At 37.8% G+C, this 72089-nt stretch overlaps 3 protein-coding genes across 7 annotated transcripts; 2 read left to right on the plus strand and 1 right to left on the minus strand.

The window, feature by feature from the left end:
* Positions 1-15574: 15574 nt before the first annotated feature.
* zgc:113372 (uncharacterized protein LOC569258 homolog) lies at positions 15575-19744 on the minus strand. 2 transcript variants are annotated; one of them, XM_056477712.1, is made up of 3 exons: positions 19459-19744; positions 18045-18270; positions 15575-17630 (listed from the first exon to the last, which is right to left on the minus strand). In XM_056477712.1, the coding sequence occupies exons 2-3, from the start codon at positions 18208-18210 to the stop codon at positions 17224-17226; spliced, it is 573 nt and encodes a 190-aa protein (XP_056333687.1). In that variant the 5' UTR covers positions 18211-18270; positions 19459-19744; the 3' UTR covers positions 15575-17223. The 2 variants fall into 2 exon arrangements, with proteins under 2 accessions (XP_056333687.1, XP_056333686.1); XM_056477711.1 differs by having other exon boundaries at positions 18045-18279.
* A 168-nt stretch (positions 19745-19912) lies between these two features.
* LOC130245041 (gastrula zinc finger protein XlCGF7.1-like) lies at positions 19913-26981 on the plus strand. Of its 4 annotated transcripts, none has more exons than XM_056477672.1 (3): positions 19913-20036; positions 22432-22727; positions 24149-26981. In XM_056477672.1, the coding sequence occupies exons 2-3, from the start codon at positions 22568-22570 to the stop codon at positions 24982-24984; spliced, it is 996 nt and encodes a 331-aa protein (XP_056333647.1). In that variant the 5' UTR covers positions 19913-20036; positions 22432-22567; the 3' UTR covers positions 24985-26981. The 4 variants fall into 4 exon arrangements, with proteins under 4 accessions (XP_056333647.1, XP_056333649.1, XP_056333648.1 ...); XM_056477674.1 differs by having other exon boundaries at positions 22491-22727; XM_056477673.1 differs by lacking the exon at positions 19913-20036 and adding an exon at positions 20045-20133.
* A 13898-nt stretch (positions 26982-40879) lies between these two features.
* LOC130244676 (gastrula zinc finger protein XlCGF7.1) lies at positions 40880-42218 on the plus strand. The gene is made up of 2 exons (XM_056477196.1): positions 40880-40952; positions 41364-42218. The coding sequence occupies exons 1-2, from the start codon at positions 40880-40882 to the stop codon at positions 42215-42217; spliced, it is 927 nt and encodes a 308-aa protein (XP_056333171.1). The 3' UTR covers position 42218.
* Positions 42219-72089: the final 29871 nt, after the last annotated feature.

Genomic DNA, 72089 nt, shown 5'->3' on the forward strand with positions numbered 1-72089 from the left:
TGGAGACCGCGAAAAATGTCCCGGCGGCACGTTTTTCTGCAGGTTTCGTTTTCTCGAATCCACCAGAGGTCGCTGTGTACGCTTTTTGAGATCTCAAGTTTCCCTTGCGAGTGCCATTCGCGTCTGCTTGTCGACTCACTTTTTGATAGACTTTCTGACTGACTGAGCAAACCTCCCCTCCCCTTCTTCCCTAAACCCAACCAACACGTTTCAAAAGCAATCCAAAAAAATAAAAGCCCTCGTCTGATTTTTTTTAATTTACCACGTTTTCAGATTTTACCACATTCTCACCCTGCTATTCACTTGTTTGTTTTATATTTTGGATTCTGTTTTTGTCTTAACTGCTTTCTGGAAGCGCTCTTCACCGGACTCGAACCCCCGTCTTCGTGGTAAACTCCTCTCTGCATCTCAAATCTGCCGACGTACGTGGCGCGCTAACGGGATAAACTGGTTGCTGCCAGAATGCGTCCATACGGAGGTAATCGGTCAGCTGGTAAGCGTGAAAAATAACGGCGTCACACCGCCATGTAGTGTTCTTTTAAAAAAAAAAAAGAAATGCAGCCATACGTACCTCCGCCTATGTAATTCGCTGTCTCCAGAAACGTCCGCAGGGCTACGTTTTCACAATGAGCCTGTGTTGGATCAGTCGCATTGAGATAAATAGGAATGCTAATGGATAGCTTCATTTGGGTATGATTAACCCCCTTTGGAAACAGTGATTAGGAGTTGTAATCACTGATGTGAGAATTAAACTTGGCAACATGTTACACTAGCTATGTTTCCATCCACCTATTTTTATGCACATTTTTTGCATATGTGCATTAAAATGGTTAATGGATGTGCCAAGATGTGCACAAGTTTTGAAAATGCACGTAAAAAAATGTGCATAACTGCGTGGGATAAACTTATGTGCTTAAACTTTGCTGGAACTCCAGTATGAAATGAACATATTCCAGTATGTGCATTAAAAAAGGTCATGTGCTTTTGTTAGAACAGATCATGTTATGAAAAAATGTGTGTGAATGGACAAACCAGCAGACTGAGCACATTGTAAAACATCTCAAATGTTTTGGTTATTGTAATATGCCTTAACTGTTTTAGTATTAGTGTTATTATATTATTAATGACCTCCAAAATCAAGAGCGTCTGTGCTCTATGTTTTACACCTTCAAACGTTCATGTCGGCATTTATCTTCTGAGACGCAAGTTGTTTATTAAATAAAGAAAAGATTCACGCAGCTTCTCCTACCTAAGTTAATTAGAGGCGCAGTTAATTAAGAAGTGCTGATTTTGTTCTCTTTGACTCATTGGATGGAAACGCTGCTTTATTCGCACATCTTTTATGCGATATTCCTGTTTTGCTCATAAATTTAATTCACATCTTTGGATGGAAACGAAGCTAGTGTCATTTTACAGTTTTTAAAACATTAAACATCCTATGCTAGGTCCTTCAGAAATATTTCAAATATTGCTCCTGAATGTTGAAAACTATAGCTCTGTTTTGGATTGTTGTGGAAACCGTAACATATTCTATGATTAATAGAGAGTTCAAATAAAAAATAATATAATAAAAATACATGTTTTACAGTCTATGATCAATTTAATCAAATCTAGTGTTAAAAAAAAAATCTTTGTAGCCTTGACCCAAACCAAGATTGAAACATCTGAACCATAGAAATCGTGTCTTTCCACTTGAGGTTAGTAAAAAACCAATTAGAACAGTGCTAGCAATTCTATTGCATGTTTTTTAAATCAAGTCGCCATAAAATGGAGATTTAGATTATCCTTTTTTCCTCTATAATGATATATATACACTTGAAACAGTCCTCAAATGAGAAAAAAAAGTAGGGCAATGGATTATTTTATTGTTTGGGAACCAATTTGATTGTTGAAGGATGGGTGTTGCTAACAAAATGAAAGAAGACAGACGACTGGATGAGAGTAGAGTAGAGAACAGAAATGAGACATGCCAACACAATCTCACGGCAATTCGTAACTTTTTGATTGAGTGGCTAATTCGTATGAATTCGTAGGATCTTATTCGTACAATTAAGTACGATTTGCTCATCCCCCAATGACTGTTGGGTTTAGGGGCGGGGTTAGGTGCCACGCCTCCTTTTTAAAATCGTACAAATTCATACGAATTAGCTACTAAACTGACAAAACGTAAATAACTTATGTTTTCTCGTGTGATCAGGCTGGACATGCCCTGATAGCCTCGCCTCAAATGACTAACAAAAAGCATTCCATGTGACCAGAAGTGAAGAAAAGTCGTTTCAAGAGACATTTGATAAAATTTTATTGGTATGATATTTCATTAAAGATTGTGAGGGCCAATAAATTTTTATAAAATAATGAAGTGTGCAGATGAAGAGTTGAAGACATGAAGAAATGCTCCTAACCTGATTTCACCAAGTAGAACATGTTCCTGGATTAACATCTACGTTGATCCTGGAACAACATTCCAATCAGCCAATCAGAATTAAGGGATACGTTTACCGTTTATGTTAAGTTTGGGCTTACCTTTAGGTTTATGCACTTTCACATGAGTGTTATCCAACAATTTTTCCCCTCTGATTTTGGGAAGTTCTGGTTGGCTTTAGCGGTAGGGAATAGGCATAGATTACTTTTTTGAACAAAAATGATGTTCCAGGATCAACACAGATGTTAATCTAGGATCACATCGTACTTGGCAAAACCAACACAATCTCACGGCAATTCGTAACTTTTTGATTTAGTAGCTAATTCGTACGATCTAATTCGTACAATTTAGTACGATTTGCTCATCCGCCAATGACGGTTGGGTTTAGGGGTGGGGTTAGGTGCCACGCCTCCTTTTTAAAATCGTACAATTTCGAACAACTAAACTCGTACGAATTCCTACGAATTAGCCACTAAACTGTCAAAACGTAATATACTTACGTTTTCTCGTGAGATCAGGCTGGCAAAACCCTGACATGCATAAAAAGGGTGACCTGAGTTTGGTATCTATACCTTTCCGATCATTCCTTTCTTTTCTTCCAACACTTTCCTGTCTATAATCTCCACTGTCCTGTGCATTACAGGTAAAAAAATAAGATAAGTAAATTTAGATTTCATTCTGACTTTAGGAAATTATCCAGTTAAACTCCATTTGGTGCTAGACCATGATTTAATCTGTTATTACATTAAAAGACCTCTCTCCTACTCACACAAAACTGTGTTTGGGGTCATAAAGATGTCACTGTCTGAGCAGAAAGACAGTCTGAAGTGCAGGATAACTGATCTCCTGCACACCTGGGGCAGGATCTGCTGCGGGTGGAGAGGCATCTTAAATTTGACTGATAGGGTAGAGTTTGGCTTTGGGGTTAAAACTCTTTAAGTCTGACTTTTTTTTTTTTCAACAGAACCCCCTGCTCTTGATTTTGTGCAACAGCTGCTTGAAACGGTATGTGTGTTAAACATCCTAAATCTTAAAGTCTTAACAGGCCACTGCAGGACTGCATGACGTGTACAGTACAATATAGAGGCTGTGTAAACAGGCAGACTGGGTGGGATGAAATCCAAAGAATTTTCCATACGCCTCTGATGACTTTAACATGTCCTGCAAACAACTGCAGCAGTCCTGACAGAAAACCCCTCTCGGCCCACATGACGCCCGGACGTATTTCCAAGGCTTAAGTGTCTTTGTTTGGACCTCTGGATGTGTATGGAAGTGATGTTGGATGTCTGTGACCCCTTCAGCAATCAAAGTACCTCATGTTCAGGCATTTGTTCAGTCACAAATACGATTATTTCCACTAGCAGGCTGAGACACTTTGAACAAGACCACAGTGAGAGTATCTGAATGAGAATAAAAGCTGAATGCAAGTACATTCAGTTAAATAGTATCAAGATTTAGCCATAGCTCTTATTGTTTAGGTATGCTATACTTTAAAACCAGCTAACAACTGTAATGTATTACATGGATTAGAGACCGTCAGGAACAATGATGCTTTTCATAACCATCAATCATTCAAGCATGTTTGTAATCATTCAGCAACTGTATTACATTGCATTGAGTGTCCTGTTGGTTTTAATTAGCTCAGACACCACTTTAAAGCACTGATCACAGGACAAATTCAATGCTGCCACCTAGCGGCATGATTTCATAATACATGGAAGTTGTATGGGAGTTATACACCTTCAGCGTCTTAAAGATTACAATACAGATTTATTAAGCAACTGTTAAACCACATTAGTAGTATTGTGTCTCTTTGAACTTCATATTACAACAACTTTAACTTTGGTATTCTTTAGATTAGGGTTATTATACTGACTTTTTGGCTTCACTTAATTGCCTTGGCAACATTTTTCATCTTCATCCTGTTTACTATGAAACTACTCTACTAAGAAAACTGAAACATACTCATATTTTAGATAAAATGTATGTTTTTTTTCCATAATAACTCATATAGGGATTCTGCAAGTTTCATTGAGTCAAATTAAAGACCATTTTGAGTCTATTATGAATTAAATTTCAGACTTATAAAGGGCTAAACACTAAGGATTGGGCCAATGGACAAGAATTTTACTTGCCTTATCAAAATAATAATAATAATAATCAACTATAGTTATTTCTTAGCCACATACTTAAATGAAAGAATTAAATAAACATTTAATATACTTTAATTAACTCAAGCAAACTCTAGATGTTAATTTAATGTTCATTCGTTTTCTATTCGGCTTAGTTCCTTATAACTCTGGGGTCGCCGCAGCGAAATGAACTGTCAACTTCTCCAGCATATGTATTTACGCAGCAGATGCTCTTCTAGCTGCAATCTATTACTGAGAAACATCCATACACAGTCATTCACACACATACACTACGGACAATTTAGCCTACCCAATTCACCTTTTTTGGTCTGTGGGGAAAACCGGAGCACCCAGAGGAAACCCACGCCAACACGGGGAGAACATGCAAACTCCACATAGAAACGCCAACTGACCCAGCCGAGGCTCGAACCAGCGACCTTCTTGTTGTGAAGTGAACGTGCCACCGTAGAGCTTAATTTAATGTTTAATTAATAAAAATGTTTTCACAGCAGTCTTTCCTCATCTGATATAAACACAAGGAGATCTTTTAAACAAATTATAAGGCAGATAATTAAACAGTTAAAAAATTTACCTTTTTAAAGGTTTTATGCCTCGGTCGCATGAGTTTGAGCTTGCGAGATCCTGTCGTACGGCACGGGTGGGATTAAACAAGATGATTAGACATTAAAAAAAGCAGGCGATTGGTCCGTATTTTAAATATAGTAGTCACGTGATGTGATTTTGCAGGTCAGAGTCACGTGATGTGATTTTGCAGGTCAGAGTTCACCAAGCTTGAACTTTGCCACGCAGCGAAGTGCGAAACTTGTCACACAAGTTTGCGTTTCCGGTTTGTCACATTTGCTTGCAAATAGATGGAAGTCTATGGGGCGAAAAGTGCAGTGTGACCGCAGCTTTATTGAGATGGATTGTTAGTGATTGGATGAGTGATTATATTTTCGAAGCCCCGTACAACAGAATTTCTGTTCAAACTCTAGTGTGACCGCAGCATTACACAACCACGGAGTGTAAGAACTATATCTAAGTCGTCTAATTCTAGAATTTTTCTGACACTCATGTGACATTTAACTTTTACTTAGGATTTACTATACATTTTTAGAGTAACAAACCAAACACATTACAAAATGTGACTATAAAAGGTCTTCTTAGGCAGTTTTTCTGTATGTAGCCTTCATATGCGAGCACTCAACGTCTGCTGTTGTCTGTATTTTTTCTTATCACACACCACAAGCTGCTTTCCATTAGCAGCACGACTGCTGTGATCTGATACCATTTCATAAAACAAACATTTCCAACGTCCTTGAGAAATGCAAATACCAAATCCTTGGGATAAATGTAAATCTTACTGGAGTGATTTTGCCAGACACATGGAAGAAATCTGAAAGATATCAGAGTTGTTGTTTTTTTTAAAGCAAAAATGCCTCGTCAGCATGATTCATACAGGATACATAGAATCAGATTAAAACACTACATTAACACAACTAAAATAGTTAGACCTATATTAAAAATTTTGTCTGTGAATATGAACACATTTTCAATCCATCAAACTGAACACAAGCTAAAATTAATCAACTGCAATACATATATCAATTAAGAACTATACATCTCTTTTAACAAGACATTCTCAACTAAAACAATTTGCGTCTGGGATTTGTTTGATGTTTTTCTCTGTTTTACTATATTTATTTAGTAATGCTGAGAATATTGCTGAAAGAAATTATTTAAACTTTGAATCTTTGCAGATGTACTTCAAGCATTATAGCAGCGATCAGGGGAGACGGTTTAATGTGTACAGACTGTTTGCCATTAGGCAAGACTTTTTTAGTCCCATAATAAACTTAATCTTGTTATACTTAGCTTTGTAATTTGAAGATAATATAGAATCCCATGGAGCAAAAAAATGAAGAGGGAAAAAACAAGCACATTAAAGGCTTTTTGTATTTGGGTTAATTGTATTTGGGTACATGGTTAATTTTCGTCAGCTTAAATTGTTATTTCATACTGTTAGTTTACATAGCATTTACATGTGCGCTTAATCTTTTCTTTTATTTAAATACAGGGAACCAACAGTATGTGCTTTCCAGCTTCTGCAAAACTCCACAACTTACGCCACTACTCCCACGCTGAACTAAACACGAGCTACTCTTTTATAGCAGCAAGACTCCACCCAGTCTGGATTAAACCATGTCAGGTTAGCAGTGTTGCCAATCGATATTATTAGCGACTTTTCAGACTCATACTTCTATACACTTCACTTGTATTAGAAATTAAACTTCAAATATACAAACAATTCATTTGCATTTTCACAGATCTTTAAACCCTTTTTTTTTTTCATTTTCCCCAGTCTCTTCACCCTCTCACATAAAACATGGTTTTCCCCGGCTGGCTGACCACTTTGCGCATGTGGAGCACACGACTGCATAAAATGCTGCCCGTGTGTGTGTATGAGCTCCTGTAGCAGCGCGACTCCAGTGTGCATCCTGTGATTGGCTGACGTAACAGCATATATTTTGGTGTTAGCGCTCTATGAGCAGTTCTGCCGCAGGCCAGTCTCCTTTGTCACAACCGGCTAGATGCTAATTATGAGTTTGCATAAGGTACATAGGGTAGGCAACTTTTTGGTGACAAAACACACCTAACAGATCGACAGTCTTGGCTACTCTCCTTTATGCTTTATTTTTCCTCTTTATGAGTCTAAATGACTCTAGTGTTGTGTCATATAAAATTGGGTTTTTTTGAAACAGCTAGAATCAACTTTTCTCCCATAGTGCATGACAAAACTGAAAATGATGTATTCTGAAGTTTTGTCCAAATGTCATGTGCACCGGAAAGGCGGCTTCAGGGGTGGAATTGGGATTGTGTGGAAGTGTGACTCTGAAACACTAGTGAGTTTGGTCTCTGAATCTTAAGCTCAGTGCAAAAGTATTAGGAAATTCTTCCTCAAATTAAGCTAGCATGTTCGCTGAAATAACATCCCTGTGTGGCCAAACAGACACTTCCCCAAGACTATCATACATATAGTCCCAGGAGTTGACGCGTTCGAGTGTAGAGTGCGTTACTTACTGTCATGTGCATACGCGACCCCCTTAGGTGGTTGTGGTATCTGCCCATGTGACTTTCTGTATCCATCAAGGCAGTGGTAACCAATCTCCTCACCAGATTTCACAACAGCCTACCTAACAATTCTCTGCTGAGGTGACTGTAAAAGCGGGAAGGTGTGAATGCCATAAGGAAGTTTCTCAATCTCATAATTGAAGTCACGCAAACCAAAATACTTCTTGTTTAGCCACTGGTAGATACTTAGACTTGGTACCATTAGTATGATTCCTTCTTGGAAGTCTAGCATAATATCTTGTGGAACGAGATATAATATTGGTGAGGGCTTCACCTCTGAAAAGCAACAGGCATTGGCGATCCCTAGGCTGATGAGTTTGCTGAATCTTCTTCAACAGTATTAAGATTATCCCTGTAACTGCCAGCACTTCGCATGGTTAACTCTTTCTCAGTGCATTTGTTCTTAATGTCATTTGCAGCTGATAGACAAAACTCTTCCTGTTAAAAAACCTGCCAAAGCATGAGCAGATAAGTTGTCGGCTGATTCAGATACTACTGTACCATTAAATAATCTGCTTTTCCATTCTTTTTAACCAATGACAAGATTTACAGACATTTCACTGATACATAAACTTATTAAGCAGCTCTCTGAAATTCTGCATTCGCCCACTAGTAGGTGATAAAACCCCACACCCAGGACTAAGTTACCACGTTAATGAGCTCGATAGCTAGGACTGTACAATAGAGCAGGGGTGTTCAAACCTGTTTTTGGAGATCTAACCTGCAGAGAATATTTTCTTTACCATGTTGGCCTGATAACCGTCAGCAGAATAATCAGGATTATTTAACATGTGTCTGCATTGAGGTCTTACCATGCTGTCTATGCCAACTCTTGCAGGTTAAATTAATCAGGGAGGATTACTTGAATTCTGCCTTAAACAACCTAAATGAAAACAAGGAAATTCATGAAATAAACGTACATCAATACACATTAAATAATGAAATCTGAAAAACAACAAGCATAAACAAAATACAAGCGCACCGATTAGCGTCATCAACACAGCATGTATAGCTCTGGGCTCAGGGACTTGTCAGAAGATAACAATCCTACATTGATATTTTTTTTATGTAAGGTAAATGAAATTATACAGTGTGTTAATTGCAGAGCTCCTCTATTAAAAAAAGAAAAGGAAAACCTGGAAAGAAAAGAAAAAAGTTCTGAAAGAGATCTCAGCCAGGTAAGAAAAAGTAATGCAAAAGTAACTCAAAAGTATCAAAACATATTACTTGCCTTTAAAATGTAACTAAGTATTGTGATGCATTACTTTCAAAACTAATTTTCCCTAACACTGGACATTATTAAAACTTTGCATCCACTTTGAATGTTTTTACTCACAGAACGAGTTACCTTAATGCTACATGCAAATGTTAAATGCTAATGCTACAGGCTAAGCTATATACTATGGAAAATGCTTCAACAATAAGTTTAATCTAAATATTCAGCGTTAAGTTTGTGTCATCCTCGTTTTGAGCCAAGTGGATTGACAACTTCAAATTCATCAACATAAAAATAGAGACATAAGCTGAGAAAGCTCATCTGTCTGATTTAAACATTTCACCATCTGTGAAATCTGCGCTACTGAGAGAATCCCAGACATTTTTGCTCTTTGCTAGCTTTTGCAGCAAAGCTAGCAGAGGAATGACCTGAAATGAAACAATTTTTCCATTCTCTTGTTTATCAAGGCATTTCTCTATGGGCTGTATCATATCCAGCTCTTGAACACAGTTCGGTTCCAGCATCCATTCAGAACTGATGCGCCTAAATGTGTCGCTCAAAAATCAAGCTATTATGTCGGGCATATATTGTGCAATTTTGAGTCTGATATAGCCAAATTTTTACATGTGTGGCTCTTCAATGAATCAGGCCGCATTTCAAAGTCCTGAATCATTCTCTATTTCCTCTCTCAAAAGCTCCACTTTTAAGACGTTGGTTGTAATACAAGAAAACCAAAGCTTTCTCTGATTAAGAATATCACTAAAGATTGATGCAACTTCATCAAGCCTCATGCTTATATCAGAATCCTGAAGGAATTGCTTCATTTAAACTAATATATTCATTTTGTTTTAGCCAGGTTTCAGTGAGACAGGATGCATTCAAATTATTGTGTTATTATTTCTATTACAATAAACGCTTTAGGTACTAGTGACCTGATGTTTAGGAGACCAAGCTTTTAAAACTCTATTTTCAGTTTTATGCAGTTCTTACGGTTTGATTCCTAATTAATTTTATTTTCTAGAATACATAGTAAATTTACTTCTTGGTCTAATATGAGGAACAGGAACAGTCTCTATGGGGTTAGGCAAATATGCATAAAGTGGTTTTTAATGAGATGAGCAAGAGTCTATATGGCTAAAATGTGAATTTTCACTTACTAGTTAGACAGAAAGAAGCATCCTGGAAATGTTGTCCGACGGGAGTTCAGCTCCAGCTCTGCTGGTGTGCAGACCATCAGCACGAAAAAGGCTAAGACGCTCCCAGAAAAGATTCCAGGCTGCTTAAGTCTACTGAACCTTTCATTTCCTCAGCGGTAAGTAAGAAGTGGTCCAGAAACGATGCTCTGCATGGCGGGCGAAGTGCGTCGAACCGTCTCAATCAGGCTCCTGAAGTCGCTCTTCAGGATCTCCGTCTGCCGCAGCCCAGTGTCTTTCGTCCCTGCTGTGGATGACAGCTTCAATGCTCTCACCAGTGCTCAGGAAAGCAGGTACCTTAGCAGAAACATCCTTAACATGAGCACCGGGAAAGCAGTAAGTGTGTGCATTGTTACCTTTAGTGGAAGCAGCACGGACGTGAAAATAGATGGAATCGCCGATGACTGCGATGTCGTGACGATCCTATGCGGCTGCACCCAGGGGCCATGGTAGCCCGGTGCCGGAGTGAACGACCCCTGGGCGTGCAGTATCCAGTGTGCTGGGCCTGGACAGAGAAACACACAGGGTTGAGGTGGATGGAGTGTTGAGATTGTTCTGCACACTTACCTCAGCAGCAGCCCAGGGGCTATTGAGCAAGGCCTCTTGTTCCCGGAGCTGTGCTCGTTTCATCTCGAGGTCACAGATCTGTGCCTTCACTACTTCCATCTCCAGCTCCAATGCCTCCACCGATGCTTCTCCTGCACTACAAGGATAGAAACACAAGCGACATTTTACAAGGTGAAGACCAAAGACAGTAAGTGAAAGAAGCCGGTAGCTTTAGCTGACCAGCAGTGCTAGCAGGCTAAAACTTTAAGTGGATGCTCAAGAGACAAAACGTTTAGAATAGATTTATTTGTATACATGTATCAAGGGTTTGTTCACCCTTGGTAAGAAAGACAAATACTAGTGAATGGTGATGTATTTTATGATAAAAATGAAAGTGGCGAAGCTCCAAACACACACAACGAGGCAACCATAACAGGAACAATGACATCACTCGAGCATGCGCCTATGAGCACTCATCTGCCTTGGTGAAATGGACAAAGACAGCCACCAACCCATTGGCTTGCTGTGCCCCTTGACATGTTTTGCTGGTTGAAAATGTAGTTTATCAGTCTCAATACTGATTTTTCTGGTGCAGAAATCACCAATGATGTCACTTTCCTCCTCACCCCACTGGAGTACTTCAGAACACATGATTGAGGCTCAGACAAATATATATATATATATATTTAAGTCCTGATCAGGAGGTAATGTCCGATTCTGATCGAGCATAAAACCGCATGATCGGGCCTAATTTCCGATCATGTAATTGGATCTGGACATCCCTAATAAAACGTCATAGTAATGATGATCTTTTGAATGTGTCATTTTCATAAATGTAGACCGTTTTATACGGTCATGTTAAAAGAACTTTAATACAAATTCTATGAAATCAATACTGGTAATATTCAAATGAGGTTTAGGAAATATTGATAAAATGTGTATTATTTGTCATAGCTTTTGTACAAGATTTAAATTTAAATGAGAAATGTCTTTCGTTCAGTTTTTGAAAGCTAAATATAACCATATCAGACATTTGGTACTCTAGACAATGAAATCAGAGACCAAGTAGCTAAAAGAACAAAAGACATGTCGTTATTCCTAAATTAATAATAATTGTAAAAAGTATTAAATGAGCAATTCCAACATTATGGATGTGACATTTGGAGTAAAAACTCCACAAATAAATTCACAAAGAAAATATGTGTTAACATTATATTAAAACACCTGTTTATATATTCTTTTTAAAAACTAACCTCAAGAGTTATGGGTTCAGAAAAATATCAATCCTTAAAATCCTTTATATTTTAAATTAAGATAATAAAAATGTGTTATGAGTGTGACCAAAAAGTTTGTGAGTTTACAGTAAACAACATTCTTTGAATAAATCCTGTGAATAAACTGCACAATCTAAAAGAAACAATGCTAACAACGCAAAATGACTTTCAGTTTTTGAAAGCAGAACAGTTAAATTGTAGAAATAACACCATTAACTATATATTAAAGCACTTTAAATGACCTATGTTTGTTTATAAGTACTTTCCAGGCCTTGAATTCTGAGTATTTTCAAGAAACTAGGGAACCTTGTATGAAAGTAAGAGTGAATCACCTCATCACAGTTAATGTGAACCCTCCTCCTAGTGAGCAGGCAGTTCATATGATAATGAACTGAAGCACCAGGTAACCATGGACATGCCCTCAAGGGGCATAAAATGACAAGCTTCAGCATGGAGTTACTTGCTTTCAATGATGGCACGCTTACACCAGTGAAGAAGCTCTTGAGATGGCTCTGGACAGCGATGAAGAGTTTACTTTGTCCACTGAGGAAGAGCCAGACTCAACGCTGGTTTATACTCAACGCAAGTTGGATTTGGGTGTTGGCGACAACATTCAAGATTTGTTATCCAATATGGACGATGAGGTGAGTAAGTTTTAAAATATCTTTTGTTTTTCCAGCTACTTGGTCTCTAATTTCAGTGTGTACAGTACAAAAAACCCTGTTAAAGTTTATGTAAACGTACGATTTGTTATGGTTTCATAGCTACGATCTATTTGCAAACAATAGAGATGAAGAGTTACCTTCACTACTCTAAAGTACTACAGTTGTCCTTGATAAACAGAAAATTCCAATGAGTTGTTCAAAAGAATGGTTATATAATTGAGGCATTTTGAATGTAATGTTTTAAGCACTTGATACTTACCTGTTTTATTATATTAGGAGCAAGGTTCTGTGGCCCTCAGTCAACAGCTGGAAAGCAGCAGTGATTTAAGTTGGTTATCATCATCCTCCTCAGCAGTGCCTTCACCACTTCCTGCTTTGCTAGCTCCCATTGACAATCACATATCTCCTACACTAACTGCAGCTCCAATATATACATCCTCTCCATGTTCTGATGACTCTTCCTCACCAAGCATGTCAGTTTGGTCCACTCTCTCAACCCCAGACTCTTCACGTAAAAGAAAAAGGATCTCTGGGGAATTTCTTCTGATGAGACTTGAAAGGTTAAACCAGGAAAGTGAATTGGCAAGACAAAGGGAGAGTGAGGACAGCAGATTTGGTGCTTTTCTTGTAGACATGTTGTCTAAAGTTAAACCTGAAGAGAAGGCACGTGTTAAGTTCCAGCTTCATCAAGTCCTTTTTGAAGCGCTGCTCAAAGCACAACTTGACAGTGCTGGCGGAGGCAAATGAAATTGCACTTTTTGTTTCACATTTTTAAAAAATACTTTTATATTAGTTTATTGCTTTTGTAACTAATAAAAAAAACCCTGATCTTTCATATTGTGTAATGCTGATTTTTACATGCCACATCACACTAATATAACTTATTTCAATAAGTGGTGACAATGTTTTAATACATGATTACCGAATTTTTTTTTTCCACCATTACTTGGTATTTACAAGGAGTTATATAGGCAGAGTACGGAAGCGTAGAGCTGCCACCCAGGTAAAAAAAAATCTAAGCTTTATCACGTTTGTACAATATACTTTTCACGTTCTTACAATATAATTATCACGGTATTGCGTGAAAACTTTATTGCTTAGGCTACGTTTACCTGGTGCGATCAGAGCGTGAGAAAATGTCTCGTTTAACAGAGTTAATTAAGTTCTATTTTATGCTTGGATTGAGACATGGGGAAATTTTGCAGCTACTGATCAGCTTGGACAATGTTGTTATCAGCATGCCAGTTTTCAGGTAGGCGGGCTCTTTGTCTTCGCACCTGACAATAAAGTTTTCACGTAATAACGTGATAATTATATTGTAAGAACGTGAAAAGTATATTGTACAAACGTGATATTATATTGTACAAACGTTATATTATATTGTAAGAACGTGATATTATATTGTAAGAACGTGATATTATATTGTAAGATCGTGATATTATATTGTAAGAACGTGATATTATATTGTAAGAACGTGAAAAGTATATTGTACAAACGTGATATTATATTGTACAAACGTGATATTATATTGTACAAACGTGATATTATATTGTACAAACGTGATATTATATTGTAAGAACGTGAAAAGTATATTGTACAAACGTGATAAAGCTCAGATTTTTTTTTACCTGGGTGGCAGCTCTACGCTTCCGTAGCAGAGGAAACAAACTCCGATTGTAATGTGTGAATTGTGGAATCAGCTAAATTAAAATAAAAAGTCAGCATCTTTGTGCTTGAGTTTATTTTTTATTATTTAGTAAGGTAAAACTGCTTTCCTCTCATTTGAATCACCATAAATGTTTGTATATTATTTCACACACATAGAAAATAAAACACATGCAGCCTCTAGACCAGGGCTATTCAATTACAAATTTAGTTGGGCCAGATTGTCAAACCAAGTAGGTTAGCTGGGCCAGTCATTTTAGCGGCAAAGCAGCTCATATGGACAAATTTTAAAACCAACACAAACAAATTTATTGAAAAACATAATGTTTATTCGTTGATTCTCTTTTAACTTTGGTCAGTTTGCAGAGCAAAAGGTGCATGCAAAAAGAGCTGAATTAACAGAATCTGAGGGTGTACTTACACGATGTACAGTTGCCTTGAAATGGGCTGAAGCACGCTTGTCCCCCCTCCCGTCTCCCCCGACGGCCCGCACTCACGTTGCATTCGGGCCTGAGCACGCTTACGTCATCTGATGCACTGTTCAGTTTAAGAAGCGCTCTCGCTCAGCACAGTCAAGATTTCTGCATATCGTTATATCATTTTAGTGATTTAGGATGCAGTGACATCCAGTCAAATATTTCACTGAACAGATCAGCCACTTCTGACGCTCATAAACAATCATAAAATCCTCATACTGCCGGAATTAGGAGGTTTGCTAAAGGTGCAGCTGTGGTGCAGTGAGGGGTTTGCATCTTTAATAATCTACTACAGTTTGCGTTCATTAAACAGTAAGAATGATTAATGAATTTATATGAAACAGGCCCTTAAAAGTCACGTCTCGTCTTCAGTTTCGGGCTGTGAGTGAACCGTGCTCAGGCACACTGCTTCCAATCGGGCACGCTCTGCATTGTTTGCGTGTTGCAGGCTACGTAATTTACGTAGGAATTTGTGTTTTTGGCGGGACCATAGACATAAAAAAATACTTTATATTTATATTAATATAATATATTAAATAACAATTAATGAATAATATATATTAATTTATTATCTATGGGCGGAACCACGGGCTGGGCCGCTCTGAGGTTGATTCTGGGCCGCATGTGGCCCGCGGGCCGCCAATTGAATAGCCCTGCTCTAGACTACTATATACCTTTAAAAAAAAGAACAAGCTTTTAAAAAAATATTGGCTTTTTCATTGAAGTATGATTTGAATGATTTTCATTTTTGTGCAAAGATTTGTATGTAGAACGCTATAATAGCTTCTGTTGTTAAACTGTCTGAGATATGAACAGAATGAAGTGACTGATTAGTTTTATTTTAAAAGTTGAGTTTATTCATTAATAAGTTTAATATATACAAAGATATCACAGCACTACGGTGACCTGGAAGTGCAAAACAACATTACAAAGCGTAAAACACTTTCATAAGACACAAATATATAGGAAAAACAATTTAATCCAAAGACAAAGCAAATTTACATTTTAGAAGAAAAAAAATTAACAAGACGCAAAACACTTTTACCAGTCCCGAAACCAATTTACAATGACAGATTCTTCATGGAAAGGGAATGTACCACACACTGGAAGTGACGCGGAATGTACCACACACTGGAAGTGACGCTGAATGTACCACACACTGGAAAATATCAGCTTGTGTGTGACTTTGTAGACAGAGGTTAACATGAGTCTGCAACTATAAAAATCATGGTTTGATCAACTGTGATAAAACATTGTTTTGTCATTCAGAGCTATTCTGAGAAAATGTCAACGTGAGAGTATGTAGAAACATGTACACGCGATAAATATGTGCAATACTTTCTCATACGCACTTGTACACAGCACCTTATATCAATATACAATGCAATACTTTCTACATTCGCACTTGTATACAGCACCTTATAACCTGTATATTTATAACAATCTGTACATACAACTCAACATCCAGGTTTCTTGACTAACCGCATCTGTTTAAAGTTTATCTTTTTTTTTTTTTCCCATATTTATTATGTGTTGTCACTTTATGTACACTGGAAGCTTCCTTAGCCAAAACAAATTCCTTGTGTGTGTGAAGCACACTTGGCAATAAAACTGATTCTGAGTACTGGAAACAAGTTAACACGAGTCCACAACCAAAGCACAACATATGTTGATTGATAAAGGTATCATTCTTTCATAAGGCTTTTGCCAGAAGATATCAGTGGCTGAACAACACTTCTGTGCATATAACTTATTCATAACACAACAAAATCTACACCAGCTTTGTGTGACTAAAATAGTTTTAAAACAGATCATTACCTGTCTAAAAGAAATACTTCAGCTATGTTGTCACCTTTCCTCCAGTGTGCAAAACTAACTCCAATATTCATTCAGGATTTGTTTTACCGCTGTCACTCTCTTGTGCACGTAAACCGGTGTGTACATGCAAGTGGAGGATCTGTCAGTATGAAAGGGGAGCGCAGATGTACAAATCTACATTTGTTTACAGACAGTTTGGGCTACTAATCAGAATTTTAGTCCTGACAAATTTTAATTGAATAAACATTTTTAGTCTTATGCCTTAAGAAAATTTTGCTGTCAGGCTTCTGTGAAGACTCAAGTGAAGCGTGGACATAAGGAGCTACTACTCAAAGAAAAAAGTCATTAGAAGTCAAGATTGCTATGGGCTTATAGTGGTAACCATTTCTGTGCAATTAATCAAAGCTCAGTTTCAATTTTGGCCTCTACATCGATTATGACGAACAACAATCGAGATAAAATGGTTACTATAATAATATAATGGTTATTAATGTTCATATGCCTCCCCCTTCCCAGAAGTCTGCATTCATTCCTCCAAAAAAAAAAATCATGTAAATTAAGTCCCTACCAATATCAATAGCATCTACATCCACCAATATTAAAAGCACATCGTCTCTTATGCCTATGTTTTCTGATGTACAGGCATGAAACATCAGTTCCACATAAGATTTTTTAGTGCTCCATTTAATTTAAGTGTCCTGCTTTTCTGTGCATGTTTGTATGTTTCTGAAGTTGTGACAACTGTGTGAACCGCTTCAGACACTGCTGACATCTGTAGGGTTTCTCTCCGGTGTGAATCCTCTCATGGCATTTTAGGTTTGGTAACTGAGTGAAGCTCTTGTCGCAGTGTGAACACTTGTACGGTTTCTCTCCGGTGTGAATCCTCTCATGTCTTTTCAGGTTTTGTACATGAGTGAATCCCTTGCCGCAGTGTGAACACTTGTAATTTTTCTCTCCCGCGTGAATCACCTGATGCCGTTTCAGTTGTCCAGCTGTAACAAAAGTCTGACTGCAGGTCAAACATTTCTTCCGTCTTCTTTTCTTTAAATCACTTCGTTCATCATATTCGCTCTCCTCACTTTCGCTTAAGTCTGAAATCACAGTAAATAATATTAGCAAGTCTTTTAAGACTGGAGCAAAATATGAAGTGAAAGGAAACCGGGACTGACTATTGTAGATTCTCCATCTTTAATTTTGATAAATTGTTTTCTCTAATTCAATGTCAGATTTACAACATGTAATTAATATCAAATTCTGGATAGAGGATTGAAAAAATCTATCTGAACAAGACATAAAACAAATGTAAACAATTAACAGCTTAGATCATATTTAGTTAGTCCTCATAATAGTAAATGATTATTAATTATGTTTCACTCTTCTATTTTTATTACATTTGTAATCTTTTTAATGTATACTGCACAGAATAAATAAGATGATCTGTTCAAAGGTTTTTATCCTGAATATTAATCAACATCATTAATAAAGGATTAGATATAGACACCAACCTGTTGATTCTTCAGTCTGTTCTTCAATTCTGCAGAGTTCTGGATCACTCATGTTCTCTCTGTCCTCGGTCTCTTCCTGTTTAATTCTGCAGGGTTCTGGATCACACATGTTCTCTCTGTCCTCGGTCTCCTCCTGTTTAACTCTGCAGGGTTCCGGATCACTCATGTTCTCTCTGTCCTTCAATAAACTCTCAGGAGGAGGAGCTTTATAGATGGAAGAGCAGATCTGCCAAGACTAAAAATATTTCAGTTAATATTTTCTTGTAATTAACTTAATTTAATGCAACTAATTAACTTAATTTTAATTTTTTAAATTAATTTAATTAGTTGCATTAAACTTAGTTTTAATGCAACTAATTACAAAATCATTTTGTTTTTATATTATCTGAAATTCAACTTGTTTTGCAAAAAAAGAGAGGGAAAAAATAGGTTTAACATATCAAATATCAATATACAGGCAAGCAATCAATTTTTTGTTTTATAGAAGGCAAAAAAATGCTTGTTTGATAGTTACAGATTCATTTTATAAAACATAAATACATAATTCAAGGCAAAATTATTAGCCTTTTAATTATAATTTTAATCAAATATTTTCCAAGTGATGTTTAACAGGCCAAAGACATTTTCACAGTAGTTCCTATTAGTCGTTTTTCTTCTGGGGAAATTCTTTTGTTTCTTTAGCTGAAATAAAAGCAATTTTTAATTTTTCAATACAAATTTTAAGGTCAATATTTTTAGCCCCTCAAGAAACTGGCTACATAAACAGAGGTAAAATTGGTTTTATATTCGGATATTCAGACTTTCTCCTTAATAATATAATTACAGAAAAGTATTATTCGCAAATTCTAAATAGGGAAATCATATTAGCAGCAAATGACCATCAAAGTACAACATTGTTCACAGTGAATTAGATAGTGTTAATGTTGTTTTGAATTCATACTTGCATGCTAATTATGATCGAATATTCAAAGTAACATGGTAAACAATATAGAGACTTCTAAATGAACGAATGTGCAAATATAAAACCAACTTTACCTATATTACATAAACCACTGTTGTCCAATGGCTTGCCTAATTAACCTTACATGTTACGCCTTTAAACTGCACCTCAAGCCAAATACTAGTATCTTGCCAACTAGTAAAATACAACTATCATTATGGCATAGGAAAAACAATTTTTTCTATAATTTGCAAATAATACTTTTCTGAAATTATATTATTAAGGAGAATGTCTGAATATCCGAATAAAAAAAACAACTTTAACTCTATTTCACTAGTTCATTGCTATACACTGGACCTAGAATGTATCAGAGTAAAACGGCAATGCTAATTCCTATCAAATATTCAAAGTAACATGGTAAACAATATAGGGACTTCAAAATAAACGAATGTGCGAATATAAAACCAACTTTACCTCTATAAATTGGAACTCGTCCAACTCTCTCAGCAGAAACAAAAACAGTCGTCTTGAAACTAGCTTTTTCTACGACTTTATGCCTTTTGTTGATCTCCCATTAGAACGCGCAATGACCGATTTCAATCCATAACAAACCAAAAGCAAAATGAAGCTTGACGCGCGACGTCGACAGTCTTTAGAGAGGAAAACTACACTTCAAACAAAAGTATAATACAGTATAATAAAGAAAACAGCTAGTAGTAATCTGCTTGTGGACTCTAACAGATCCTGCTTCTTCTTCTTACGGTTTACGGCGGTTGACATCCATCATCGTTCCGGTGCACTACCGCCACCTTTTTTTGTGGAGGAACTGTTGTTCAGTCTGTACCATTGATCCACACTCCGGAGCTGAAGATGGCGGTAATGCACCAAAACGATGATGACGTCAAGCGCCGTAAACTGTAAGAAGAAGAAGAAGCAGGATCTCTTTGAGTCCACACGTAGACTGTTGTCTGTTTTCTGACAAAGTTTGATTAATTCCAGTGTCGTCTGCCCTTGGTCGTCGGCTCTTCGCGCATCACTGGGACCAAACAACAGTAAATAACATTTATATCTGCTTGCTAGAGTAAAGGGGCCTTTAGTTTGTACCACAACGCTATCAAGCACCCACAGGCCCGCAACGTGTGGATAGGGGTAAAGTTTTTTTTATATTCATATATTCACACTTAATAATATAATTTCAGAAAAGTATTCTTCGCAAATTCTAAATAGAGAAATCATATAATAAAATTATTAGCCTTTTAATTATAATTTTAATCAAATATTTTCCAAGTGATGTTTAACAGGCCAAAGACATTTTCACAGTAGTTCCTATTAGTCGTTTTTCTTCTGGGGAAATTCTTTTGTTTCTTTAGCTGAAATAAAAGCAATTTCTAATTTTTCAATACTAATTTTAAGGTCAATATTTTTAGCCCCTCAAGAAACTGGCTACATAAACATAGAGGTAAAGTTGGTTTTATATTCAAATATTCACACTTTATCCTTAATAATAAACTTTCAGAAAAGTATTCTTTGCAAATTCTAAATAGGGAAATCATATTAGCAGCAAATGACTATCAAAGTACAGCATTGTTCAAAGTCAATTAGATAGTGCTAATGTTGTTTAGAAGTCATACTTGCATGCTAATTCTGATCGAATATTCAAAGAAACATGGTAAACAATATAGAGACAAATAGAGAATATAAAACTAACTTTACCTCTATTTATATTATTCTGGGTCGAGTGTACAGTACTGAACTATTAAACGAAATAGAGGTAAAGTTGGTTTTATATTGCCACATTCGTTCATTTAGAAGTCTCTGTATTGTTTACCATGTTACTTTGAATATTCGATCGGAATTAGCATGCAAGTATGACTTCAAAACAACATTAACACTATCTAATTCACTATGAACAATGTTGTACTTTGATGGTCATTTGCTGCCAATATGATTTCCCTATTTAGAATTTGTAAAACATTACTTTTCTGTAATTATATTATTAAGAAGAAAGTCTGAATATCCGAATGTGAAACCAACTTCACCTCTATTTGAACGAACATTCTGTGATGTTGAGTAATTGAAGTAAACGTTACGTCAATGACTGTACATTAATTGTAAACAGTTTATGCTTTAAAAGTGTAACAGTGGTTCTCATTTCATAATTTGGGTCCTGAAGAAAAATAATTCATTGTTTTATTAAGGGCAAAGTTGGGCACATATGGACACATTTTGGCATTTAGTAAGTACAGCCAAATTAAAAAGGGTAATACAGACTAATTTATCATGACGTACTGTTATGTGCATAATGTACATTTGTTACGGTAACTAATAATAATAACTGAGTTTTGGTTACAATAACGATATGAAATTTTCATTTGTGTAAACTTGAAGCTCACTGTAGTTCAAATCTAAATGTGAGCAAGCATTTACAAATCTGCACAAAAAAATGTCAAAGTGTTAATCAAACATATTTTAATGTTAAATTACTAAAATATGCTTTATATCCATTTTAATTTGACTTTTTTTGCTGACCTTCTTTAATCTATTGAACAAAGTTTATTATTATTATTAAACAATATTTTTAATAACTAACTTATTTTGCCTTTGCCGTGATGATGGTACATAATATTTTACCAGTTAGAAAGGTACTAGTATTTAGCTTAAAGTGCAATTCAAAGGCTTAACTGGGTTAAATAGGTTAACTAGACATGCAAGGTTAGTAAGGCAAGTCATTGGACAACAGTGGTTTATGTAGCCAGATTCTTGGGGGACTAAAAATATTGACCTAAATATTAGTTTTCAAAAATTTAAAGCTGCTTTTATTTCTTATATAAGTCACTTGAAAAATATTTGATTTAAAAAAATAAAGAAAGAAATTAAAGGAGGGCTAATAATTTTGTCCTGAACGATGGATATATATATATATGAGGTCAGATGCTAAAACATCTACATGCCATCAGAAATTTTCTTCTAATATTAGCATTTTTCTCAGGTTCCATTCAGTCATTTCACTTTGATGGCAAACAAAAGGTTATTTTCAACACTTTTAACATGAAATAACTGAACATAAACACAAGAGGTTAAAAATGCTCATTGTAGAAGAAAATTTCATTTCAAAACTCATTATATGCATTTCTAAAATAAATATATAACTACCATATATAATATGGTATAAGTTTTATACATAAGTTTTATACATAAGTTTTTATAAGTAAATCTGTTTTTTACTAATTTGTAAGTTTCTTGGTTTATTCTTTTTGTATTCCTATATTAATATTTGATATGTTCAGCTTGTCATTTTTTGCAATAAAACAGGTTAAATTTTTGATAGCAAAATAACAAAAAAAGATTGTAATTAGTTGCATAAAAAATTGAAAGATTGATTTAAGCAAACATAAAATGTTGGTTAGAAGAAGAATATATTAACTGAAATATTTTTAATCTTGGCAGATCTGCTGTTCCATCTATAAAACTCTTCCTCCTGTAGTGAAGCTCCTCTTTCCTTTCAGTTCAGCTATAAATACTGCCCTTCCCATCTGGATGAAGTGAAATCTGCAAAGAGAGTTTATTGAAGGACAGAGAGAACATGAGTGATCCAGGACCCTGCAGAATTAAACAGGAGGAGACCGAGGACAGAGAGAACATGTGTGATCCAGAACCCTGCAGATATAAACAGGAAGACACAGAGAACATGAGTGATCCAGAACCCTGCAGAATTAAAGAGAAAGAAACTGAAGAACAAACAGGTTGGTGTTTATTTCTGACCCTTTATTAATGATGTTGATGAATATTAAGGATAACAACCTTTGAAAAGGTCATCTTATTTATTCTGGACAAATGTAAAAAATAAATAATAGACACAAGCCCCTTTCACACATGCAGACCTTTCCAGAAAATGTCCGGTAATTTTCCATAAAGGTCTGTATGTGTGAACAGGCCCTTTTTGAAAATACCAGTAAATTTGTTCTGGCAATTTTCCGGAAGGAGAAGTTGTAACATTTCTGGTGATTTGCCGAAAAGAGCGCGTTCACATCTAGAACGTGCTAACGTGGGACGTATACTTTAGCCTAGAGTTTCCCAACCCTGTTCCTGAAGAAGGCACGCCAACAGTACACATTTTCATTCTCTCCCTAATCAAACACACCTGAAACAACTCATCAGAACATTAGAAGAGACTCCAAAACCTGAAGTTAATGGGTCAGATGAGGGAGACATCCAAAACATGAACTGTTGGTGTGCCCTCAGGAACAGGGTTGGGAAACACTGCTTTAGCCAATCAGAACACCCAGACGCATTCACATCCACGTGGTCTATGAAAATAAAAGCTTTTGAAATTTTTTCCAGACACATTTAGCTGCTAGATGTCAGTCAGAAAACGTTTCTATGTTCCTTCGTAATGGCAACTGTGTAAAAAAAATTGATAAAATGCTTACGATGAACCGCAGCTTGTTTACCTTCAAGCTCTGCACGTGAAGGAGCCGGTGAGCCCCAGCACACATGCACATTATGAAAATCTCAACATGTGAAAGTGTTCCTCCAAATGTTTTCGTATAAGTTGTTCACAATACTTTTCCATTCACTTAATTTGTAATGTAGTCAAGTTTGTAAACACGTAGCTGCGGTTTGCGTTTCTGCCTTTGAATGTCTCACAAAGCAGCCGCATGAATGGTTTCACTTTTATTTAACGCTCTAGCATCAAGAAAAGACAGACCCCTTCTATGTTTACAAATACAAGCTTTGCCATTTATAGGTCATTTCTGGTTAATGATGTCAAAATGTACCTGTATTTTGGAATGGATGCGTGAATGGTCTTTTCCGGAAAAATTACCGAACGTCCGTGCCTGTGTGAACAGCGCTTTTTTTTGAATTCACTGGTAAAGTCGTTCTGGAAATTTACCGGTATCACTGTGTGAAAGGGGCTTATATCTGTAGGTTAGAAAGAAGAGAGTGAAACTCAATTACTAATTATTTACTATTTTAAGGACAAACTAAATATGATCTGAGCTGTTAAATGTTTACATTTGTTTTATATCTTGTTCAGATATATTTTTCCACTCCTCTAACACATGTTACAAAACTGAATATCTACAATATTGCCGGTTTCTTTTCACTTCATATTTTGCTCCATTTTTAAAAGACTTGCTAAAATTATTTACTATGATTTCAGATGTAAAAGAGAGTGAGGAGAGCGAAGATGAGGAACGAAGTGATTTAAAGAAAAGAAGACGGAGCAAATGTTTGACCTGCAGTCAGTGTGGGAAGAGTTTTGATTGTAAAAGCTATTTTAGGATTCACATGATGATCCACAATGGAGAGAAACCATTTAACTGCACTCAGTGTGGGAAGAGATTCAGACAATCGTCACACCTCAATCGACACATGATGATCCACACTGGAGAAAAGCCGTTCACATGTACTCACTGTGGGAAGAGGTTCAGATATTCATTAAATCTTAATCTACACATGATGATCCACACTGGAGAAAAACCACACAAATGTGATCAATGCAGCAAAACATTTTTGTCGGCTACGCAGCTGAAGGACCATCTTAGAGTACACACAAAGGAGAAACCTTATTCCTGTTCTGCGTGTGAAAAGACTTTTACACTGCAGTCAACTTTGATAAAACATCAGAAGATCCACACTGGTGTGAGAGAGTTTGTGTGCTCTGAATGCGAGAAGGCTTTTGTTACAGCTGGACAACTGAAACAGCACCAGGTGATTCACACTGGAGAGAAACCTTACATGTGTTCACACTGCGACAAGAGATTCAGTCAAGTGCAAAACCTGAAAAGACATGAGATAATTCACTCTGGAGAGAAACCGTACAAGTGTTCACACTGCGACAAGAGCTTCACTCAGTTACCAAACCTAAAATGTCATGAGAGGATTCACACTGGAGAGAAACCCTACAGATGTCAGCAGTGTCTGAAGCGGTTCACACAGTTGTCACAACTTCAAAAACACACAAACATGCACAGAAAAGCAGGACACTTAGCTTAAATGGAGCACAAAAAAGACTGAATGTGGAAAGTCTATTCATTTACCTTTAACAATATTTCTTTAGTTTGTCGTTCATCTCTTTCTATGAATACTACATTTATCTAATATGTCAGGATACAAACTTTATTTCTGCAGATCTGGATATTAAAAATTGAATCAATGGTGTAGATGTGCGTTAGATATTGGTGGATGTAGATGTAGTTGCTTTTGATATTGGTAGGGACCTAATTTATAGAGGTGTGAACCTATACTGATCTTACGGTTCGGTTACGATTATCATGCCATCGATTCGGTTGCTCGCTCGGGAGCGATATTATGAGACAGCCCACTCCTGTTAAAATTACACCAGAGTTACCGAATGCTGTCGTGCTTTATTTGGAAATTTATAAGGAATACATACAGCCGAGAGGAAAAGAGAGGGAAGTGAAAGTCACGCCAGCAGGTGAAATGGGCCACAGTGAGAGAGAGAAATGGGAGTACTTTCATTCCCTCAATCGCAGAGAAATAGGGGCTTCTGCTGTAAGTGCCAGTGAAAGACTTTCCAGAAAACACACACTCACTGAAATTTTTGAAGTAGTTGGCGCCTGTAGTGTTGTAAAATACCCGCGCTCGCCTCCCTCGCGACAGAGCGCATATGAGATAAATGACGTCAGTACATAATAACCGGTTATTATTATTACTGAAACGATACCGAATTGTCCGCGTCTGTATTGCGGTGCACCGAATTAATTTTGACACCCCTACTAATTTACATGATTTTACTTTGTGTAGGAATGAATGCAGAATTATGGGAAGGGTGAGGCATGACCATTAACCATTATACTATTATAATAGCTAGGGCTGCAACAACGAATCAATTAAATCGATGAAAACGATTACTTAAAGCGTTGGCTACAAATTTCATCATCGATTCGTCGTGTCACGCGACACGGAGACGTTTGATTATTAAAAAAAAACTTTAGTTCAGCGCGGAGCGGAGTGAACACGGCCTCTTTCGTGCACTGATACAGAGTTCGGCGCCTCATAGACAGGGATGAGGAGGAAGGGAGTTCAACAGCAGGGTCTTACTTTTGTTCCGTTTTGAAGTGAGGACCATAAAGCCCCTGTGCTGATGTTTACTTGTTATCCAGCTTGACAAGTTAGCGTTAGCTCGTTAACCTTTTAGAGCGGCAACTGAGAAAATCAAACTGAACTTTAGCGCGACGTCTGACTGATGAAGTGCTTCTTTTTTTATTATTGTTTTTCTTCGAAAACAAAACCAGCTTAACCCTGCTGAGAAAGACATGTCATATTATCACAACTATGTAGCGTTTTACACATGTAAATACACACAAGTACTAGTAAAACAATACATTTAGAGTTTGTAAAACACACAAGGAACTCTAACAATCCATTCGAATATAATTTGCCGATGTGTTTTATTCATATCAGATACACATTACACATAGTGAAAGTAACTAAAGTTCAATCTACTCTTCTCCAAGTTCACCAGCCACTTACTTGCAGGTACTTGAGGAGTAACTGGTGAATTTACGTGCTGAATCCTGCGTGTTCTGCTTTTTATGAATGAGGCAAAACGTGCGGCCGCAAGTTAAAATGGCGTCGACCATCTCATGTTATAGATCAAGATCACTTACACGTTTGTGTGAACTCGTAAAACTTCTGTTCGAGATCTCATTAGGATTATTTTTCTAACCCAATTCACAAATAATTTAACTTAAGCAATCACTTAATTTTGAGTTTTGTTTTCAGAAAACAAGACATAATTTCTTATGCTATTTCATGTCTAGTATGTATCTTGATTTTAAAATATTTACATATTTGGATCGATAACAGGACAAAGCTATTTTTATGATATGCTGTAATAAATTTGAATGTCAGTGTTTTTTATAATTTATCGTGTATATGTAGTAGGGCTGGACAATAATACGATATCAAAATATACGCGCTAGTTTTTTTTTTCAATAATGGTTATATGATTTTTAACCCCATTTCCAGTATTTTGATATAAATTTGCTTTATATATATATATATATATATATATATATATATATATATATATATATATATATATATATATATCTATATATATATTATTGTATGTATAAGATCTTCTACATTGTGTCATTTGTCATTGAATGACTTTCAGTGCTTAGCCGTTAGAAAGAGCGTGATGTCACTTGCATGATGACGTGCATCACAGATACGCTGCCAGCTCTCAGCAGTTGGTTAAACTCCTTCGCAGAAAGTTTTAGCTACAAAATGAGTACCCTGAACACAGATGTGAATGAACAAGCTTCCACAAGTAAGAATCCAGACGAATTAGTTGATGAGAGAGGAAAGACGAATGCAGAGGTGTGGAAGTGGTTCGGCTTTTTAAGTTCCGATAAACGTGTAGTTTCAGTGCTCTGCAAAATGTGCGGAAGAGTGATGCTGACTAGCAGCGGGAACACCTCAAATCTTTTTCGCCTAATAGAACATACTGAGATAGTCAAAAGTTGAGGCATCATAAAAGTTTAAGCCAACCTGTAGCCTCACCATCACCACCATCCACCTCCGCGACACCGAAACCAGCGATGTCGGAAGAGAAGGCAAGCAAACACAGATGGCTATAAAGCACCGTATAGGATTTAAATCAAACTTCGCTTATCAACAAGTGCATATACACCTATAAATTCCTCGCATATAAACATATACTATTGAATGTTCAAAACATGTACGAAATTTGCGCATATACATGCATATACCAACATACGCACGCACATACATATAAACTTGATCCTTGCATATACCTGATCCTCACATAAACACCCAAATTAACACTCGCTGCATGCTGGCATATAGCACTCGCACAAACTTACAAAATAAAATTCACAAACATATTTATCAGGAATCTGGTTATTGCAAAGCTGATGAAATAAAAAGAATGAGATTATCATAGGTATTAAATCTGTTATATAAAATATTAGTCTATATAAAGGCTACATAATATATGTATAAGAACTATTTTATGTTAAACCTTTTAATTTACTTAGGGAATTACAAAATATAAATAGACAGATAGAACTCTTAAAGGATGTTCAAGATGAAAAGCAACCAGAATACAAATATACTCAAACTACTCTTTTTGTATTGCAAATATTAATGTAGCCTATACCCTTTTTGATTTTTTTATTATTATAATTATTCTTTTTCTGTTTTTTTTTTTTACAATGTGGATGTCATTGTGAGATTTTGGTATTATTTTTATTGTTAAATTTTCAGCATATACAAAACAAAATGCTATTAAAAATTTCTGTTCATCACGTTGGTCAAGCTAATTATTTCACCTTTCTTGTTAGTAAGGGCTAAATTAAAAGTGAAATGTTTTTGCACTGTTTTTATTTTTTATTTTTAAGTTGTAAGAGCCTGGTTGTTATAGACTCTGCAGACATTTGTATGTAGACATCCATTGTGTGCGTTCTTGGCAGTTTTTTCCTGGCTTTTTTATATTTTCCATATTGATATCGGAATTATATCGTATTGACCGAAATTAAGAAATATATCATGATATAAATTTTTGCCATATCGTCCAGGCCTAGGCTTTAGCCGCCATGTGCCATCTAGACCAGGCATGTCCAAGCTCGGTCCTGGAGGGCCGGTGTCCTGCAAAGTTTAGTTTCAACCCCAATCAGACACACCTGGGCTAGCTAATCAAGCACTTACTAGGCTTTCTAGAAACATCCGTGCAGGTGTGTTGAGGAAATCAGCGAACTGTGGACACGCCCCCAACATGACACTTTTTAACACATTATAATAAAAAAATCTGAATTGTGTTTTAAACTGAACCTAAACTGGCACACTCAGAAGAACCATAATATTAATATAAAATCATAAAAAAGAGGTAAACTATGTGCCCTTTAATTTCAATTTTACAGTTTGTTTATTCACTAAAAATGTATATTTTAAAATGCTAAACTACTATATTTAATTTTTGTGCATTTACAAATACAATTTCTATAATAAAATATAAATATGAAAATAAACATGTTAATGCCACAACAATTTCAAATGGATCATTATAAATTAAATTTCTTAAAGTGAGATCCACCCACTGATATGTCAGTACAAAAGGATGCAACCATACACTGAGGAGAAGAAAAAAAGCCAGACATTATTCCAATGGACTGATTTCACGCGGCTGCCATTTTTAACAGCGAAATCAAGGCAGCGGTGGGAAGAAACCTGGAATTATCGCACTGTCACACTGGAATGTTGTGTACCTGGCTGTATATCTTATCAGTGAAAAGAAATCGACACAAATTTTATACTTTCACCACCTTCCAGGTAACTCAAAGGTCCGTTTTGAATGAATGGTGAAAATAAAAAGGGATATTGGACCTTATTTTCAGCTAAGTTAAGGGAAATGCTAGTTAATGTTTTCTTTTCCAAACACACATTTTAGATGCCATTCATCAAACTCAAGTTAACGAACTGATTGTTTCACTATATTAGACTTGTCACGATACTGAATTTCGGTACTGAATTAAAAGAAAAACGGCCATTCCCCGTTAACATTTAAGGCACTGTTGATGGCGTTCTTAATCAGCGCTGATTTGCCATTGTGTTCACGTGCTCAACAGAAATGACTGAATGGCTGTGAAGGTCATCAGTTCACCACACTTCACTGATGTTTACACCAAGCAAAAACAGACAAGTAGTCCACTGATGAATCGACTGATCTTCACGGCTTTAAATGCTCCAATGTCCATGTATCTGTATTTGCACTCGCGAAGAGTGGTGAACTGATGACCTTTACGACCAATCACAGTCCTTTCTGTTGAGCAGTGGAGAAAACTATGGCTAATCAGTGCTGGTTATGAGCGCGCTTAGCAGCGCTTAAATGTTAGCGGGAATTTTAAAACTTCTGTACCGGGACAACACTATTACCGTATGTTCACACTAAAAGCAGCGAGAGAGTCAAAGTAGCTGGAAGTTATTCATTTTCAATGAGAGCCGGTAACGAATTTAAGTAACGAATATCATTTTACACCTTGACTGGCTCAAATAATGTCCATCAAGGAAACCCGCCTTGATGTCGCATTCAGTTGTGCTTTCGTGGCTTTTTATTTTGCACTGTCTGAATGTCTGAACCCATAATCCACTGAAGATTAGGTAAATTATGCATAGCTTGCTTTTACTATTTTTCATTAATATATGTTTATTAAATTTATTTTATAAGTGTATTCTATATTATATATACACACACACAAACATGCATTCCATTGTTATCCAGTTAAATATATTTACACTAATGGTTGACCTAATCTATTCAGCTGAACTAATCAATGTCAATAGATGAATTACCATGTTTGTAAACATTCAGGATGCGCGTGCAGCGAGGTTGCAGAAAAAAAAGTGAGCGCTAGCATTTACAGTGAGGAAAAGACATCCGATGCGATACAGAGTTTATTGTCATCTTAGAAATAAGTTATATTGATAACACACACACATATATATATATATATATATATAACTTTCGGCATATTATAACAGCTTGTCACCCAGTGATAAGCAGTTATTCGGCAAAATTAACGTTAAAGTCAGCTGCGTTCATCTGACAGGTCCATTTGCAATTGCACCCTCCCAATGAATATTGGATAAGATGAAATGGCCAAGCATCCAGCCCCAAAAATACAATCTCATTGAAGCTCCAAGTGTTTTAACAAGAGAGAAGTTAAAGGCTTACAAGTCTTTGGATGCCAACAAATTTGTTCTGTGTGGTCATGTGCAAGAAATAATGCTCCATGATTACCAGATTCAAAACTTTGTAGTGCTAAAAACCGAGGTTCTGCCTAGCCATGGAAAAAAAGACGGAGCCATACAAAGCCTGGGTAATCATCAACAAGCAAAACAATTGCATTCTGACAGCGAACTACATCTGTAGAGCACATAGAGGTAAAGTTGGTTTTATATTCGCACATTCGGACTTTCTCCTTAATAATATAATTTCATAAAGGTATTATTTGCAAACTGTAAATAGCAAAATCATATTAGCAGCCAATGACTATCAAAATACAACATTGTTTACAGTCAAATAAACAGCGTTAATGTTGTTTTCAAGTCACACTTGCAGGTTATTTCAGACTGAATATTCAAAGTGCCATGGTAAACAATATAGGGAGTTAGTCACAATTTGTCACTGAATGAATGTGTGAATATAAAACCAAGTTTACCTTAATAACTTACACTTTCACGTTTCATTCTTAGCATTCAGTGTCCGCAGTTTAATTAACCATATTTAACTGTTTTTGCTGAAATCACTGCTGCAATCAAAAATGAGTAATGTGTATGATTCAGTATAGCGTGAACTTACCTGATATGAAATGAGAACTGCAGAGTCCAGCATTTTTAATTAGGTCATTATTTCATTCGGCTCCCTTTTAGCCAAAGGCGTCTGTGGTTTGCATTAAAAGCAGTGTTATGTACGGTAAAAGTTTTCTATTTTTGGACTTTTTGGAATTTGGCATCCTACTGCACAACACGACATGTTTGCTTTTGCAACCGGTCTCTTCAAACTTGGCCTGTTAATTAAAATTTAATGAAAATACTAGTCATGAAATTAAACATTCTCTGTATAAGGCTTATTTTATATGGTTTAATTTGTCCAAAATAAAATTTTAAAAAATGTTCTCCTTAAAATAAAGGTCTAATTTCTTCTCTGCTTAACAGTTGTGTGGCCTTTTGGGCTAATCTCAGCTGTCTGTCATCCCTTGCTGATTTTTTTTCTCTTAGTTATTGTAAAGTACTTAAAAGTACTTTTTGTTTGGTAAAATATCAAAAATAAGTCTTCTATATCACTAATATATCAGAAACTGAATATCAGAACAAATGTCTTATTCCAAAACAACTTTACAAGTAAAATAATCAAGAGCTCATTCGCTTGTTGATGTTCAAAACAGAACGCTCTCTCTCACTGTTGGTGTTTGTCTATGCTGTTTCTGCTCTTGTCAATTCAATAATTGCTGTATTGGCATGACAAATGTTACAAACGTATTGACAAACCATTTATAAAGTTTATACTTAAAAGAACAAACTTATTTAAAAAGATATTAAACAGTAAATATTAGTAAAACATTATAATATTCATTTGTTTTTCTTTGGCTTAGTCCCTTTATTCATCAGGGGTCACCACAGTGGAATGAACTGCCAACTTATCGAGCATATATTTTACACAGCGGAAGCCCTTCCAGCTGCAACCCAGTGCTGGGAAACATCCAAACAAACTCATTCACACATACACTATGGCCAATTTTGTTTATTCAATTCATCTATAGCGCATGTCTTTGAACTGTGGGGAAAACTGGAGGAAACCCACGCGAACACGGAGAGTCCAAAGGGTGAAGATATGGTCTGATGTTCTGTAATTTGGCAGAAACCCAATCTGACTGGATTATGCACACACAAATGCCTCTGTAATTGTAATTATTCTTTTAATTAGATTAAAGCAAATAATTCAATTACTGATATTCATGTAAACGTAGTCAGTGACAGGCCACAGATTCGAGTCTAGTTTATGGTCTGGGTACATCCACAATGTAACCCCGGTCAAATGTGTGATGGAGACTCAAAACAAGTATTGTAATGCTGTGTTTCAAAGCAGAAAGTACCACCATGTTGTGTTTTTTTTTTCGCCGGAGAAACATGATTGTTTTCTGCGGCCGCAAAAGCAAGAGTCCCGTCAAGTTAACAGGATTTAAAAAATGTGTCAGTAAGTAGAGAAATTTGTAATTCTTCTTTATTATTTGAAATGTATTAATCTTAATTGTGTCTATGCTGAACAGACGAGGAGGGTGGGTACATGAGCTAAAGTTTAGGAAGGGAGAAATAAATAGTTGATAATAGTAGAATAAAAGTTAAATAAATTTAATATTTTGTGGTTGCATGGATGCCATTCCAAAATAGTCACTTGTATTTAAATTTTCATACCCTGTTAATATTTGAATGTCCTGTTTGCACCTGGTATTAATATGCAGGTCTCGAAATTTTTCGCATGTGCGCCCAAAATTATATCTATGCGACCTCAAAATATATTTGGGGGCATTTGTGCGATTGCATAAATTGTTGCCATGTGACCGGTTTTCTGCTAAATGTTCACCGCACCGCAGATTTAGGCGACATTCACACAGAATGCATCTTTGCACCCTAAAGCTGCGGTCACACTTGACTTTTCCTCCCATAGACTTCCATTCACACGCACACGAATGCTTCAGACCGGAAATGCGGGGTCATGCGTCAATTTTCGCATGTTGCTGCGGTGCAAAGTTCAAGCTTGGTGAACTCTAACCTACGAAATCGCATCACTTGACTGCGTGAGACTAATCGAGGATCAAAACAGGACCTCACTGGACAGAAATTTAAAACATGGAGCAATCGCTGGCTTTTTTTAATGTCTAATCATCTTGTTTAATCCCGCCCCTTTTCGCAGCGCCGCACGACAGAATTTCGCACACACAAAGCCCGGTGTGACTGCAGCTTAAAACATAAAACACAATGTTAATAAATAGTTTAAAACAGTTGTCATGTGATCTTGAAGTAAACAAAAGCCTGCAATGCTTGCCCCGCCTTCAAGCTCTTCTTATTAGCCCACTGCTCTTGAACTGAACAATAATGGATTGGTTAATATCAGCTGTCAATCGCTCAGTCAATGCCTTCAGGTGACGGCTACAACCATGAAAATATAAAGCACTGAAGATGAGAGAATAAAAAAACACTGACAGAATTACAAACCACAAAGTTACAAATAATGGCACTTACTGATCATGTGTTGAACGTTAATCCATCCTTTACTCTTTTCAAAGAGTAGAAAAACGATTTCCAGTGGCTTCAAGTCCGCTATGAAAATGACTAAAGCCATTCACTGGAAATCAGGTGGCACAGAGTTTTCAGGTAACAGCACTTGCTTCATCTATACCAGGCATGTCCAAAGTCCGGCCCGGGGGCCAAATGCGGCCCGTGGTCAAACTTAATCTGGCCCGCAGCCTCTGTAATAGAATTAATAACTTCTGGCCCGCACATATACTTAATAAGTGCTGTTCCTAAATACTGTTCCTAATTTACCCACTAGAGGCAGGAGCACTCTATGCGACATCACCCCGTGTAACCTTTTACCCCCAATTTTCTAAAATGGCGACAATAAATAAGAAAAGGAAAGTTGACTGCGAGGGTATTTGTGTAAGTATTTGTGTGAGAAGACATTCTCGGTTATGAACTTAAATAAGAGTCGTGTGAGGACACGGCTCACAGACTCTCACCTGCGAGACATCTTGCGCATCAATACCTCTGCCTTTGAGCCAGACCTGGCAGTTGTGCTGCAGTACAGATCTCAGTATCACCCGTCACATTAATGCAGGCAAGTTATTTGTCATTTAAATAACTCTGACTTAATTTTGTTTGTTCAGTCACAAATTCAGACAAGTTGTCAGTTTTCAGTCCAGAATAAACCGTTCAATCAACATTTATATTTGATGATATGTCATATACCAAATTAGTCCTGCACTTGTGGATAATCGTTTCTGTAATTCCAAAATTCTGTGACCATTGAACTCCCATGATAATATAATTCATGTTCAAATGAACCAAAATACATGTTTGATTGTTAAACTGAAAATAAAAAAGAAAATGTGAAACACAGGATGGCTTGCTAAACTGTGTTTAAATATATTGTTGCTTTATGTAATGAACGTCAGCCGAGGTCGGCCCCCCACATTTTACAACATCAAATCCGGCCCCCTCTGCAAAAAGTTTGGACACCCCCGATCTATACAGTTTAAGCATGAGAGGTTCTGTTTAATGGTTTATTTTGTCACAGTGTTGTCAGCCACGCAATTAGCAGCTATATGTCATACTGAACACTGTACACCATCACAAAAAGGCTTGCAATCACTAATATTAAATTGACATTGCAGCTCATGAAATGACTGGTATTGCTATTAAGATGATGTCTTATATGTCAGTATCATCTCTGCAATATCAGATACAACCTGTAAGACAGTTATTATCGTAAACTCAGTTCATCTCATTCACGTCAAACAGAGTGTGTAGGGCTGGTGGGCGCATGCAGAATTTCATACTTGGCTGATGACTGATAATAAAGCTTGTTTGGTATGCTGTCCTGGGAGAGAGCCCTGTTTGCAGGGCGAGAGGGGAGTTTGAGCTCAGGTAGATCCTGATGAACTCCCCTGGCTTATTATTGGCTAATGACAGATTTGGGATGGCTGAGGAGAGGTGTACTCACTAAAAGCTTGGCTATGGTATCAATTGGGTATGTTCAATTTATTTAGGTTGCATGTTTTTTGAGCACAGGGAGAACAAGCAAACTCTACACCAAGACAAAGGTATTGAGATCATCTGATTGGAGAATCAATCATGAGCTGATGCAGGTCCAGCTGAGAACAATCATAAGCACGTGATCCTCTTGAAATTAGATTATAAATAGACTTCACAGAGCAACGTCAGGGTTTAATTTGTGCTGGAACAAACTGGATCCAGACCCAGCACCTCATTTTACTGATCCTCCTCACATGCCAATATAAAAAATGCTCGTGCAGACTTGTGGCTTGCATAAACTTAATTAAAAAACACATTTAATTAATAATGATGGTGATGTAAATAACTGAAAATTTAACTTCATATTTGAAACGTTGAATAATGGCAAAAAGACAAACAAAACAAAACAGGCTATAACTAAATGATAGCAATGGTTCAAATTCACCTGTTGATGAAAAAGATGAAACAATCTGTGATGAACAGATAGTAATGCCAAAGGAAAGGAATAAACACAGGGAGGCCAGGAAACAAGCAGTGGAGATGGAGCAAGCCAGAAAACATAGGACAATATGGATTGAAGTAAAAAGTTTACAATAAAATAAAAATCCATATTCAGTGCTATGAATAGCTTCTGTAATGGCTCATTTAAGTTACTTAAGCATATTTAAAACTGACAAGCACAATTGATGATTTTGTCATAGTAAAATTGGTTTAATTTAGGCTTCTCTGTAACTCAATATTTCACTTTAATTTATAATAACCTATTTTAACAAACCAGTTTAGGTTTTGGCACTGAAGCGCATCAGACCTCGTTTTGAAGCACCTCAAATGTTATTGTTCATGTTTATTTTGTAGATAACTGACCAACAAAACATACATTTAAATTAAGATACAAGACGTTTGGCTCTCGTTGTGCATATTTAAAATTAACTGTCGGATGAAGGCTTTAGGGCCATGTGGTATTCTCTGCATTTGGCTGCAAAGCACTTAACAAATGAGGTTAGTTTCAGTAAAGTTTGCAAGTATTACAGAAGCCCTCAATTATTTGACTGACTAGCCACAGAAATTGCAACTCAACATCACCAATACTGGTTCAGTAATAACAGTTTCCTCCCACAGTCCAAAAACATGCAATCCAAGTAAAGCTGCGGTCACACTTGACTTTTCCTCCCATAGACTTCCATTCAAACGCATGCGAATGCGTCAGATCGGAAACACGGGGTCATGCGTCAAGTTTCACATGTTGCTGCGGTGCAAAGTTCAAGCTTGGTGAACTCTGACCTGCGAAATCGCATCACTTGACTGCGTGAGACCAATCGAGGGTCAAAACACGACCTCCCTGGGCAGAAATGTAAAACATAAAGCAATCGCTCGCTTTATTAATGTCTAATCATCTTGTTTAATCCCGCCCCTTTTCGCAGCGCCGCACGACAGAATTTCGCACACACAAAGCCCGGTGTGACCGTAGCTTAAATTGAACATACCAAATTGATATTAGTGAATACACCTCTCCACAGCTATCCTATAGCTGCCATTAGTCAGAAATAGTCAACAAAATATTTTGCAGTGTTGGAATTTAAATGGTTCCCAGTTCCCTGCCCTGAGCGAACTTGAAAAATTTGTCTGCTGGATCGCTGCCATGAGTGCAGCTTCTGAGAGAGCATTCAGCCATTGTGGTCAGATTTTGGTTCGGTACCGAAACCCTCATCTGTCAGTAAAATTTTTTCCTAAACAAATGTAAAATAATTTAGTAATAATTTCATTAATAATATTAGCGTTGTCACGGACGAAGGGCTTACTAGGGCACAGATAATGTATACCCTGGGTAAGAGTGCACACTTTTAGGTTTGGGGCCAAATAAACTGCTCGTTATTATGGTGTGTAATGACGTCAGGAGTATGAATTTTAACATAGGTGTTTCCTTGCCAAAATTCAACATTTACGACATCTTTGAGACAGTAAATATTGCTAGTGTCAATTATTGAGAGACTAAGTAAAAGGCTAGGTCGCCTGCTTCTGTCACAATGTGTGTGTGAAACTAAAGGCTAATGGTCCACGTAATCAATGATGATGAGTTTCTGCTGTGAGTGTGTGTCCAAATGACTGTCAGCTGTGGCAGGAGTGATTGGTGCAATGATTTGGTGGTTCTGGACAAAAAGCACTGCATTAAATTCTATTGTTACGATAGAACTCTGAACGCAGAGGAAACCCGATTGCTCCTCCATAACATTGGGGTACAAATGACATGTGAAATGACAAATGAAGTGTTTCTATAGCAAAGAACTGCAAATATACAGATATTATAACAATCTTAATACATGTTGTTTGTCACTCTACATAGATGTGGTTTGCTGATTGAATGATAAACGAGTTGAAAACTGGAAAGAACGGAAGTCTACCACTGTTTTCATAAATTATTTAGAAGTGTACAATTCAAGTTATAGTTCCGGGGGCCTGAATAGAAATAGAGGGTAGGGTATATGTACTTTTGCCTAAGTATGTCTCTTAAGTACTTTATACTCAACTACTTGATGGAGAGGTTGTAGCATCAGTGGGTGTGAAAAAGTTGTGAAGTTGCAGGGCTTCACAACATCCAGTTTTTCTTGGGTTGAATTTTATGGAGCGGCCAAATGCGCTTATGGAGCGGCCAAATGCGTTTTCTATGATGCGCCTTGCTCGTGAATGTCTGTAATTGTAATTGCTGAATCATTTAAGTTGACACCTGCAAAAAAACAAGCACATTCATATGTGATTTGAGAGACATCTAGATAAAAGTGTACTTACCTGGATAAGGCAGGACCAAGTTCACATGTAAAGCAAATGCAGCATTGCCTAGCAACACGTGGGGTACTTTTGTTAGGGTGTTGGGAAGATTTTCAGGGGGAGGCAATGTCGGGTTGGCCTGCTGCAATTTGGAGCCCAAAATACTGCTCTTGGACACCCACCATTGCTTTCACAGCCATATGCACCAATGCCTACCATTGTGAAGCGGTACTTGGCATCGCAGACAGCCATGTGCACAATGGAGTGTGTTTGATTGTAGTTGTAAAAATCTCTTCTGTGCTTTGACAGTTAAATGTTTTCCAAACAATTTGGAAAGTTCCAAAGCTGCCAAAAGTCCTGTTTGATTTCAGCCCAGTCATTGTCTTTTGGTGGGGAGACAAACTCGTTTTTCAAAGCATTCCAAATTGCCTTGCAGACATCACTTACAATCAGTGACACAGTGGTTGTGCCAAGTTTATAACTTGCAGCAATGCATGTCTGGTTGCTTCCAGAAGCAAGTATACGCAATGTTGTCGACTTTGGAAGATGAAGTTGTTGCATGTGCTGTGACTTTGCTCCACTTATGTGGAGTAATATGTCCATATGTCTGAAATATTCTGAAGCAGCAATACTGTTTTGTACTGTGAGTAAAGTTGGCACGAGATTCCTGGTTAAAAAAAAAACATAACATTAATGCACATCAGTAAAAAAAAGTACCTTTTTTATTTATATCTCTGTAAGAAAACATCGCAAATAACTGAAAATCTGACAACCACAATATTTAATCCCTTGGGAACAAGTGTGGTCTAAACTAAAGTTCACTGGACCGTTCTCTAGAATCGTCTCAAGAGGTGGACTTCTACATTCTGATTGGTTGCCGCAGAACCACGTCATAGCTCATTACCATAGAGTTGATTTGATTTAAACTCTTTAAACTCCTTGATGCCCACACAGGCGAAGACGCACCTCATCGCTGGCTCCCATTGAAAAAGAATGATTTCTGGCTGCTTTGATGCTCCTGCCACCTTCGGTGCACAGTAGCATGCACTCTATTGTTTACTTCGTTTTATAACTAATATATATATATATATATATATATATATATATATATATATATATATATATATATATATATATATATATATTTGAAATTAGGTATTGCTGCAAATCAGGTCTATGTAATGGCATGCTTCAAGGTTGTGGGAGATGTGGTCCATCATCAACTTCAACATTTTGGTCACAGGCTTCTAGACAAACATTATGCAAAATACAGCATGCTAAGACAGTAGAACTGATATTTTAAATGCTTTGCATATGCTGGAATCAGAGCCTCCTGAACTTGAACTTCAGAATGCCAAATGCATTATCAAGTGCACTTTGTTGAAGCATCTTTGCCTAGTAGTCAGTTGTCCATTGTCTCTGTAAGGCCTCATAAGTTAAGTCAATAGAGGATATGCAGAATTTTCAATTATATACATTCCCTGTGGTATGGAGTCTTCATGAACACATCCAACCTCTCTTAGATGAAATTCTCTGGAATCATGCCAACTTCAAGGGTTTTCCACAATAATGTGACAAAAGTGATGCTGACTGTTGCAATGCAACACCATTCAAGAGTTCACCTTTAGCCAGTGCTTAATTTGTGAGTTGCGAGGTCCCAGAACAGATCGGGGTAACGGATCCGGCCTGTTACTTGAGAATGATGTTGGTGACATGGAGTGTTACGGAAGAAAGTGAAAGTGAACAGCGGACTGCGCAACTAACTCCACAACAAATATATCAAATAACTGTTGGGAAAGTTAGTGCTGTCGCCGCACAGCAAGAAGGTCGCTGGTTCGAGCCTCGGCAGGGTCAGTTGGCGTTTCTGTGTGCAGTTTACATGTTCTCCCTACATTCGCGTGGGTTTCCTCTGGGTGCTCCGGTTTCCCCCACAGTCCAAATACATGCAGTACAGGTGAATTAGGTAGGCTAAATTGTCCGTAGTGTATGAGTGTGTGTGGATGTTTCCCAAAGATGGGTTGCGGCTGAAAGGGCATCAGCGGCGTAAAAACATGCTGGATAACTTGGTGGTTTTTTCCGCTGTGGCGACCCCAGAATAATAAAGGGATTAAGCCGAAAAGAAAATGAATGAATGTCAGGAAAGTTCGTACTGTAGTTGTACTGGAGATCTACATCATTCTTGTCTGTCACTGCGCTGCTTATGCGTGAGACGCAGCAGGAGAAGCTACACCCATCATGGCAATAGCGAGCGATCTTTTTGGCTCTGACATAAACACGGAATGGCAGACGGGGGGGCATTTTTTTAAAAACCGCGAGCAAAAAGCATCCCGGTGTGCACGGGCAATTAGCCTGGTTGTTAGCCTGCACTGGAGTAGGCTAGCTACAAAGAATAAATCTTCATAGGTACTAAATTTAGCTTAAATTCAGAGTCAAGGTTAAATTCATCCAGGATAGTTTAAGAATCCCAGCTTAATCCCCTTATCTTGCTTTTGTGCAATACCCATCAGCTGTCTGTTGATCCTGGATATTTTATCTGTGCCCGTGATGACCTTTTTTTGATTATGCTCTATAATCTCTTGCTTTAATTTATTTATATTTATAATCCACCACATTTATTTTATCCATCCATGGCATAATTTAGCTCCAATAAATGTTGTGAAACTTAAAAACTGTAAGAAAGTTTTTACACTGTGTTGCACAAAAACTCTGGGGTTTTTTTGTAATGAAGCTCCACCTCCTGCAGTGAAGCTCCTCCTCATCAGTTCAGCTATAAATACTAGAAATTTCACAACAGAAAGAAGACAAATCAGTAAAGACTGAGAACATGAGTCGACCAGAGAACCTGAGTGATCCAGAACCCTGCGGAACTGCACATGAAGATGCTGAAGAACAAACAGGTTGGTGTTTATTCCTGATTTTTCTCTAATAAGACAAACTTTAATCATTTTATTGGATTACTTGTACTAGAAAAAAGTTACAATTGTTTTTAAAAGATTGAAAAATAAGTTTATTTGCTGTAAATTTATACACTGCATATCAGTTGGATTTTATTTCAATGTTTAGATGGTTTATACAAATATTATATCATTGCTAAACATAATCTGAGGTGAAAGATACTCTGCTCCAATTTTGACATAAAAGTCCTAATCTGTTATGCTTTACGAACCTGATATTGATTTTTTAAAAAAATTTAACCGCAAAACAACTTGATTGTTTGTATCTTTAATGTTTTTAGCAATGTTTTACTTAACATTTTGCTCAGATTTTGGTTTAATAACTTGCTAATTTTTATTTACATTGATTTTCAGACATTACAAAGAATGAGAAAAGTGAAGACTATGAAGTTCAAGGTACACACCATAACAAACGCATGAGCAATCGCACTGGAGAGAACTCAATCAAATGTGTTCAATGCAGCAAAAGGTTTTCTAGGCCTTCACACTTTAAGATCCATCTTAGAGTTCATACGAAGGAGAAACCTTACTCATGTTCCGAGTGTGGAAAGAGTTTCACACAGCAGTCAAGCTTAAGACATCACCAGAAGATCCACGCTGCTGTAAGAAAGTATACATGCTCTGAGTGTGAGAAGACTTTTATTTCAGCTGATTATCTGAAACAGCACCAAAGGATTCACACTGGAGAGAAACCTTATAAGTGTTTACACTGCGACAAGAGCTTCAGTCAGTTACAAAACATGAAAAAACATGAGAGGATTCACACTGGAGAGAAACCGTACAAGTGTTCACACTGCGACAAGAGTTTCAGTCAGCTTCAAAACCTGAAACAACATGAGATGTTTCACACTGGAGAGAAACCGTACAAGTGTTCACACTGCGAGAAGAGTTTCGGCCAGCCAGGACATCTGAAAACACACGAGAAGATTCACACTGGAGAGAAACCGTACATCTGTTCACACTGCGACAAGAGATTCATTTGTTCAGAAAACTTGAAAAGGCATGAGAGGATTCACACTGGAGAGAAACCGTACAAATGCTCACACTGCGACAAGAGCTTCAGTCAGTCAGGATATTTGAAAACGCATGAGAGGATTCACACTGGAGAGAAACCATACACCTGTGATCAGTGTCAGAAAAGTTTCACACAGTCTGTGCAGCTCAAGAAACACATGACAATCCATTCTGAAGATAAACAAAACACATGAGATAAGTGGAGTAATACTTGTACATCAGAAGATACTGATATTAGACTGGAAAGATTAATTGTATTGTGCATTTCTTTTATTAATAAACTTTCTTTACTCTTCAATTGAAGGTTCTCTCATTGTTTATTACGTTGTAGACTTATACAGTGGCAGTTCAAGCTTAAATGGCACCCTGGGTGAACCACCAACCATGAGTGATAAGCTAAGATCAATTAAGAAATATTTTGTACGAATATTTTTTATGATAATTCTATAACATACAAAAAAAAAAGGTTTTATTCTTTTAATCTTTGACCTAAGGTCGAGAAATGTATTAAGTCTTACCTCCCTAGCTTAATATCCCTCCTTTCTGCTTCATAGTCATGCTTAGTCAAAATAACATCACCATATTATATAAACTTCAGTTTTGTCAACTTTCAGAACTCGCTGCGTGTCAACACCTCGTTTCATAAAAGTAACAAACTGTAACTCCAGTTTCATGACGTATAAGCGGCAAGTATTTTATCGACATGCACGTAAACAAACGAAATTCTCGCTGGAATGGTTTTTTTGCTTGGATGCGTTGCTTCTGTTGCACATAGAGAACAACAAACTTGCGTGTGCAAATAACAAATGTATGAATGGCACCTGTTACATTTTTAAAGATGTTGAGTAAAGGGGAAGGAGAGTAACATTAATTTCGGGTGAAACACACAATATCAACAAGTGAGGAACAAAATACCAAGACTAACTAAATGCAATAAAGTGAGTTTATTTACAAAGTTAGTGATAATAATAAATGCAAAAATATGTATATAGAAAGAACATTTAAATATTTACAAGAATATATTGAAATACAGACAACAAATGGGACACAAAATGTTTGAACAGATAGATGGGAGAGTTGGAGAGATGAGACACGGGCGGCGTCCAAACAATAGAAATAAATAAAACAAAACAATCTATTGGCCCAACATCTACCCTAACTGTCCAAAAGAAAAATACAGCAGTTATTGAAAAGAAATCTTTGCGTATTACGCACTACCTAACCTACCCTAATGTATATTCGATGAGAAAACAAAAGTACAGTGGGTGGAGCACGCCCCTTACCTAGTGTGTTTAACAACAGTGATATTCCAAAACTATGTGTGCACAATGTATGTCGCGCGACATTCTTACCTGTCCCACTCTCCAACCTCAGACGCGCATAACACTGACGGCAGACAAATAGAGAACAGACAAATAACAACGGACATATACTAAATTGTAACACACAGAAAATGGATAGCAACTCCCTGCTGAAAAATCCAGCTTAAACCAGCCTAGGCTGGTTAGCTGGTTGACCAGCCTGGTTTTAGAGGGGTTTTGGCCATTTCCAGGCTGGTTTCCAGCCATTTCCAGCCTGGTCTAAGCTGGTCAGGCTGGAAAATGACCAGCTAAAACCAGCTTGACCAGCCTGGTTTAAGCTGGACATAGCTGGTTTTGGCTGGGCTTCCAGCCTGGCAAGGTGGTTAAGCTGGTTTTAGCTGGTCATTTTCCAGCCTGACCAGCTAAGACCAGGCTGGAAATGGCTGGAAACCAGCCTGGAAATGGCCAAAACCCCGCTAAAACCAGCCAACCAGCCTAGGCTGGTTTAAGCTGGATTTTTCAGCAGGGCTTTCACTGATACACAACATAACACAGAAATTCAGGGCCTCTCTAGTAGCGTCCTGTCACCACTTTTATGCCACGGTGGCAGCGGCTGGATTGGAGACCGAGGGTGACGTCAGGGGGGAACACGGCAAACAGCTGGGCAGCGGTAGCCAATCGAAGCCACTGTAATATCATTTTCTGGGATTACCACTCTTAATACATTTGCATAAAGTAAATCGTGTCTCAACGCATACTGAGGCACAGATGATTTTTACTGGGTCATGTTTATTTTTTGCACCGTCTCCCCAGCAAGAAGCCGCCCTGCTAAATCCGCCACTGCTAATGGATTTCTATTTATTTATTTTTGGGGTTTTAATCTTTAATTGATAGGACAGTAGAGAGTATTGACAGGAAAGTGTGGGGAGCAGAGAGAGGGAAAGGATCGGCATAGGACCACGAGGCGGGAATCAAACTCTTGTCGCCGTGAGCACCAAAGTGCATGTGTTGATGCACTAACCACTACACCACTGGCGCCAACACTGCTAATGGATTTTAATAATTTCAGCTGGGTGATGGAAATTACATGGGGCTATTTATCTTAAGTCCTGCTCCAGGATGCCTTTTTTTCATGTTTTTTACATTTAATACCTCATGATGAAACAAAGGATGCCAGTGTGATTGTGCACAGCAACACGCCAAACGCCAGATGTAAAAGTATCATCACTGTTAGGGGGTGAGTTTGTGCATTCACTTCGCTCATTGATGGTGAATATTGACTGGGTTTAAATGCGGATAGATGACTATAAGCAGAACCAAAAAGTGTCTCGATGTGGATTCACTCTTTTAATCCTAGATTTTTCAGCCATTGCCCTCTTGTCTGTCTACTTGGTCTCATTAAAAAGACTAGCCAATTTTCACGTGCTATTTTTATATAATTAGAAATAAGAACATTTCTAAACATAAATTGATCCTACTACTCTGTTACCGTCTTTTATATGGTAATCCAGTTGTGTGCGTGAAGTTAATTAGCATTTTTGGATGGAAACATAGCTAATAACAAGAGTAGTCTTAAATTCAGTCTGAAATTAGTCAGTCCTGTCTCTATTATGTTTTACTAGAATAGCAATGGTTAAAAGGGGGAGAGATCTAAACACATTCAAAGGAAAAGCTACTGACCACACAGGTTTATCAACAAAAGAGTTTCTTCAACCTGTATGTATCCACAAAGGCACAGTTGTCTAGGCCCTGCCCATAGCATACACATCACTTGGATCTGCCAATGCTCAGGAAGGCAAGAGGTTAGGGTTATTTCATTTCAGAGCTCTGGGGCTCTAATTTTCTACTGCCCTGGAGGGGTGATAGGCGACCATCAACCGTTTTCTCAGCGTATGACAAGCTGACAAAATATTGCTGCAACTGATACAAGTTTTATTATAGAGAAAAAGATTAAAAAGCACTGCAGTGTTTGGGGGTTTCTGTCTTTGTCTGAGACAGTTAGTCTACCGAAATGTGTATATCCATGCAAGGTAGGAAGCTGATCGTCAGTTCTTGTCACATGACTTGCGGTGCGCTCACGGCATTCTTCATCTGGGTACGTCTGCAAGGTGTGAGCGTGTTATACTGCTTGTGCACGCAAGTCGCACACCTTCATTGGAAATAACGAACTTGCCTGAAGTCTAGAAAAGACGTGATATGCGACCAGGCCACTTAAATGCCGCATTTATTTGCAATCTCCAGCAGTTAATGTTTTTGCACAGACATGGTAGATTCAGCTGATTTGTTGTGAAATGGGTTGAAGATCTATACATTGGCAGTTTGCGGGTACTTTACTGGGCCTTCTCCCCTTAGCAATGAAACTTTCCAAAGACATCTGTTTCTTACTCGTTTTGCTGCTTGTGGGTTGGGTGCTGCAGGGCACATGCAAAGAATTGGATAAACTAAACTGACCGTAGTGTATGAATGTGAGTGAATGGGTGTTTTCCAGTACTGGGTTGTGGCTGGGCATCCGCTGCGTAAAACATTTGCCAGAATAGTTGGCGGTTCATTCCATAGTGGAGACCCCTTTATATAACATTTTCTGCTCAATTTTTACTTTATACAGGTTGTTTCAATCTTTTAGAGAGGAACTCTTAAGAAAGTTAATCTTCAGAATACAAATTAAAATATTATAGATTATATGACCGCTTTCATCCCCCTGTACAATCAGAACATTATCAAGAATCCTTTTGTTTACACATCAAGGTATTTTAGTAGACAAAAACCAAATAACTGAGTAAAACTGTCACAGTGTAGAACTGAGAAAAGACACTGTGACATTACACTCGTATATAAAATGCTTACACTTCTAAACATGGTCCAATTGCTGGCAAACAAAATGTATACACGGATGTTGGTAGTCTTATCAGTGTATTGTGCATGTGTGTGTTTGTGTAATGTGAATGAGTTTGTTTTATTGTCTAAGGTTTAACATTGTGTTTAAGTAAACACTTCAATTCAAAACCATGTCAAACAATAGCCCATATCATCTTCTAGTGATGTGACATTGTGCACCAAGGCTTCGAAGCATGTATAAAAAAAAAGATAAATCTCGCAGTGAAGCAGTGTACCAGAGCGTGATTTGTTTTGCCATCACGTGATCAGTGATGTTCAAATCTTCATTTTTCACTATAAAAAATTATTAGTTACCTGGTTGCCTAAATTTTGAGTTCATTGAAGCAATACGAGTTATAACAATGAGTGATTGTTGTTTCAACTTTGTATTTTGTATTGCATCAACTTCAAGTAGTTTAAGTTGACTTACAAATTTTAGTACAAGACTACTCAACTTAAAACTGTAAAATTGTTACGTGAACTTTAAGTCAACTTAATCCATTTGATTGCTTGAAGAAGTTGATACAATATAATGCGAAGTTATATAAATGTCAACTCAACTACAAATAGTTTGTTGTAACAAAAAAAAGAAAAAGTTACTTGGTTCCCTTAAAATTCAGAGTTAAATGAACTAAATACAGCTTGTTGTAACAATTAACCATGAAGTTTACACAGTTGTCTTAAAATGATGAGCTTAATAAATTTACCATGTTAACATGACATGTGCATTTAAAAAAGAAATCTGGAATGTCAGCACAAATACACTGTAATATCATTTATTGTAACTTTTTAAGAAAATATTTTCATTCAAGCAGAAATAAAGTCCTACCAGTTCAATGAATTAATATTAAAACTCCTTGAATCAACAGGATGCAATCTGTAAATCTACTTCATTTGTCATGCCAAAAGTTATTAATTTCTCCAACAGCATTCAAATTAACCCTTTGAAACATTTCTTCATCTATTCAACATTTTTAAAGAAGTATGTTTACATCTGCTCTGTAATAAACATATTCAGACAGACATTCTTTTATAGATATTGTGTATGAACTCAGTCTGGGTGGTTTAAATTGTGGGTGGTTTAAGACAAACTCATGTCATAAATCTCAAGAAGCATTAAAATGCATTACTCAAACAGCATTAAAATAACTCTTCGAAACATTTCTTCGTCTATTCAACATTTTAAAGCTTACATCAATTCATAACATTTTTCAATGAAAAATGTGTTTACAACTGTTCTGTAACAGATATTCAAATAGACATTCTGTTCAAACTCCGTTAGCATTTAAGTGCTATTTTAGCAGACTGTTTTTACATCTAGCTCAATGAGTGATATGAAATGTGTAATGTAAAAACAAAAAAAATAATCACTTACTATGAAGTTGCTTATCATTAAACAGATTTTTTTCTCCTTTCCATTAAGAGTAAGTACCTTACATTTTATTTAGTCCTCAAAGATGAATAAACAACATGAATATCAGTATGTTTAAGCATGGGAGAGCAAAATCCACTTAGCACTTAAGGGTTTGTTACTTGTTCGTCTCAGAGAGAGCTTGAGAATATGTTCTACATTGATCTGTCTCCCCTGTCATTTTCTGCTGTGTGCCCTATAGTCCCCCTATGGTTTTTAGAAGCTCAATGATCATTGTCTCTTTCAATAATGGTCTCACGAGCCAATCTGTTTTCATACGATGCGGTAGCCCATCCAACAGCCACTTTAAAAGTTTGCAACCAGTCTATATCTTCTGTTAGGGTTTTAATCTCTCCTGTAGTTTGCTCAATTTCTCTTTCATAATGTCTTTCTTTAATCACTTTGTGTTGTGTGAGACCAGTTTTTTTGCATTATCTACTATGCATGACTTATCAGCTTAGCTTGGAGCAATGTCAATCACATTTTGGGTGGTGCAAGCAAAGAATACAGGATGGTTGTTTTGGATTTTAATGGTCACTTTGCCCTGGTGGTGGATAATTCTGTGTAGTTTTAAAGAGAGTCAGGTTACCTTTTGAAATTTAGGACATGCTTGTGTATCAAGTTTTGTTTTCATGGTTTCATCACCCTCATTTCTCCTATGTCTGTCAGATGAAGAATGAGGTCCCCTCTGATGTTCTTGTAAAGCAATGTCTTAATTGTTTTTGGAGCCTGTAAATCTGAGAGAAGTGTTAGACTGATGCGTTATACAAATGCGTGGGTGGGGTATGTTACCCTGACGTCTGTCTCAGTCCCTCTGTAATATGTGATGGTCGATTGTATATGATTTGTGGTCTTCTGGATCGAGCTGAAGGGTAATTATCATTGTGGTGGCTTCTGTCGTTTTGCACATTATTACAATCAGGTGTATCTAAGTCATAATCCAATGTTTGATAATTCTGAGGTTGTTGTTTTGAGCTTTTAGATATTTCGCTGTTACTGCCTTGATGAATTATAATGATGTATGCTGTATCTTTATGGTCATAATCAAACGTGCTGTTTTTTGTTGGGTGTCAATGTTTTAAAGGGCCCATAGTTTACCTCTTTTTTATGATTTAATATTAATATTCTGGTTCTTCTGAGTGTGCCAGTTTAGGTTCCGTTTAAAACACAATTCAGATTTTTTTTATTATAATGGTTAAAGTGTCATGTTGGGGGCGTGTCCACAGCTCGCTGATTTAGGAGTGTGTTGCTTCACATGTAAATTAGTTTGGGCTTCCCGCCCAACGTAACAAGGGGGCGGAGCTGTGACGGCCTGAAGGGTTGGCCGCACAGTTCTGTGCAACAGCGTGCGTATATTTTCTCACACACACATACATACACACAACTATGCAGATCAGACATGACATTTCATTCCATTTATAGTTTCTTTTTCCGTATTTATTATAGTAATCACAATACACAATAGTTTATTTCTTCTTTATTTATATGGAGTGCACACAAATTAGTTTCGTTGTATGTTAATGTTTGTTTCTTTTTGAGTTACCGAGCGGTGCGCTGGAGAAAGGAAGTGGCGGCCGGGTGGCTTTCGGTGTGACAAAGATTGGAGTCTGGGCGGGAACGCCGGATTTATCCAAAATGGTTCCGCCTGGGCAAACCAACAGCTTGAGTAATGCAGGAGGGGAAGATATTTTAAATATCCTCCTGGCTTAAATATTTTTGCATTGAAATTGTTAATTATGTTTATAATGGTTAATGTTTTATTTTGTTATTGTTGCATTTATTCTGTTTTTGTGTTGTATGTAATTATGTGAATTTTGTGTTCTCCCCTTTGTAATTTAAATGAGCTCATCCTTTCCTTTATAAGCCTGGTTGTTCTCCAATGTGTTAGGCCATTTTGTGTTGGTTGATTATGTTGGCCTCATGTTCCTTCATTTTCGGTTGAATTATATTATTTTTGAGGACTGCTGTCCTATCTGTTGAGAATAAATCTCAAATGGAGGATTTTCGGCTTGTGCTGTTTCTTTTGACCCTCGGTCCCTTACAGGAGCCATGAGCTCACCCGCTCTGTGTTTGCAACAGAGTCAGACTGAGAGAAGGAGCAGGAGTGAGAGGATCAGCATTCAATTGTACATATACGACTCGGACACAGACCAAGCAGAGAGTACAAAATCATTTGTGTCTTTGTACAGTTTTACAGCCAACTGTGAGCTAGTTTCAAGTGCTGAGCTTTGACACCAAGACTAATAACCAAGCACACTGAATTAACTTTGACTGAGGCACGGGATGCGTCACAGAGAGTGTCTGGTGTGCAGTGTCGTGGCAGTAACATGAAGTGTCCAGAATCATCGCGCCACACATTTTAGAATTGTAAACATAGGTTTCTATCAGGATACACACAACGGCGCTTCAAGTTGAACTTGAAGTGCCGTTGTGTGTACCCTGATAGAAACCCATGTTTAGAATTTTAAAATGCATGGCGCAGCATCAGGTACAGCAGCACCTAGTTAAGATCACAGGGAGCTTTTGTGATCACGAGAAATGGGACACTCTCATGGACACTATCCGGCATGCATGCAAGGCCATCTATCATCCACGAAAAAAATTGGCAGTGGATGAAAGAATGGTAAGCACTGGAATGACTCAGTACATGAAAGCCAAGCCAACCAAGTTGGGCTTCAAGTTGCTTGTTCTTGCGGACTCATCAAATGGCTATACTGTAGATTTTGCTGTGTACACAGCAAAGAACAACTTTCCCACAGGTCATGGACTGTCATATGATGCTGTGAAATATGTTAGACAAAGTTTTGGGCACTGGATAACATGTATACATAGATGATTTTTACGCTAGTCCCAAGCTCCTAACAGACTTGTTTGCTTTGTAGTTCAGTGCATGTGGGACTTACAGAGACAACAGGAAAAACTGCCCTTGGAATGCATCTAACTCTCTCACCTAAAAATCTTTAAGGGGCTCCATCAGATGGATTCGAGATAAACATCTTATGTTTGTGAAGTGGATGGACAGATGAGAAGTGTCTGTTCCACCATCCATGCTGCCTATACAAGAGACACTGTACAGAGGAGGATAAAAGGACAAAAGTTTATGTCCTGCACCTGTGACTGCCCACAGCCAGTACATGGGGGGTGTTGACCTGTGGGATCAGTTGATACAGTACTACACCACATAGCACAAAACAATGAAGTGGTACAGAAAGCTATTTCGACATTGCTGCCACCAATGCTTTCATTATACACAGAGTTTATATAACTGGTGTGTCACTGAAAATAACAAAACAGCAAGACCCGCCGGCAACGGGGCTTGCTGTTCTCTCTAGTAACACCATATAGCTGGCATCACCCATACTACTGTCTCCAGTTTATCAGTCCTCCAGCTCATGAGATGGCCGCTTCCAGTCCTCCAGCAAACAAGATGGTTGCCGCCAGTTCTCCATGTCACAAACTGGCCGTCTCCAGTCCGCCAACTCAAAATATGGTAAGTGCCAGTCTGTCATTAGCTCACAAGATAGCTTCCTGCTCCGAGTCTGTTCCTGTCTTAGTTCCTGAAATGCCAGAGCTGTCACTGCCAGAGCTGCCAAAGCTGCTGTCATCAAAGCTGCCAGCCACTGCCGCCTGAGCTTCTCGAATGGCCACCAGGCACCAGATCCTATTGAATTCCCCGAAGTGCGGGCACTAAATCCCTCTGAATTCCTTGAATGGTGGGCATCAGAGTCCTTTGAAGTCCTCGAATGGCAGGCACCAGATCGGCTTGAATTCCTTGAATGGCGGGCGCCAGATCCCCTTGAGTCCCATGAAGAGCTAGAGCTGCTACCCGAGTCCCACGAATGGCCAGAGCCACCACCTGAGTTCCACGAATGGCCAGAGCCATCACCTCAGTTCCACGGATGGCTCCCAGACCTGTGTGATTTCCCAGAGCCATGTGACTTCTCTATGCTCCTTGAACCAAAACCTCCTGATCCACTGGGGTCATATGAACTGCCAGTACCCCTTGAACCAAAACCTCCTGATCCACTGGGGTCATATGAACTGCCAGTACCCCTTGAACCAAAATCTCCTGATCCACTGGGGTCATATGAACTGCCAGTACCCCTTGAACCAAAATCTCCTGACCCACTGGGGTTGAAAGAACTGCCAGTGCTCCTTGAACCAAAATCTCCTGACCCACTGGGGTTGAAAGAACTGCCAGTGCTCCTTGAACCAAAGCCTCCTGATCCACTGTGGGTGTACGGACCGTCTACGCCTGCTGAACCCGAGTCCCCAGATCTACTGCAGCTCCAGGCCATGCGCAGCTCCACTCTCCAACTCCTCTGCAGCTCCACCTTCCAGGCCCTCTGAAGCTCCAGCTCCACGCTCTGCAGCACCACAACCCAGGTTTTCCTCCGCTGCACGGACCTGGTCTGCCGTCCATCCCCTCGTTCTTCTTCTGCTCCACCTCCCTTCTGCATTGTATTGAGAGTGTTCGGAATCTGCTCGTGGGGGGGGTGGCTATGTTGTGATTGCCAGTGGAGTTCTCTCCCCTGAGCGAACTCCAACTCCCAGAAACCCCTGCGCTCATCAACGCTGGTATCAGCTGACAATCCGGACACTCGCACACAGACTGATTACAAGGATCATAAATACACCTCACTTTCATTCAGTCAGGGAAAAGCGTTTCTTCTGGTTTGTTTTTGACCCTTGTAAGTCTGTTCATCTCTGACTACGACTCTGGATTGCCCCTGTGTTGACCATTGCTTTACTGATCTTTCTATTAAACATGCATTTGGATCCGCAAGTCTGCTCTCAGCGTCTCCTTCGTTACAACATACCTGACTGATGGCTTATTATGCAGGTCTTTGTCTTCTCAGGTGTGAATCACTGCATTAGTAATGATAGTTCACACCTTCTCACTCAAAAAGTGTTTCCGTGAGCAAGTAAACAAGATGATTTTTACATAATTTTGAAGCAAAAACACTAGGCTACAAGATCCAGTTTTCAAAAGTCTTGTGAACAAATGTGTTCTCTGTTTTACTGCCTTCAAAATTTTAGTTTTTCACTAACCATGCATAAGTGTTTCTATCTCAATAACACAAACACATACATACACACACGCTGCTTAGGTATTATTGTAGCCCTGCTTGTGCTGTTTATAGTATCACACTTTAGCCAACAATTTGTTTTTAAGATACTGAAAACAACACAAATGTCAGTGCATGTCAACTTCTTCAGGGCCCCAAAGCACCCTTAGACCTCTGGGGGTTAAGAACCAACAAGACTATAAAAACACCTTTTTGATAAAGGGGCACAGCATAATGCACGACTACATACCTAAATTTAGTGGGCCTGTCCCTCTCTTGTTGTGTGAGTTTCTCTGATGCATGGAAGATGAAGTTTTTCAAGAAGTCCTTTCATTGGTGTGGAGTTTGCAATGCAAATTGGAGGATATGTGAGACGCAAACTTTATACATTTTTGATTTGCCGGAAAATAAGGAACATGGACTCAGAAACGCAGTATGCCCCTTTTGTGTGACACTTCTGCTGGGACATCCTGGCAAGACCTTTTTGCAGAGGTTAGAGGGGTGTAACAGGTCTTTAAAGGCATTGGTCAGGTAACCCCCAGTCTCTCCTCACTGACCGATGGCGTGAGAAGAAAAGTTGAGCAGGAAATTTCCTTTGTTCTCCTCGCTGTTGCATACAGTCCCAAGACAGACAAAATTTTAACTCATGGTTTGAAGCTACACCAAGCATACAAGTTAACATCCTATGTTCTAGATTATGAGTTGTAGAATTATGTATGGAGAAGAATGACACCAAACATGACTATTTTAGAAATACATAAAACAATTCATGCATTTTTAGTTTGTCTAATGTCTTGAAAAGAGCATATACAGGTGTAAGAATTAAAGTCATGAAGAAAACAAAAAGTTTACTAAAACATTACATGTACTTTGGGCTGAATTTTGAGATTTCTTAGTCCATTTCAAGTGTGTGCGTCTTTGTGTGTATGTGTCAGGATGGAGGGGGTTTCTTTGGAGTGTCTTTGAAGACGGGACAACTCTAGCTCTGGCCAGCATCTTGGTAGATAAGATGTCACAGAGTGACTTTCACTGGCAGACTTGCTGGCACCAGGGCTCATAAGCTCACACAGAATGAACCCAGACCCTTAGGGGTCACAATGGAATTTTACCTCTGAACTGTGTACCAAGGTGATAAATTACAGTGAGCACACCAATCTTACGAAAAGAGCTCTAAAAAGAGTTGACACATTTTTTTAAAACAGTGTAAAAGAAGACACTAATAAATGTGATGGCCCTCTTGGTAGCGAAAGTTCAGCTCCAACTCTGATCAAACACACCTGAACCAATTAATTAGGACCTGAACAGCGCTTGATAATTACAGGCAGGTGTTTGATGTGGGTTGCAGCTGAAATCTGCAGGAAGGCCGATCTCCAGGAACAGGGAAGGTCACGCCTGGGCTACAGCAACGATGATAGTGATCTCAAGAAGAAGTTTGACAGACTGGTATTAGTGTTTCAATGAATTTTCTGCAATTCTAAGGGGTGCATTTCCCATTCTAGTAAAAGTATGAAAGGTCTTTGTTCAAAACAAAAACATTACAAATTGGAGATGATTTCTGGTGGGTCATTTCACTATATTGGTATGACCCAGGGATAGGCAAACATGGTCCTGGAATGCCGGTGACCTGCAGAATTCATAAGCACGCGAATGCATCAGCCCGAAAACGCAGGGTCATGCGTCGAGTTTTGCAGGTTAAGCTTGAACTTTGCACTGCAGCAACATGCGAAACTTGACGCATGACCTTGCGTTTCCGGTCTGACGCATTCGCGTGCGTATGAATGGAAGTCTATGGGAGGAAAAGCCCAGTGTGACCGCAGCTTTAGAGCCAACCCTCATCAAACACACCTGTCAACAGCTTTCTAGTGATCTTGAAAACACTGATTAGCATGTTCAGGTGTGTTTGATTAGTGCTGGATCAAAACTCAACAGGACACCGACCTTCCAAGGACCAAGTTTGCCCATCCGTGGTATAACCCGATGCTTTCAGGAACACATTGAGAAGTGTAATTTCAGTTTTTTTCAGGTGTTTTCACATTCAGCTAAATTCAAAAGCTCTCCACTACAACTTTAGCCAAATTTTGGTGTGCTCAAAGGTATATTTAAATCTTTTTTAGCCTATTGGTTTGTTTTGTGAGGACTGAAGGATAAGCATTTTATTATGCTTTGTTAGTAAGTACGTAGTAAATATAGACATGAAGGCTTTTGCTTTAAAGGGTTAACTGCTATATTAGGTGCACAAAGTATAGAGAAATGTTACAGGATGCTAGCGCATCCTGTTATTGGGTGGTGGTGATGGAGAATGACAAGATGTATGAGCTGTGTGTACGTGCTCTGAAACATCTGCCTTAAAAGGTGAACTGTTAAGAGAAGATACAGATACCAGGAAGAGGAATATCTGGTTGCTGAATGGTCAAACTGTCAAGACAACACCATATAAGTCAATAGGATTAAGCGTTAGAGAGTGTGTGAGAGACAGTATAAAAAGCATAAAGGACAGTATCATGGGCAGAGGCTGATACAGTAATACATCTCTCCTGCGCAGAAATTGTACTCTCTAACTTCTTGCATTCAAAATAAAACTTGTTAATTTTCAATTCAGATCTCCGTCAATTTTTGAACATGCAATAAACCATTTCAGTCCTACAGGACACCAAACCAAAAAGGATGCTGGATTATATCCGTCATTTTGTTTTTGCCGGAAAGACTTTCTTTGTCAAGGTTAATATCAGTCATGTGTGATGCACTTGCATGGCTCTTTATCAAAATGTATTACTATAGCTGTGACAAATGTCAGCAGGATTCTTAATTGAAGCATTGCATGACATTTCCAGAAACCAATGTCCCCTGTAGAACATAAATATTTCTGACTAGAGTTAGACGAGGAATACCATCTAACACACAGTTCTCCTCTAGAAAGTGACAATGACATGGTCACTGGTTTTCCCCATGATTACAGGGACCTTGTGTGTTTGGGTGTAATGAGTTGACTTCTGGACCTGTGGTGTGGTGCATTGGGACCCCAATGCAAACAAGACTTTCTAGCACTCAATTCTGTGCCATGTCTGAGAGATATGAAGCACTAAAGGAGTTAAATCCAGCAGAGTTCAGGACGCCAAGGACTCTAGGTGGAAGGCTTTGTTGGAAAGCAACTGAATTCCATCAGCTGTTGAAGGGTCCTATTGTTTTAAAGAATGTGTTACAGCCTTCGCAACAGACAACAACAAAGTTGTCATACATCTATTTATATTTTGGCAAATTCCCAGTACAGTATCGAAACGAAGGATTTAGCTTACTCCTTTTTGCTTTCATTTGTTGAGCATTACTGCTGCTTGTATGGCAAAGAGCAAGTAGTGTGTATATATACACAACATTCATGACTTGGTGCATCTTGCTGGGGATGTAAAAGTGCATGGGTCTTTGGACAATGTTTTTGGTTTCCCTCTCGAAAATTTTCTTAGGAAGCTTAAGAGAATGGTGAGGAAGCCTCACAATTCTCTTGCACAAATAATCTGCAGGTTGTCAGAACACAAGGAAAATAATTCTTCTTCCACTAAAGAAATATCACTCATGTATACCCACAACAATGGACCTGTATCTTAAACCTTACTGTTGGTGTCAAACTGCAAATATTGAGCAAGGGTGAATCATAACTCTGTGGCAGATTGATTTCTGTGAGAAATACACTAAGGCCTTTCCCTTGTCCCAAGGGCAAACAACACAAAAATAATTATTACAAAGTTTACAAGCTTATCACTGACAAATCAAGCTCAAAATATATTGAAAAAACACCCTCTCACACACAGATTGGTCATCAACACTATTTAGTTTACCTCCACAAATAAAATCTCTAATTCACACAGATGATTGTCTATAAAAACCTTAACTGGAACATTTTATATAAAAAAATAAATCTTACCAGTAGTGAAACGAGCTAAAAATGTGCAAAATAACACATATTACTCTAAATCTACTTTCAAAAATGTATCCAAATGTTGATGATAGGTGTGATCGATGCAAGAGTGATGACTGATGTCCTGAACTATTTATACATCGCACTTGCACACACTCAAGTCTTGAGTCTTGTTAATGTGTATACATAATGATTTGTCTACCTTGCCTTGTTTTTTCCATGCCGTGTTTCCAGACCCTCGCCTAGTTTATTGATTTTAGCCACCTAAACCGATCTCTTGCCTGCATTTGACTACACTAATGGATTGCCTTTTTTGTGATTTCTGTTTGCTCCTGTGATTGACCCTTGCCTCTAGACCTATTCTCTGTCAATAACAACACTGCAATTGGATCCTCATCTCTGTTGTCTAGAATTGTATGTTACCTGAATGAATTTCCAGTGTAATGTTTTATTTTAACATGGTGGTATATATTAATAAAAAAAATTATGCACAGCAGTTGAAATTATACATGTGTAATTTATTTATATATTATTATACTTTCCTTCCTTTACCCTATGATAACTGAAATTACTTTCAGATAAAACCATGATATCTGCCAAATTCTGGGGATTAAAAGAAGCTTGTGTGCACCTTACCATCCCCAAACTAATGGACTGGTGGAGAGAATGAATGGTATCATACAAAAGGTAATATGTGGATTTATAATTGTAAATAGGGCACTGGGGAACTCAATGGCAAACCAAACAAATGGGATCTGTATTTGGATGGCATGATGTTTGAAATCTGGACCGAAAAACAAATAACCAAACACTCCCAATTTTTCCTTATGTTTGGCAGAAAGGTACGCTACCCTTCAGAAACCCCAGAAGACTACCAGGGTTGATATAACCAAGTTGTACTTATGAATGTCTACTGATTCCTGAGGAAAGATTTGATGCAGTATTTAAATGGATTGACTTTTTGCTTTACTGGGAGAACCGCTTGCAAAAGAGAAGCTATTTCCGGTAGTGATGCAACAAGAGAAAATTATCCAGATTTTACATAAGCAAAATGAGGAGGCAGTAGAGAAAAAAAGAAGAAAATGAGTGAAGCACATTGTTCAGCACTGGGGAACTATTGTGGAGGCAAAATATTAAATCCCAGCAGCATAAAGGAGGCAAGCTGTGACTTCCTTGGTTCTTTTACAGTGCTCCGAGTTGAAGAAAAATCTGCTGACCTTCTGGAAAGCTTTGGCAAAGTTCTACCCAAGGTCAGCAAAGATCATCCTAATTTGTGTAGAGAGGCCAAGAATTCCTCATCAAATACAATTAAAAAGGAAGCACCCAAATTTCCAGCATTTCCCTTCAACTCTGGAGAAGATTCCACTGCCCCCAGTACTTTTTCTGCCCCTCCACCAGTGGCTCCACTATCTCCAGTGCCTTCTCTGCCCCCTCCACTGCACCCAGTGTCCTCTCTGCCATCTCCAGCAGTGCATCCACATCCCATGATAAAACTGAAAGTTTTAAGTTCCTCAGAAAAAAGGGATATAACATGTATTTTTAAAATGTTATATTTATTTCTAAGAAAAAGTTGCATATGAATGCATGTAATTATTTGACAAATATTTTTTTATTTACAGACATTTGAGATGCCTGGAATGGAAAGCGTCCTCATGTGCTGCTGTCAAGGATTGGACCGTACAAAGTTTATTATATCATAGCAAGAATAGCCACAAACCAAGAGCTAGAGAGTGAGGTACTGTAAATGCCACACAGTTTAAAAGTGCTTTTTAACTGGTTTGGTGCAAAAAAAGAATTACTTGTGTTGTTTTTCTTGTTATCTGGCACAAAATACCTTTTTATTCCAGATTGTGGACAACAGCAGGACCTTTGCATAGATTAATTTGAGATGTCTGCTATATGGAGAATTGAAAAGACCAAGATAAAAGTAAAAAAAAAATACTATTCTTTCATGTAGTTTTGAGGCACCATATATTGAGTGCAGCAGATTATGAACCATTTCCGTTGCAGATTGATCCAAGTTTAAAAAAAAATTTGGGAACTATAAATGAAAACCATCACTGGATGCTCATGGTGAGACTTCATAAAACAAACAAAGTGCTTGATGTTGTGGATATGCAGCTCAGAGAATGTTTTGAGCTGGAAGGGACGCTGATGCTAAAGACTATGGAAAACATCCTGTTAAAGAGCGGTTAAAATGTGGTACAAATGCACCCAGAACTGAACAAATGATCCCTTATACAATTGGTGATGTTCAGATCAAAGTGTGACATGCAGTCTAGCAGTGAAGCAGCAAGCATCCTTCAGGGAATGAGTATAGAAGCCTGTGGTTCTTTTGATCAGGTGGAAACACTTGTCAGACTGCTTCTTGTTACTCGTGCTTGGGATGCACACTCTCGTCCTGGTGTTTTTGGTCTCAGAGCTTCAGTCTACTTGGTTTCGGTTTGTCCTGGTGTTGTGTAGAGCATGTGACTCCATGTTTGTCGCATGCTTTAGTGTTGTGTTTCATGTGAACACACGGTTAATGAGTTTTCTCAGTGGCTGTGTGTTCTAGTCCTACTTTTTGTGTGAGCACATGGCTTGTTATGTTTCTGTACCATGTGCTCTCCTGTCGAGCCTTTTGTCTCTCCTACCTTGTTATCCTATTATTTATCATTATGTTCACCTGCCTACTTGTCAGTTTGCTTTACCTATTTATTCTACCAGCATGATATGTCCTGTGCTGGTCTGTTGCCATCCTTCATGTGTCTTCAAGCTGAGCCATGTTAAATTAAATCAAGTCAAGACTTTGTCTATTACTATTTTTCCCCCTCAAGGTTGTTTTAATTGTTTTTGTTTCTTTTATTTAATAAAAGTCCCTGACATACTGCATTTGGGTCCTTACCTCATCTCCTTCTCCCGAAACCCTGACATTTTTACAATATAACAATCATTACACCTATGAAACTAATGGCAGGAAGAACATCCTCGATGTTGTTCCTTTACAGCAGGAACGGTCAACTGATCCACTGCCATATAATCTCAAAGATGCCACTGACAAACTGTATGAAGCGTGCCAAAAAATATTCCTGCAGTTGTTGCCACTTAACTTTGAAGACTGTAAATTAAGTTCTATAGTATGTCTTTTAATGTAAATGTTTATACAATAATGTTTCACCTTTTAGTCAGTGTGTTCAACCGAATGTTATATATGCTGTCAGGAAATCCAAAAGCAAGAAAATTATGACTGCACTAGAAAATACATAAATAATTTTCTGACTCTCAGCTGTTATTAGTCCTTGGTGTAATATATGTGCAAATAGTTTTTTAATTTGAGTATTTTCAAGTTACATATATTTGAAATGCAGCACTCAACATTATTTGATTTTTTAAAGCATCCTGAATAGTAGTGAATTGTTTATTTTCAGAAAGCCTACATTTGAAGACACTAACAGAGTAATAGTCAGTACCGTCATGGACACAATTAGAAGACCTAAATTATTTTAAATGTTTTTTTTTTTTTCGCATTTAGGTTGGAGCTGGAATTCATGTTTACATTGCAATGTCTATTCGATATCAGCATCGCATAATATAACAAATTCTTTTTGAGTTCTTGGAGTGAAAAATAAAGACTGAACTAGAGGCCACAAGTGATCTGCTTTGATAAACAGCAGGTCTTCAGCCATCATTTTAACACAGTTGCTCTAACCGAAAGCAGGAGTTGTGTCTCTACAGCAACCTCACTGCACGCTTTGATTTGTGTTAGCACATGATGACCATGTGCTCACTTATCTACTAGTCAGACCCTGCCCATCTTGTTAACCGTTCATTTTGTTAATTTGCCTCACCTGTTCTCCTTGTTTTGGTCTTTCTCTGCTCCTCTATTTATTCTCCTAGTGTGCTTTTGCTGAGTTGTTTCTCATGCTATGTGATGTTTGATTCCTGTCTGTTTCTCGGATAGGTTTTTTTTTTTTTTTATATTTACCCAGATTAAAAATAAAGTGCACTAAAATACACTTTAAGTATACCTAATACACTTCTCAGTAATGTACTAAAAGTGCTCTATTTTCACACACTAATTTTTTATTTATTGTACCAAAAAATAGCATTAAGTATATGTTAAGAAACCATCTAAGTGTACTCAACCGTGCTGTTTTGAGACCCTGAAATTGAACTAAATTGTGCTTTTAACATATTACATCTGTATTTAAAATTTAGTTATAACTAGAAATATACTTGAACCCTAATTTTAAACATTTATAAATATAAGAATAGTCAAAAGTATAAAAGTAATGTATTAAATGAATACAAAATGTAAAAAGTGTGCTAACATTTACTTTAAGTACACTTCTTAATACTGTATTAAAAGTGCTCTATTTTCCCAAACTAATTTTGTATTTAATGTACTAAAATTTGTATTAAGCACACTTTATTATAAACTTAAGACCATTTGTGTACTCAACTGTGCTATTTTGAAACGCTATAAAATTGTATATAGTGTATGAAAATAATATACAAAATGTAAAAAAAAAAAAGCATGCTAAAATACGCTTCAAGTTCACATTTCTATAATGTACTAAATGTGCACTATTGTTGCACACTAATTTTATACTTATTATAAACATATTAGGATAAACTTAAGACCATCTAAGGGTGCTTTTCACACATATGAATCAATTCATTTGTTCCAAAACAGGAATTAAAATTGTTTCTTTATTCTTGGTGCGGTTCACTTTCACGCTTCAAAGTTTCTAAACGGACCAAAATAGCTAAAACAAGTCATGTGTGAGTAAACTCTCCTGTGGTTGATTTGATGTGATTTTGTGCAGGTGTGATGCGCTATATTTATATATTCAATACTCTGTCTCCGAGAAAGTTAAAAGTTAAAATTTAGATTTTTATTTTAAATCTTTCTTGTAATACTATGTATGCTTCTCATATATTGTCATATGTATATTATTGTGTGTAAAAGCTCCTGTTTGTTGGCTGATTGTGATGATTGACTGCAGGTGCTGTGTAGAATTGTTTTACTATTTCTTGAGTACCTCCATTTGTAATGCTTTACCTGATGAAGACCATGTTGGTCGAAACGTTGTGACATTAAAAAATTGGCAGTGTGCCGATTTTCTTTGAATCTTTTTCAGTAAACTCTCCTCACATTGGTCAGAGTTCCACGTTTTATATTGCAGAGTCCCGCTCAGCTGTCATGCGTCCTTATTTAAATTTTGACGATGAGCAATAAGACAGTAAGCGATGTGAGAAGGGTTTGCAACGTATTTGAGGACCGGGAGTTGAGATGCGCGATTTCTGGGAGATTATCACTTGTTTGCAGGCGGCTTGGGATGTCTGGAATGACCTCCCGCACTACTCATAATTCTCTCTTCATATAGCTGTATGCCTATTACACATCCATAAAACACTGTTGTATTGACCTTGTTCTTCAATGCGGAAGTGCGCGCGTTTTCGCGGTTGTTTTAGAACTTCTGATTCAGCTGCCTATGGGAGAAATGACTATGAATAATAAACGGCAGAAAATGGTCAAACTACTTACTCCACAAACAAAAGTGTTTGCACGACAATACAGAAAAAGTAAAATAATATAATAAGAAAATATCAGTTTGCAACACCAAGCAGCAAAACAAGCTGTTTTTAACGTTTAAAAATGAATGGAAGTGAATGAGACCGGAAAATAAGGTGAATAGCTGGGCTCGGATTGTATCGCTTTCTCACTACAATCGATCCTCTCCAGAGTTCGTTTCAATCGAGCCGAAACCACCTCATTCAGGCGTTCACGGACTGATTATTTTGGCGCAGAGCAATTGCTGGATTCACATATGCCAAACGAACCGCTATCTGGGCAAATGAGACGGGTTCCGAAACAAAACTCCAAGTGTGAAAGAACTCAACTGTGCTATTTTGAGACACGATAAAGCTGATCTTAAATGTGCTATTAACCCACTATACATTTATTTTAAATATATATTTGAAGGGATTATCCTAATACAACATACTGTGTGTACAAAAAAAATAAAACAGCATCTGTGCTTCATCAAAATACTTTAATAGTTTAGCCCGATCCTTTCATAAACTACAAGTTCAAAAATACCTTATAGGAGGGAACAAAACACAGCAAGGACTGAGCACACAAGAATAACTTAAAATGCAACATTACAGCACATGTATGAAATGCAAAAACACTAAACAGTAGTTAGGTTTTTTTAAGCATGTAATTTACAAAACAAATGTAAAATGGACTTAACAAATTAACAAATTAACAAAATAACAAAATAAACATATGTACATAATTTTCAATGTTACATTTTCTACTTATTACACCTCTCACCTCTGACAATTCTTATTTGTAACGCATACCTTTCATTAAGAATAGACAACTAAAGCTACGGTCACACCGGGCTTTGTGTGTGCGAAATTCTGTCGTACGGCGCTGCGAAAAGGGGCGGGATTAAACAAGATGATTAGACATTTAAAAAAGCCAACGATTGCTCGATATTTAAAATTTCTGTCCAGAGAGGTCCTGTTTTAGTCCTCAATTGGTCTCACGCAGTCAAGTGATGCGATTTCGCAGGTCAGAGTTCACCAAGCTTGAACTTTGCACCGCAGCCAGCTGCGAAACTTAACGCAGGACCCTGGGTTTCCAGTCTGACGCATTCGCGTGCGTATGAATGGAAGTCTATGGGAGGAAAAGCCCAGTGTGACCACAGCTTAATGCTTAAAGTATGCAACTGTTTTGTACACATGCTTGATAGAAGCTATACACATAAGATGATTACACATGAGAGTTTTGGGGTATTGAAGCTTGGAAAAATAACTAAAAGTTTTTTTAAAAAAGGCTGATTTCATACAAACCAATAAGTGCACTGACTTTCTCTGGGTCTAGCTGTTGTTTCTGCGACCCACTCCCAGTCAGACTAAATGATCCCAGAACTTTTTTTTTGTTCATTTTGGATTGTGTTTTGGACTGACTGCTTTAATAAACTCCACCACGTAAAATAAACTTGGTAGTATTTTTGACTGAGCTGTATTTCTGCTTCATCCATGTCTGTCTCTATCACTGACTGCTGTTTATCTGTCCTGATAAAGGAGAAGCAGACGCACATGGAAACAGTGGGCGGGGAGAACCATCTTATTTGACACAAGCTACAAAAAAAGATATCTTTAGTTGTGTACTGTGTATGTGTGTGTGTTATAAGACTACATTTTTATGTGATGAGCCAACCATTTTTACATTTAGTTTTCTTATCCTGACACATTGATAATTACTGCTACTACTGATAACCTTCCGGGATTCTGAATAATCATGTTGTGTTTTTAATTAAAATGATGTTAAAATGCAGATGCTATTAATACATGATCACAGACCTTTAAATTACCTTTGAAAAAAAAAATGTTTATATGAGCTCTGGGAGACACTATTATCAGCCCATGCTCTCAATTGTTTACTGTGGGTGTAACCCCGAGGTGGTTTGCAGAGTACTGATTGGGGAGACTAAAGGTGCGCTCACTCTATTGGCCAATAAGTTTTTTATACAAAGGAGTACAGTCATGCATTTGCTCTTTATGGAGTAAAGTCTGAATATGTTTATATTACACCATTTACGATATATGATAAACCCCCTCCAACAAAAATTTTAAATGCAGATCTACCCGAAGGATCCATTTTAAGGTGAAAATGGCACCAAATTGCACCAAAAGGTGATTAGTTTGAACCGCTGAAATAAATTACTAGCTACTATTCAGTTTCTGTGATGAGACTCTGACGGCTGACAGAGGTATAGAGACGTGGATCTTCATTATCTTCTGGAAATCATAACAGTTCAAAACAGATTATCAATTTTCAACTGGCAGATTCTACAATACACACAGAAGTCAATTAATAAATGGAAGCAGCCTAATGGTAAAAGAGTTGGACTTGTTATTGAAGGGTTGCAGGTTTGAGTCCTGGCTCTGGCAGGGATTGTTGGTGGCGAGAGAGTATAACCAGGACTCTAACCACCCTCAATACCACAGCTGAGGAGAGTCCCTTAAGCAAGGCACTGCTCTGTCTGCGCACTTTGATGGGTTAAATGCAGAGCACAAATTCCGAGTATGGGTCACCATACTTGGCCAAAAATCATGACTTTTTTTATTGCTACTCACCAGTTTGTGCGATGTGACGCTTGCGTCTGACAGAGGTACAGGGATGTGTGTCTTTATTATCAGAGTCTTCTTGAAATCGTAACAGTACACAGCAGTTTTTTATGGTGGTTGCGACAAACAACTTTACTTAAATTATACCAACAATAAAAATGAATAAACATTAGGTTTGCTGAAAGAAACATGCTAAAATTATCAGTATCTGTAACATCTTTACTTTAGAATCTCAAAACTAATAGTACCCAGAAAAGCCCACTAAAGGAGGTTGAGTGTTCTCATATATGGTTCTTAAGCTCTGCAATAGCCTTTCTGATAATGTCTGAGACTCATACACACTCTCCCAGTACAAAAGTAAATTAAAGACTTAAAGAATTAAAACTCACTGTAAGGGAGCCGTGGGTGATGACATGGAGGCAGAGTAAATCTAAGTAGTGCAGAAATTCCACCCTCAGTGATAAGTAGATACAGGTAGACAACAATAAAATCAATAACATTAACACTATTAATATTTTTTTTCTGTACTACTTTTGAAATGGGTTGCTTTTACTTTCTGTAAAATTATAATCACAACAGACATATGAAGTTTGGTAAAGGAAAAAATGGTATTAAAGGGAAAATAAAGAAGTTTGTAAAATTTTAAAGTGGCTAAAATCAAAGTCATAACCAGGCATTCAATAACTGAGAGGCCCAAGCAGAATAGGCTTTGTTGCTTAAAGTGTATACATGCATCTAAAATAAGCTAATATCAATTATTTCAATGCTATGATACTGATGCTCCATTTAAATAGATTATTACAATTATGACTCAACACTGATACTCCATCACAAGCTCTCAGGGATATAGAGTACAATCCTCTTGATGCTAATTTCTCTTAATCGAATTTATTCTGTTGTGCACAAAACTGTTTAACTGCTTTCCAAACTCTTCCGTTATCTCTTACAAATTTATTTTCATTGAAGCATTTTTTCACCGTCCAGTTTGCCAGGGTCGAGAGCCCTCATTTTAGAAAGATCCTCTCTTTGTCAGCGGTTTTTGAAACATGGAGAGTAACCCATACGTAAAATTGCACATTAAAGCCATGTTGCATTTAGGTATATAATTCTTATCCTAATTCAATATTTTTTATGATTATATATAAAAAAAATACAAATTAAAACTTACCTTCTTGGCTTGTCTGTTTTTTTAGAATAGCCATCCTCTGAATCTGAGCTGGAGCCTTCTTTAACTGAAATAAAATGATTAAATATTATTTATATTATGTTAAATTGACAAAGTTTTACCAAGTGTGGTGTATTTCCCTCGTTAATAAAGCACAATATGTAGAAACCGTTCGCTTACAGTTATGTTAGGCGTTATGTCCTCCAATGATTTTCCTTTATATTTGCTTATTCGATTTTGCAAAGCAAAAAGAATTCTGTTGACGTTCGCATTGCAATGGTTTTTCAGGGAGTCTGTAAAACCCCCTATGGACATCAATGTCATGTCCCATAAATGTGGCAAGCTGGTCAAGTTCATGTGTTTTTAAGTTAAGTAGCCACATGGTTTCTCAGCTTAGAAGTGATGTTCTCTTGATTTTTAGCCCCACCGCAAATATGTAAGGATTACCTTGAAAAATGCCAGTATCCTCTCTTGTTTTGATTAGAAGTTCTTCTGGTAACAATATTGGAACTTTCCGACCCTTCTTTCCTCTTTAATTATGGTGAGATTCTCACATAATTTATTTTTTGACCTCTAGCCTAAAAACCTCACCATCACGATGGCGATTATACAAAATTAGCAGTGAAAGAGTGACTTGGGAGAGATCACACCATGAGCTTTTGGATGGATAGTCAATGAGTGCTTGTTTGTTCACCTCCTCAAGACACTTTAAATGCTTTTGAAGCTTGCTGACGTCTTCTGCTAGGGGTAGTATTTATGCACTACAGTGTTTGAGTGCATTTGATTGCCCATTCCAGTTCAAGTAGCTTATTAAAGTGCTCTGCTCATCCCTTTAAAGCACTATCCTCGTGGTGTGAAGCCTCCCCTTGCAAAATGTGTGCCACTTAAATAAGAATGTCGTAGTTTAAATGCTGTTGATGGAACTGAAATCTATTTGATCTGTCAAATCCGGTCATCTTTAAATGAAAACATGGTTTTGAAAACATCCAGAAACATGGTTTTTCCTACCACTGCTATGCTGATGACACCCAGCTATACCTCTCTTTTCACCCTGATGATCCCTCGGTTCCAGCTCGCATTTCAGCCTGCCTGTCAGACATTTCACACTGGATGAAAGATCATCATCTTCAGCTTAACCTCACGAAAACGGAAATGCTTGAAGTTTCTGCCAACCCGACTCTTCACCATAACTTTTCAATCCAGATGGATGGAGCAACCATTACTGCATCCAAAATGGTAAAAAGCCTTGGAGTAACGATTGATGACCAACTGAACTTCTCTGACCATATTTCTAGAACTGCTCGATCTTGCAGGTTCGCACTCTACAACATCAGAAAGGTCCGACCCTTCCTATCTGAACATGCAGCTCAACTCATTGTTCAAGCTCTTGTCCTCTCCAAACTGGACTATTGCAACTCTCTGCTAGCCGGGCTACCAGCTAGTTCTATCAAACCTCTTCAGCTGCTTCAGAACGCAGCAGCACGAGTGGTCTTTGATGAACCCAAAAGAGCACATGTCACTCCGCTACTCACCCGTTTGCACTGGCTGCCAGTTGCTGCCCGCATCAAATTCAAAGCTCTGATGTTTGCTTACAAAGTGACCTCTAGCTGTGCTCCTTCGTATCTGCTCTCACTTCTGCAGATATATGTGCCCTCCAGAAACTTGCGTTCTGTGAATGAACGTCGCCTCGTTGTTCCATCCCAAAGAGGGAAGAAATCACTTTCCCGAACTCTCACATTCAATCTGCCCAGTTGGTGGAATGAACTCCTGAACTACATCAGAACAGCAGAGTCACTTGCTGTCTTCAAGAAACGACTAAACTCAACTGTTTAGTCTCCACTTTCCTTCCTAATCTGTAACTGCCTCTCTGGCTATACCACTAACTGTACTCTCTCTCTCTAAAAAAATAAAAAAAAAATTTTTTTACTAATGCTTTGCTTCTTAGACCTTACACACCTGGAACTTGTCTATAGCACTTGTTCACTGCTGCTCTTATAGTTGTGTAAATTGCTTCCTTGTCCTCATTTGTAAGTCGCTTTGGATAAAAGTGTCTGCTAAATGACTAAATGTAAAATGTAAATGTAAATCTTTTTCACAGCTTCAAGCACTGTGTTAAACTTTGCTGGGTTGAAAGTACTGTGTTAAACTTTGCTGGGTTGAAAATACTGTGTTAAACTTTGCAGGGTTGATCTATTGCTTTAAAGTAACAATGTCCTTGTCAATGGATCTTGCCACAAGTAGTAGCCTGGCAAGTTCCCTCATCTTTTTTCTGATGTCAGCCCGGTATCGTCCAATTTCACCACCCTTTAGGAACATTCTCTCACTCAATGATATAAATAATGAGTCTGCTTGCACCACCTGAGTTACAGCATCATATGTCATGTCTCCAATAATCTTTTGAAGTCCAGTTGAAATTAAGTCCGTGGGCAAAAGCAGGGAACAGCTTGCCTTCCGCCTCAACGGAATGTTTTTTTTTTTTTGTGACTTGACATGCAAAACTGGCAAGGCAGGTAGTCATTTGCTACTGACACATTCATTGCTTGCCTTTTTGGTATGATGTCCCCCTTTCCCGTGGATAGGCTTGCACTATTATGGTGGAAATTTCCCATGTTCCTTACTTTAGTTAATAAAAGATTTTGCCTGCTTGAGCCTTGCTCATGACAATGCCTTTGCAATTTCAACTTCTCCATGATGTTTCTGTTTGAAATGTCTTGTTTTTGCATAAGGCTTCTCACAGTAAAAAAATAATAATAATTTTTGACGTAGATTTATTGGTAAGGTGTGTTTGAGGACGTTTTTGCCACAGCCATATCACCCTGGAGCCCAAGACCGGTTACTCACTGAAGCTAAGCAGGGCTAAGCTTGGTCAGTACCTGGATGAGTGACCACATGAAAAAACTAGGTTGCTGTTGGAAGTGGTGTAAGTAAGGCCAGCAAGGGGCTCTCAACCTGTGGTCTGTATGAGTCCTAATGCCCCAGTAAAAGTGACTGACTCTCTGGTCATTAAAAATCCCATGGCACTTCTCATAAAGAATAGCAGTATAACCCTGGTGTCCTGGCCAAAGTCCCTCAATCGATCATGGTCTCTTCACTCCACCAATAGCTGGTGTGTGGTGAGCGCACTGGCGCCATTGTCCTGTAACTGCCCTCGCATCATCCAAGTGGATGCTGCGTACTAGTGGTGGTGTCGAGAGACAAACCCCCTCATGATTGTGAAGCGCTTTGGGTGTATGGCCATTTAAAATAAATGTGCTATATAAATACACACTACATTAAATTACGTTTTCACCTTAATCATATGTTGATTTTGACAACCATTAGCATTTTCATCCATTTCTGTCATAGTCTTCATAAGTGGTTTACCACAGATGGCTTTTTGTACTTCTACTTTGTCTTGTACTGTTGTTTTGCTTACTTATCTTCTTCACCCTCCTCCTTTTCTCCCTCTTCTTCTGACATTTCCAGGAAAAGGGAAACCTGTTGATCCACCTTATTCTGAAATACCTAAACATTAATTGTATTTGTATGTAAATACACTGCAACCGTCTCTGTGTTATTTCAAATCAATGATTATGTAAATAAACGATTAATATAGCATTTCATTATTATTATCCATATTGGTTATTTCCAGTAAAACAAGCGTAAGAATTACATACTTCTTGATTTAGTCCTGCTTTTTGTCTGACCCATGTCATATTACTGTATTCCACGTCTGTTGCTCAGAATAAACTATATATGGATTCTTATTTTATGCCCATTTTTATTGCTGTTGTTTTGTGTGGTTCCACATGTAACATGATTGAAACTTGTTAATAGACATTAATACTTTTCCAGTGGCCCTAGAAGCAACCTCCGAAGCTGACTGAATGGGCTGCGTCTGTGAATAGATTCAGATTGGAGGCTGGGAAAAGGATGCTTTCATAAAAGAAGGTAATTCTATTCGGCTGCTTTAGAAACAGGAGCCAGAGATTAAGACCTGATCTGCATGGTTTATTTAAAATGACCAGGGGCTTCATGCATCAACGCTGTGTACGCACAAAAACTTTGCGTTCGCCAAATTCCACGCTCACGTTTGGATTTACTAACGATGAAATTAACGTGAGAGTGCGTTGGTCCACGCCAACTTCATGTCTGGCATATGTGTATTGTATGTGTTTGTTATATTTCCATTGGCGTCTCCTAGAGGCAATTATGTTAAATTGCACGCTATAAAGTATCGCACCAACACATGTGAAAAACATTGCTAATTTCTAATTGATAAAATGAGCTAATTGACAAACTATTTTTGTTCCAATTATGTGATTTAGAACATATAAAAGCATTTGCAAATGTATGCAACCCTTTCGCCTGTTTGCAGCACGCAACTGAGCAGCGTCCTTTGTGCAGAATGGCTAAGTTCCCCATACAATTCGCTTGTAATTCATTTATTATTGGACTATTTTAATCACTGTGTGTATTTTTTTACACCGCGTATGTTTATTTTTATGTGCAGTGCGTATTGTTGACAGAAGAAAAGCAATTGCTTTGTATTTGCTACTAAGGAGATTGAGAAAAAGAAGAGGTTTATGACGCAGAATTTGGGTACACCCGGTCAACCAGCGAAGAGACAATATGGTACATATTACCATCTTGTGGCAGAATCTCAACTGGATCGTGACCGCCACCTAAAACACTTCAGGATGAGCGCAGAGCAGATGGATCACATTCTTTCACTGATTGTGGCCAATCTCTTAAAGAGCCTATAGTATACATGAAATAGGGTCATATGTAGGTTGTAAGGGTCTCCAACAACAGTCTAATATGCATGCAAGGTCAAAAAACACTTTGATGGTCTTATAATCTGCATTTATTTTTACCTAATTATCCCAGCGACTCCCATATGAATCGTTCAGCGATTCATTTGTTCCCAAACCCATCCTCAGCGCGAAGCTAATCTGCGCTGATTTGACCGATGACAGCCTGCTGCGATTGGTCGACAGTGACAGGCTTCAGCGCGAAACAGAGTGAAATGCCCAGCTGCTAATCAACTATATAAAAGTAGTCACAGTGCACACACGCTTCATAGTGTAAGGCTCTTTTCACACACACACACACAACCCTCCTCAGAAGAACTGGGGAGATCGACGCGAGTCTCCTAGCCACTTTACCTGCTCTTTTTCTCTCCCTCTCTCTCTCTCTCTCTCTCTCACACACACACACACACACAACGCTCCTCAGAAGAACTAGGGAGATCAACACGAGTCTCCTGTCTCCTAGCTTCCGATGGCCATAGCAACGACAAACGGCAGTGGAACGCGAGCTCACAAAAGCCTTTAACGTTAAATCCGTAAACAAAGCGGCACGCGTCGCGTTTTTAACGTGGCTTACATGCGATAAGAGATTATAAAGAGTAACCGCGTGTACTGTACCAGGTTAACAAGTAACAAAACACAATAAATACATAATTTGCAAGCTAGAGTAAACGAGGCAACAATTTTAATCGCACTTACTTACACTAGTGAATAAACCTCAACCACTGACTCTTCACAGTTCACAACTCATCTTTGGGTAGAGACTGTCAATATTATCCATCTGAGCACAGCGTGACTTCATTGGACCGGCGGCGTCTGTGTGTGTGTGTCTAGTGTTTTTTCTGTGTTAGTGGACGGGGCCGCAGGTTTCAAATCTCCCTGGTTTGCGCGCGTAACTACTGGCGAGGCTTGTGTTTCGTGGCTGCGTCATAGCGAAACACCTAATGACTCGTTATCAAGACGACTCGTTTGAAGCACTATGAGTCGACTCTTTTATAGAAGAATCAATAGTTTTAAACACTGTACACTTACAGATTTAAGCCTTAGCTGGATATTTCACTTCACTTAGAGCTGTGTTACACACTACATGGAAGGGCATTTTCAAAAACCCATAATATGGGCTCTTTAAGACAAACAACAAATTAAAGGAGACCCATCGAACCCAAGCAACATCTTGCTGTTACACTGAGGTAAGATCAACATGTTTTTAAAATAATGTCAGTATGTTGATATAGTTTCAATTTTGTGGATTTGTTTTAATTTTGTGTGTAAAAGTGTATTTGTCTATGTAATTGCAATGTAAAAGTTATCTGGATGAAACTTTTAATAACAAATTAAATAAAATCATCAATACATTTTAGTGAGTGATATAAACATTTATTTAAAATACCAAAACATTAAAAAAATATCCAATTTGTA

Source organism: Danio aesculapii, chromosome 17 (assembly GCF_903798145.1).
Source record: "Danio aesculapii chromosome 17, fDanAes4.1, whole genome shotgun sequence".
Lineage (NCBI taxonomy): Eukaryota > Metazoa > Chordata > Actinopteri > Cypriniformes > Danionidae > Danio > Danio aesculapii.

What these genes read in the sequence shown, in the direction of transcription:
- zgc:113372 (XM_056477712.1), bottom strand. Translation starts at nt 18,210, where the DNA reads ATGAGTGATCCGGAACCCTGCAGAGTTAAACAGGAGGAGACCGAGGAC. An exon ending in ACAGACTGAAGAATCAACAG is followed by an intron (nt 17,631 to 18,044) that starts GTTGGTGTCTAT and finishes CTGTGATTTCAG; the next exon opens with ACTTAAGCGAAAGTGAGGAG.
- LOC130245041 (XM_056477672.1), top strand. Translation starts at nt 22,568, where the DNA reads ATGAGTGATCCAGGACCCTGCAGAATTAAACAGGAGGAGACCGAGGAC. An exon ending in AGAAACTGAAGAACAAACAG is followed by an intron (nt 22,728 to 24,148) that starts GTTGGTGTTTAT and finishes CTATGATTTCAG; the next exon opens with ATGTAAAAGAGAGTGAGGAG.
- LOC130244676 (XM_056477196.1), top strand. Translation starts at nt 40,880, where the DNA reads ATGAGTCGACCAGAGAACCTGAGTGATCCAGAACCCTGCGGAACTGCA. An exon ending in AGATGCTGAAGAACAAACAG is followed by an intron (nt 40,953 to 41,363) that starts GTTGGTGTTTAT and finishes ATTGATTTTCAG; the next exon opens with ACATTACAAAGAATGAGAAA.